This window comes from Bufo bufo, chromosome 6 (assembly GCF_905171765.1).
Source record: "Bufo bufo chromosome 6, aBufBuf1.1, whole genome shotgun sequence".
NCBI classification, from domain to species: domain Eukaryota; kingdom Metazoa; phylum Chordata; class Amphibia; order Anura; family Bufonidae; genus Bufo; species Bufo bufo.
This window is the reverse complement of record NC_053394.1, coordinates 319,675,129-319,747,217: the sequence shown is the minus strand read 5'-3', so window position 1 is coordinate 319,747,217 and position 72,089 is coordinate 319,675,129. Positions and strand designations below refer to the sequence as shown.

Sequence of the window (72,089 nt, the reverse complement as noted above, 5' to 3'; positions counted from 1 at the left end):
CCAGCACCAAAGACCTACAACATCATCTTGCTGCAGATGGAGTCACTGTGCATCGTTCAACCATTCGGCGCACTTTACACAAGGAGATGCTGTATGCGAGAGTGCTGCAGAGGAAGCCTTTTCTCTGCCCACAGCACAAAAAGTGCCGCTTGAGGTGGGCTAAAGCACATTTGGACAAGCCAGCTTCATTTTGGAATAAGGTGCTGTGGACTGATGAAACTAAAATTGAGTTATTTGGCCATAACAAGGGGCGTTATGCATGGAGGAAAAAGAACACCGCATTCCAAGAAAAACACCTGCTACCTACAGTAAAATATGGTGGTGGTTCCATCATGCTGTGGGGCTGTGTGGCCAGTGCAGGGACTGGGAATCTTGTCAAAGTTGAGGGACGCATAGATTCCACTCAGTATCAGCAGATTCTGGAGACCAATGTCCAGGAATCAGGGACAAAGCTGAAGCTGGATCTTTCAACAAGACAACCACCCTTAACACTGCTCAAAATCCACTAAGGCATTTATGCAGAGGAACAAGTACAACGTTCTGGAATGGCCATCTCAGTCCCCAGACCTGAATATAATTGAAAATCTGTGGTGTGACTTAAAGAGAGCTGTCCATGCTCAGAAGCCATCAAACCTGAATGAACTAAAGATGTTTTGTAAAGAGGAATGGTCCAAAATACCTTCAACCAGAATCCAGACTCTCATTGGAACCTACAGGAAGCGTTTAGAGGCTGTAATTTCTGCAAAAGGAGGATCTACTAAATATTGATTTCATTTCTTTTTTGTGGTGCCCAAATTTATGCAGCTGCCTAATTTTGTTTAAACAATTATAGCACACTTTCTGTAAATCCAATCAACTTCATTTCACTTCTCAAATATCACTGTGTGTCTCCTATATGATATATTTAACTGACATTTTTGATCGTAACAACCAACGATTTATACAGGAAAATCATGATGATTAACAAGGATGCCCAAACTTTCGCATCCCACTGTATTAGACCGCCTGTTGAGACTAAGTCTGACGCACAGTAAGTCTATATATATCAGAATAGATTAAGCATGAATGGCGCAGCAGGTAAACAAGATAAACGCGGCAATACATTAGACCTCCTGTTGATACTGAGTTCGATGCACAGTAAGTCTATGTATATCAGAACAGATTAAGTATGAATAGCGCAGCAGGTGAACAATATTCACGGGGCGATTACACTCAGCCTGCATTGTCCCTGCAGTCTTCCTATGCTTTCCCTATGCTCTCCCACCAGTCTCCCTCTACTCTCCCTCTCCAATATTCTTTTTTTAACTGTTTAACTGTTTTTTAACTGTTTTTTAACTGTCCCTAGCATTTACGCTTGTCACGTCTCTCCCTAAGCTTAGCTCACAGTGAAAGGGAGGAGACCGTGCGGGATGAGGCTTTTATAGGACTGTGACATCACAGGGGATGGCTGTCTGCGATTGGCTGGCTGCACGGCGTTATGGGTGATCTTGCATTCCTGGGCTTCTTACTCTCACTTTGTAACATGTGTAGCCGCAATTTTAGGAAAAAAAATCGATTCGTTACTACAAAGAGCAAGGAAATTTGGATTCATTGTGAACCTAATTTTTTTCTAAACTTCGGATTGAATTCCACTTTGGATACTTAGATTCAATCAACACTACTTAAAAGTATCTCTTAAATAAGAAACATTAAATAAGAAACATTAATCATCCACATGTTTCCCAAAAATAAGCCCTACCCCGATAATAAGCCCTAGCGCTATTTTGCAGGATTTATGGAGTAGGCTTAAAATATAAGCCCTACTCCAAAAATAAGCCCTAGATATTGACGTATTTTATTTTATATAAAGGGAAGGAGTAGGAAATGTGCGGGCTGCAGCATCTGAGGAGCGCTCACTAATGGCTCCTGAGCTGCCATGAAACTGTGGGTGGGCGGGCATACATCACGGCACTAAGCAGCACCTGATGGGAGGGCTGGCGGCTTCACTAAATGCTAAACTATGCCGCAGCCCGCGCTTCCCTTCACTTTCACGTTGGGCAGGCTGGTGGCTTCTCTGTATGCCTTGTACTGCCGCCAGCCCGCACGTTCTTACTTACATGAAGGAGGCAGCAGGAGGATCTCCTTCTCCTCTCTGCTGCCTGGAGGAGCTCTCTACATCTCTCCCGTGCCGTATCTGCTCTCCCTGGGAACCGTAGATTGCTGCCTAGGTCCTTTGGGTAAGGACAGCTCAGGGGCAATATACGGTACCAGAATTAAAAATGTGCGGCAAATATGACTATAACCCCCCTCATCCATAGGAATGCACCCATATACTGCAGTATATTGGTGCATTCCTATGGATGAGGGGGGTTATAGTCATATTTAATATAAACACTGTCCAGGGACTGTTCTATAATTGACATGTGTCTATATAAAATATGTTCATGGAGCCGAAATAAGCTCTACCCCAATAATAAGCCCTAACCCTTTTTTCGGAGAAAAAAATAATATAAGACCCTATTTTCAGAGAAACACAGTATTTGCTTGCAGCTAAAATACAGCTATCACCAGTGAATATGATGATGTCCTTGCTTCTTATGACTTTATGTGAAGTCATGTGTCTGTTCTTAGAATTACCTCCTTACTTTGTAACTTATTGTATGAGACAAGTACATTGTACTTTGATGCCTGTTTGTAAGCCGGCACTTGTTTTTGTAACTTCTGGTATAAGTCGCTGTGAAGTGGTTTTTATATATGCAAAAGGTAAACACTGTATTTCCAGTAAATATTTGACAAAGCAAAGAAAGCCCCAATAAACAAACAAAACAAAAAAAACAACAATAAATTCATAATTATACATATACTCTCATTTATTATAACAGCTAAAATACTCCCTGGAAGAAATCTGTGGGGGTCTCATGTCCTTGCATGTCATTTCTTCCTTTTCTATAGGACAGGGTTATGACAAGTAACCATAGCAAAAATAATTTTATTCTTTCTTCTGCATAGAATAAAGCACATAGTGGTATCACATTACATAGGCAATGCACACAATAAAGTCACGGTACTGGGGTAATTCTTACAGTGATGTCGCAGTACAGGAATAATGCACACAATGATGTCACAGTGCAGGAATAATACACACAAGGTTGTCACAGTACAGGAATAATGCACACAGTGATGTCACTGTACAGGAATAATAGACAAAATGATGTCACAGTACAAGGAAAACACAATGATGTCACAGTTATGGAATAATGCACACAATGATGTCACAGTTCATAATAATACACACAGTGTTATCACAGAACAGGATTAATGCGCACAGTGATGTCACAGTTCATAATAATACACACAGTGTTATCACAGAACAGGATTAATGCGCACAGTGATGTCTCCGTACAGGAATAATGTACACAATGATGTTACAGTAGATAATCTACTTAGTAACATTACGGCACAGAAATTATGTAGACAGTGATGACACAGTGCAGTTAGTTAATGTGCTCTAGGATATCATAACACAGGAATAACACACAAAAGTTGTTGTTAAAGGATTTTGTGGGCGCTTGATCTTATTGCAGGAAATTGATTATCCTTAATGCAGGGCAAGAAAAGTGTTAATGTGCTATAGCAGGGAGTCAGGGAAAGGGTTGCAGTAAAGGATTACCCTCAATGCAGGGAAAGAGTTAATCTTTGGAGCGAGGGAAAGGCTTCAATGTGGCAAGGCAATGAAGCCGGGAAAGGGGTCAAGGCTGATTGAGGCAGGAAAAGGGTTAATTATGCAAGAATCAGGGAAAGTGTCATGAGGGTGTCAAGAGCCACGTCTGACTCCATTATACCCGGGGTCAGGAAGTCGCAGCGGGTGGCTGCGCGTTCGATGTACAAAGACAGTGCTGTTTCGTAATGGTAGCTTTCTGGGTTTGCCTTGCAATCCTTTTTGGCTCACTCAGGGATCCGTAGCTTCTCCTCCTCAGCTGTTTCTTGTCCAGCAATCCCAACCTCCTTATATTTCCGTCTCTCACTTCTCTGGTTGCCAGATATAGAGCTTCCTGCCTGGACTTCTATACTGACCCACTGGAGCTGTGTAGTTGTGTTCCCTGGTTGTTGTTCCAGAACATTACCCTCCGGATCCCTGTTGGGCCTTGGTGGTCTGCTGTTGTCGCCCACCTGGGATTATATGTTTGTCTGTATTGTCTGTCCTCTCCTTGGTGTTTTACTCTTAGTGTCAGTGGTGCGGACTAGTGATCCCACCGCCCTGTTCACTACGTAGGGCTCATCTTAGGGAAAGCCAGGGTTTAGGCACGTGATCGTCGTACGGGTGAGGAACCCGTCTAGGGACGTCAGGGCAGTCAGGTGCCAGCCGCAAGGTGAGTCAGGGGTCACCACCTTTCCCTCTCCCTTGGACAGGGCCTTCCCATTTCCCTCCCTTTGTGTGACGCCGGTCATTACAGAAAGGGTTAATGGACCAGTATATGTTCGTTTTATAGGGGATTCCAGGGGGTAGATGCTCGTCTCTAGGGGGTTCCAGGGGTCTGCTTATCGGGGGGGGGGGGGGGGGGGTGATTCTCGTGTCTTGCTTATTGCCAAGGGGACCTTCTCGCTTGTGGTGGGGCTGCTTAACCCTCCACCGCCGAGTTATTTAAACCTGGTGCTGTGATATGACGTCACTGAGCCGGCCCGCGTATGTGCCAGCACACAGGTGGCGCTGCATCACCTGGAGGTAACCGTGGCCTGCAGGATGGCAGTTGCAGCCAGGCAGAGGATCACTATGGATCCTCTGCCTTTGAAGTGTCCACACACACATCTGTGCACTTCCTTCTACAGTTGTCATGTATCCTGTGACATTACAACACGGGGGAAAATAATGTCACATGGAGGCATAACAGTAATAATATCACAGCGCTTGCATGGTGCAAAACTTAAAATGCACACATCAGGGGTAAACATTGGGGCTCCATAGTAAAACTTGCATAGGGCTTCATTCAATTTCCTTTGTTCTTATTCAACTGCACCTTATATCTGAGTAGAAATGGGCCTCCTTAGTCTTCTAGCCTGGTAGTTATGAGCTTGCTACAGGATCCAAAAATATTAAGATATAATATGAACTCTTCTTCTCATCCAATGGCCCGAACAATGCATGCTGCCATTTTGATATATTAACACTTTCCAGGATCTGTACAAACAACACTCAGTCTGTCCAGTCTCTTTTCTAGTGCTCTTCCAGTCAGTACATTCAGAATAATAACAATATAATCAGACACCTGATTTTTGGGACGGTAGAGGTAAGGGAAAATGGCTGCTTTGTACTTATCTTGAGAGTGAGAAATCCTCTTACTCTACAAAAACATAAAGATTAATCTATAGTAGTTGTACACAATGTAAATTTAAAAAAATAATAAAGAATACTCAGGGTCAGGAAGTCGATAGTCGTGGCCCAGTGTATAGAAACATAGAAACATAGAATGTGTCGGCAGATAAGAACCATTTGGCCCATCTAGTCTGCCCAATATACTGAGTACTATGGATAGCCCCTGGCCCTATCTTATATGAAGGATGGCCTTATGCCTATCCCATGCATGCTTAAACCCCTTCACTGTATTTGCAGCTACCACTTCTGCAGGAAGGCTATTCCATGCATCCACTACTCTCTCAGTAAAGTAATACTTCCTGATATTACTTTTAAACCTTTGCCCCTCTAATTTAAAACTATGTCCTCTTGTAGCAGTTTTTCTTCTTTTAAATATTCTCTCCTCTTTTACCTTGTTGATTCCCTTTATGTATTTAAAAGTTTCTATCATATCCCCTCTGTCTCGTCTTTCTTCCAAGCTATACATGTTAAGGTCCTTTAATCTTTCCTGGTAAGTTTTATCCTGCAATCCATGTACCAGTTTAGTAGCTCTTTTCTGAACTCTCTCCAAAGTATCAATATCCTTCTGGAGATATGGTCTCCAGTACTGAGCACAATACTCCAAATGAGGTCTCACTAGTGCTCTGTAGAGCGGCATGTGCACCTCCCTCTTTCTACTAGTAATGCCTCTCCCTATACACCCAAGCATTCTGCTAGCATTTCCTGCTGCTCTATGACATTGTCTGCCTACCTTTAAGTCTTCTGAAATAATTACCCCTAAATCTCTTTCCTCAGATACTGAGGTTAGGACTGTATCACTGATTTTATATTCTGCTCTTGGGTTTTTACGCCCCAGGTGCATTATTTTGCACTTATCCACATTAAATTTTAGTTGCCAGATTTTTGACCATTCCTCTAGTTTTCCTAAATCCTTTTCCATTTGGTGTATCCCTCCAGGAACATCAACCCTGTTACAAATCTTTGTGTCACCAGCAAAAAGACACACCTTACCATCGAGGCCTTCTGCAATTTCGCTGATAAAGATATTAAACAATATGGGTCCCAGAACAGATCCCTGAGGTACCCCACTGGTAACAAGACCTTGGTCTGAATATACTCCATTGACTACAACCCTCTGTTGCCTGTCCCTCAGCCACTGCCTAATCCATTCAACAATATGGGAGTCCAAGCCCAAAGACTGCAATTTATTGATAAGCCTTCTGTGTGGGACAGTATCGAAAGCCTTACTGAAGTCTAGATAAGCGATGTCTACTGCACCTCCGCCATCTATTGTTTTAGTCACCCAATCAAAAAAATCAATAAGATTAGTTTGACATGATCTCCCTGAAGTAAACCCATGCTGTTTTTCATCTTTCAATCCATGGGATTTTAGATGTTCCACAATCCTCTCCTTAAGGGTCCATTCACACGTCCGTTTTTTCTTTCCTGATCTGTTCCGTTTTTTCTGGAACAGATCTGGACCAGATCTGGACCCATTCATTTTCAATGGGTCCTGGAAAAAAACGGACAGCACAATGTGTGCTGTCCGTTTCCGTTGTTCCGTTCCACATGTCCGTTTAAATATAAAACATGTCCTATTCTTTTCCTGAAAAATCTGATCCTGGTACAATACAAAGTCAATGGATCCGCAAAAAACGGAAGACATACGGATGTCATTCCGTATGTCATCCGTTTTATACGGAATCAGTTCCTGGAAATTACATTTTAATTTTTTTTTTTTTTTTTTTTCAAGAAATCCAAACAACTTTATTTGCTTATTGAAATTTATACATGTTTCCGTTTTTTGCGGATCCGCAAAAAACGGATGACATACGGATGACATACGGAAACATTTTCAGGAACAACGGATCCGCAAAAAACGGACAGAAAATCGGATTAAAGAAAAATACTGACGTGTGAATGTAGCCTAAGTATGGTTTCCATTAATTTCCCCACTATTGATGTCAGGCTTACTGGCCTATAGTTGCCCGATTCCTCCCTACTACCTTTCTTGTGAATCGGCACGACATTTGCTAATTTCCAATCTTCTGGGACGACTCCTGTTGCCAGTGATTGGTTAAATAAATCTGTTAATGGTTTTGCTAGTTCACAGCTGAGCTCTTTTAATAGCTTTGGGTGTATCCCATCAGGCCCCTGTGACTTATTTGTATTGATTTTAGACAGCTGACTTAGAACCTCTTCCTCTGTAAAGACACATGCATCAAAAGATTCATTAGTCTTCTTTCCTAACTGAGGTCCTTTTCCTTCATTTTCCTTCGTAAAGACTGAACAGAAGTGTTCATTGAGGCAGTCAGCTAGTTCTTTATCTTCTTCCATATACCTTCCTTCTTTTGTTTTTAATTTTGTAATTCCTTGTTTTAGTTTCCTTTTTTCATTTATGTATCTGAAGAATGCCTTATCGCCTTTTTTCCCTGACTGAGCTAATTTCTCTTCTGCCTGTGCTTTAGAAGCCCTTATAACTTGTTTGGCCTCTCTCTGCCTAATCTTGTAAATTAGCCTGTCATCCTCATTTTGTTGTTTTTTATAATTCCTAAATGCTATCTTTTTGTTTTTAATGATTTTGGCCACTTCTGCTGAGTACCACAGTGGTCTTTTCCTTTTTTTGCTTTGACTGACAAGCCTAATGCAATTTTCTGTTGCCTTCAATAGTGCCTCTTTTAAGTAGTCCCATTTCTCCTGGACTCCAATGAAACTGTTCCAATCTGATAGGGACTCGTATACCACTAATCTAATTTTAGAAAAATCAGTTTTTCTAAAATCTAAAACTTTTGTTTTTGTGTGGTGTGACTCAGTCACTGTACTTATAGTAAATCACACTGACTGGTGATCACTAGATCCCAAGCTTTCCCCTACAGTAATATCATATACCAAATTCCCATTTGTGAATACTAAATCTAAAATGGCCTCCTTCCGGGTTGGCTCCTCAACTACTTGCTGTAGATATAATCCCAGTAGGGAATTTAGAATATCTGTACTCCTGGCAGAACTAGCTATTTTGGTTTTCCAGTTTACATCAGGAAGATTGAAGTCTCCCATAATGATAACTTCCCCCTTCAATGTCATTTTAGCTATTTCCTCAACTAGTAGATCATCTAATTCTTTGACTTGGCTAGGTGGTCTATATATCACACCTACACGAGTTACCTTATGATTATCAAGCTGCAAGGTAACCCAAACTGACTCTAAATTGTTCTCGCTAACTTGTATCAAATTAGATTTTATGCTGTCTTTCACATACAGGGCCACCCCTCCCCCTTCTTGCCTTCTCTGTCTTTCCTGTATAGAGAGAACCCTGGTATTGATATATCCCAGTCATTACTCCCCTTGAACCACGTCTCAGTAACAGCCACTACATCTATATTCTCAGATGCCATTATAGCCTCAAGTTCATTGATCTTATTCCCTAAACTGCGAGCATTTGTAGATAAGACTCTGAGCTTGTCATTTCTTAACCTTTGTGCTACTGGCATCTTCTGGCATTGTTCCGGGGGGCAGTCAGACTGCTGGATTATCACTCTTTTGCCCCCCTTTCCTAGTTTAAATGCTCTTTAGCAAATACTTGGAACTGTTCACCGAGGACATTCGTTCCTTTGAGAGAAAGATGCAAACCATCTTTCTTGTACAGTTCTTTTCCATTCCAACAAGAGCTAACATGAGACACAAAGCCAAACCCTTGGTTCCGACACCATTCACCAAGCCATACATGGAATTCCTTAATGCGCATCTTCCCGTCATGCTGAAGGTTATGCACAGGCAAAACTGCAGAGAATGAAACAGTTGATGCAACCTCCCGTATATCCTTTCCAAGTGTGTGAAAAGCTTCTTTCACCTTTAAAACCTCATTGTAAGCCAGATCGTTTGTCCCCAGATGGACAATAACATCCACTTCCCTTTCCTGTTTTGCTTGCCTAACAATATTAAGGATCCGTCATCTATCCCTGCTAGCGGTAGCACCAGGGAGACATCTTACAACACCATTCTCCTCAAACTTCACACCTCTTATGATGGAATCGCCCACAAACAGCTGCTTACTATCAGTCCTCACCTTCTCCTTTTTGTCTTTGGCTGCAGTCTTGCATACTTTAGGCATGGGAGATGATTGTTTCTCACCCACTGTGCTTGAGCCATCCGCCATGTTGCTCTTGCACTCTGAAAGTGCTGCAAATGAATTATGGAGAGCCACAGACTGTGGGACATGTCTTCTATCCACAACTCTCAGTCTACCAGAACCTACAGTAACCCATCTTCCATTTCTAGGGGGCCTCTGTGGCAGTGGCATTGCAATGTTCTCAGTCTGAGTTTGCTTAATGGTTAATTTACAAATCTCATATTTCAAAAAGGTTGCATTATGGAGAGCTGTCTACAGACTCAGAGGTGTCTTTAAATATAAGTATTGAGCTGAGTGTACCTTATTTTAGTTATTTTAAAACATAACTTTTAATTTTTCGAAATTTAGAATAATGTGACACTAATACTAAAACAATGCTGGTGTTACACTGCTTTCTTCGCCAGAACTGCCTGCCGGATCCGGCAATCCGGACGCAAACAGATGCATTTGTGACAAGGATGCTGATCCGTCTCACAAATGCATTGCAATACCGGATCCGTCTCTCCAGTGTCAACCGGAAAAATGGATCCGGTATTAATTTCCTTTGCATTTTAAAGGTCTGCGCATGCGCAGACCGGAAAGCCGGATCTGTTTTGCCGGAACACTTAATGCCAGATCCAGCACTAATACACTTCAATGTAAATTAATGCCGGATCTGGCATTCCGGCAAGTGATCAGTATTTTTGGCCATAGAGAAAACTGCAGCATGCTGCGGTATTTTATCCTTCAAAAAAATGTAAGAGGGACTGAACTGAAGACATCCTGATGCATCCTGAACGGAACGCTCTCCATTCAGAATGCATTAGGATAAAACTTCCCCGAGGACGGAACTCAATACCGGAAAACTTTAATGCAAGTGTAAAAGTACCCTTATAGTGTCTAAATAAAATTGTTGTAAAGTGCTCAAATACTACTAACAATAAAATAAGGAAGGAAACCTGTATCCTGTTCTGCTACCTTGGGAATGGTCATGTGTGCCAAGTGTGGACCATCAAGGCTTGTGGCTCTGAGAAAGCTGATTATACACATAAAATATATGTTAGCAGATTTTGAGGATATCTCGCTGTCCCCAACATTTGTAAGAAGAAGTCAGAATCACCCATGTTGGGTGTGAATTGCAAAAAAAAACATGACTGACGGCTCATTGTACAGGATGAGAGTTATTTCAAGTATGGCGTTTCAGTATGGAAGGAAATTAGAGAGCCCCCAAAAAAAACAATTAGACATTAGGAGAACATTCTCATAAGCAACAATTCATAGAGACCCTTATCTTCCGAGTTTACAAATGAAATTCCTTTACGATGGGTGGCCTGGGTTTACTAAGCATAGTACCTGGAAACCTCTGAGATTCCAACAACAGCTTGTTATGTAGTGCATGGCACAAACAGCACGTCACATGTGATCCCTTGTTCAAGGTCTTTCAACCAGGGCCTTCTCTTTAGATGTAGGTGTTTTTAGCAATGGTTAATTATTAACTAATCCAGCTGTTTTTCTATCCATTCACCTACATTGGGAAATGTCATTCAAACTGTTGTGAGTTTTCTTTCCATAGCTTAGTAAAGGGCTTGAAAATAAGGCGGGGATACATAGGCCATATATCTCTCGTAAATAAGACAAACAAGGGTTAACGATGTTCCTTTAGAGATAACTCAAGCCAGAACAAGCAGCATTCCAAGTGCAGAAAACAACAAGTTTGATGAATTACAGGGAAAGAGTATGCCACTATTACATACAAAACAAAATATGTTAAAACAATGTCATGTACTGTCTATAGTCATGTAGAAGAATCAGCTAATTATTGTATTTTTTTCTTAGAATTGTAAAAATGTGTTGGAAAATGGAAAATGTGCAAGTCAGCAAAAATGTTTAACTGGCTAGAATGATTCAAATATAAGAAGAAGTTGTATGAGCAAACATTGGGCTAGGATATATACCGTACATACAGTCTAACGTATGCTGAAATATTTGATGATGAAGTGTCTCTACTATTGTTTCAGGCTTGTTTGCTATAGTAGAATGTAAGTCAAATCAGGAAAATTAGCAAAATACAGGTCCTCAGAAAGTAGACAGATGACTCTCCAAGTTCATTGTTCATAAATATATGATTTGGGGGAGGCAAACAATGAAAAAAAGGATATTGCAAAGCAGAAGTGAGATAAGTAGATCAGTGGCGTGCCTAGGGTGTTTGGCACCCGGGACGGGTCCGTTCTCTGGCACCCCCTCCCCAATACTTGAAAAAAATTGTACCCCCTAACAGTAGTATTGCCCTCATTGTACAACCTTCACAGTAGTTTTGTACAGATGTGTGCACCCTCACATTAGTTATGCCCACATTGTGCCCCCCCCCACAGTAGTTATGCCCTCTCTGTGCCCCTTTCACAGTTGTAATGCCCTCTTTGTGCCCCCTTCATAGTAATAATCCTTATTGTGCCCCCTTCACAGTATTTATCCCCATTGTGTCCCCTTCATAGTAATAATCCCCATTGTGCCCTCTTTATAGTAATAATGCACATTGTGCCCCTTTAATAGTAGTAATGCCCAATGTGCTAGTAATGCCCTCTGTGCCCCCTCGATAGTAGGAATCCCCATTGTGCCCCCTTTACAGTAATAATGCCCTCTGTGCCCCCTTCATTGTAGTAATGCCCTCTGGCTCTGTGCCCCCTCCATAGTAGAAATGCCCATTGTGCCCCCTTCACATTAGTAATTCCCTCTGTGCCCCCTCCATAGTAGTAATGCTCTCTGTGCCCCCTCCAAAGTAATAAAGTTGTCACGGGAAGGGAAGGTAGAAGGAAGTGCACCCCCTAGACTGCCACCCTCAACCCTGTTCCTGCCTACTTGCACCACCCGCCCTAGGTGACGGGGCGCAACTGTGCGGCGGTCCCTAACCTCCATAAGTGCCGGGTAGGGGAGGAAGGAACAGAGAGGGTACCGGACAGCTAGGCTGAGAACGGTACGCGAGATGCAGGCAGACAAATGGACAAGGAAGTGGACAAGAGAGAGGTACCCTGTGAAGGAGAAGACAAAGGCGGGTCAGCTAGCCGAGGTCAGTCAATACAAAGGGAAGAGGCAGGTGGTAAATCCGAGAACGAGCCGAGGTCAGAATCCGAGATGTAATGTTAAAACGAAGGGAGCAGGCAAAGGGAGGTCAGGAAACGGTCAAGGTCAAATTCCAAAGGTCAATCAATAGAGTAGCTAACAATACACACAGCCTAAGAGACTAAAATCACAGGCAACCTGTAGCCAGCAGGCCGCCTGTATTTATAGTGGGGAGTGAGGGTCATGTGACGTGGCCACCGTCACATGACCGACAGACAGACAAGTCGAGCACCGAGTGATCAGCTCAGCACTCAAGGCAGACCTAGGAGCAGGGAGCCTCCCAGCTAGCAAAGCCACCCTGGGAACAAGGTCAAACACAGATCCTCGCTCCCGAAGCTAAGCATCAGGTCTGCGGCTGATGGGAGACCGAGTGCGCCTTCGGCGCCCCGTTACAAAAGTACTCTGTGCCCCCTCCATAGTAGAAATGCCCATTGTGCCCCCTTCACATTAGTAATGCCCTCTGTGCCCCCTCCATAGTAGTAATGCTCTCTGTGCTGCCTCCATAGTAATAAAGTCCTCTGTGCCCCCTCCATAGTAATAAAGGCCTTTGTAAAAAAAATTAAAAACACAGTAACTACTCACCTTGTCCCGCTCCTGAAGCTCACATACTTCTCTTCCTTGCAGGCACAGATCGCTCTGCAGCACTTTGTGGGCGGAGCATATGCAGATTTCTGGACTGCAAGCTCCGCCCACACTGGCCGGCAGCGCGATCTGTGCCTGCAGGCTGAATGGTGGAGCAGGGAGAAGTCTTACTGCTTCACCATTCAGAGCGCCACCGGCCTGAAGGAGGGGAGGAGTGCAGGGAGCAGAGCGGTGAGGGACAGGACCACAGCTCCCAGCGCTCCAGCAATGAGCGCTTCCATCTGTATTGATGGAATCGCTTATTGCTTTTGGCACCCCCCTGAGAGCCGGCACCTGGGGCGGACCGCCCCCATTAGTACGCCACTGAGGTAGATAGATAGATAGATAGATAGATAGATAGACTTTCTAATAGGATCAAATCGAATCTGATGACCGACTTAGAATGGTACTCAAAACAAATTTCAGGAAATTCACTCATCTCTTTATACAAAGTTGACATTAACACAATAAAATATGCTGAGTTTACCAAGATATTAGCAATCAGTATTGGCACAGATCGATAGACCCACAATAGTCTATAAGGACCTTACAGTGAAACTATGCTACTACCCTGATATTTATTTGCCCCAACACATATTTTGTCCTATCTATAAAGAAAACACTGGACAGCACAATGAAAACAGGAGCAGAGGGTTGAACTTTACCCTATGAAGCATATAACGCATGTGGGGAAAACTGGACATGACGTTATTTGCTGCCGATATGGTTCTCTTTCTTGGGACTTATCTCTTTGCATAGTGGACAAAACAAGTTTACTGGTAGCAGGACTGGAATCACATGAAAACAGAAATACAAGTATCATAGGTTTTATTCTATATCACACCAGGTCTACAGTTGGGAAAATAGAAGGGATAATTTTAATAGATATTTTCTAATCTAAGTAATTCATTACTCTAAAGATACAGACAGTGCATAGAGCATTTCCCTGTGGCTGTACCAAACTCTGGATGTTGGGGTGGGACATCTCGGAATGGCTACATGCCCTTACCTATCAATCATTGCAGGGTGTCTCCTGTACCTACATTAGAAATGAGTGGGAAAAATATTGTATCTATCTCCTTGCCCTTTTTGTTCTTAAAAGAAGAGAAAGGCCCTCATGTTGTGAGATGAACGGGGATTGTGAGATGAAATATTGAAAGGTCACAGGCTATTGTTCTGAAACTGATTTAAATCCAGAACCACCCAATACTTGGAGTAAAGACGGAGGAAGCCCCCCAAAAAGTTGTCTATAGGACTTGTATACTCCAATCCAGTAATGAGAAGGAGTCAAGAGGTCTTAAAGGAAATGTGTCACCAGAAAATGACCTATTGTTTAAATCATGTTTTTATGTTTAACATATGCTTAGAGAATATTTGGTGATGTTATGTTTAATTTTCCATTTCAATATCGATATTTAAACAAACAAAAAAAATCATGCAGTTTTCACACTGGCCACTAAGCCTAATAATAGGAGCCACTTCTTGGTCTGTACAGATCTCTTTACTACAGTTAGCTGCTTATCTGTACACAGAGGTGATATAATTATAGGCAGGATTACAATGACAGATAAGACAGGATCCACCATTCACAATAGGTGATTGTCAAAGAAGATCTATTCTTTCCTTGTACAATGACCTCTGCACAGGTCACAGAGCATGCCTAGAAAACTCTCCCATAGAACTCAATAGAGTCCCCTTCTGACCATTGTGTCTATGGACCATGGGGCTGCTGTAAAGCAATTTTCTTAATGCTTTCTAAATGCTGATAAAGGGGTTATCCGACCCCTGAAAAGCTGCACCATTCGCCCAGGTCCCTCACACACAATATACTTACCTTGCTCCCCAACACCCGCGTGGCTCCTGGTCCACATACGGCCGCTGCTCCCCGTGAGCGGATGAAAACATTCTGTGTCATGGGGCAGCCAATGGCAGGCGGCGATGGGGACGAGCCTCCCTAGCATCGGGGGTGACGCTAGGGAGGCTCATCCCTGTCGCGGGTTGCTATTGGCTGCTCCTCCCCAACTCCGTATTTTCCCATCCACTTGGACCTGAAGCGACGTGGGTACCGGGGAGCAAGGAAAGTATATTGTGTGTGAGGGGCCCGGGCATATGGGGGGGGGACATTTCAGGAATCGGATAACCCCTTTAAGAATAGGTCAGGCAAGATGGCAGCTACCATAATCGTGTTCAGGAAAGAGAATAAACAATCTGTAATGAGATTAGAAAAAAGGTATATGTGTATTTATCTAGTTTTAACTGGTAACATTTTTGGTGAAATGGTATAAGAATGGGGCAGCTCACACTGTATAATGCATTTGGTGGATGGCTGGACACTTTTGCCTTACTGTACCCTAACTATTAGTTGGCTGACATGCACAAACATTTTGTTCCAAAATTGGTGAACATTGTTGCATCTTAAGCCTTGGCCCTTACCACCTAACTGTTTTCCCCGAGTCCAGCTCCAGCAGTGGGAAAAGTAGATAACTGTTCTGGGCTCGGGCAGAAAATGGAGGGGGGAGGGCTGCTTTAGATGATATCTCCTGAATGGTAGCAGCTAGAAACATGCAACTTGTTTGACAGCTGACATTCTAGGCTTTCATACAAGACCAAAATGACAGCATTATCCCAAGCAACAGAGAAGAAATCACTGTTAGAAATCGAGTCGGGAATAATCGCAGGTAAAATCTGCTTTTACTTTCACATTCAGCTGCATTCACAGCATCCTGATTTTTATCAGTGATATCTTCCTTGGTCCTTAAGGCTAAAATAAATGATGTCACTAAGGGGTTAAAAATGCAATAGTGTCCCCTGAGTTGTGCGCCAACAAGATTTACTGCAGACACACATTAAAAATCTACAATAAAAAAGTGAAATTTTTGAGAGTTTTTTTTTCCAATTTTACCGTGACTGTTAGGAGGTTAAGCTGGGAACTAATAACTAGGTCTAAAACTTGAAGCACTATTAGGTACAAAATTGTGGTCCATTTAGTGACAAGATATAGGCACAATCACATTAGTAAATTTACCCTATTGATCACTACTTACATAGAATAGCTTATGTGAAAGCTATTCAGCTCTTGTCTGTAATCTACTGTGGCTTCCTGGAAGCCACATGCTTCTTGGTCTATCCTTCCAGCATTAACTTTGTCTTAAAAATCCAGTACTCCAGTTGGTTTTCTGATTTTAGCTTGTCCACTTTCTAAAGCTAAAAATAGTTTGGGGCAGGGTAACATTAGGGCCACTAAACCTTTTTAGTCAACCCCGGGGCCTCATGTCTCCAGATACTGATAATGTATAACATATTCCATCTGCTGTCTCTTTGGCGTTCAGATACAGAAGTTATTGATGCCAAAAGTAAACATTTGTGGTAAGTGAAAATTGAAAATCTGATATATAAGGTTTAATGTCCCACATTTTTCAGAGGAATCTGCCTCTAGCAGTAATTTGAATGAACTTCTTCCAGATTACAAATGTCATGACTACAATTGGCAGGACAACTTGTAGATTAAAATATGCTGCGCTGAGAAGATAAGCCTCTGTTTCACATTGTAGATCCTTTATGCTGTGTCAGTTTTTGGGCCTTCAGCCATTAGGTTTTTGGTCAATTAGGGTGATGAATATTGGCAATAGAAAGCCTTGATATCTGGAAATGAGCTGATACCCAGAGCACAACTGGAATACAAATGAGTAAAACATGATTCATTATTCTACAATACCAAGTTTGTCAGAATGTTTAACAGATTCATTACATAACACCTTATAAGCATATACTGTGATATTTGTGACTTTGCAGGAAGAGACCTTTTCGTCTAGGTGAAATTACTATCTTCTAATGTGGTATGTATTAAAATATATCAGAGTGTCCATGTAACTGCAACAAAGGAATACAGTAAAAAAGTATAAATCAGGCCAGCAAATAAATATTATGCAGATTTGGTTCATCCAAACCATCAATTATTCCTGGGGGATAGGGGCACCAAATTGTGGAGCTTAGTGCATGAGAAGCAGTAGAATCAAGAAGATGACTGCCAATTTTTTTTTGCACAGACAACCAAAGGCACTTGATAATTACCATGGATATTGAACAAATGTACGGTATAAGTCCAATCAATGGTATATACACTCACCTAAAGAATTATTAGGAACACCTGTTCTATTTCTCATTAATGCAATTATCTAGTCAACCAATCACATGGCAGTTGCTTCAATGCATTTAGGGGGGTGGTCCTGGTCAAGACAATCTCCTGAACTCCAAACTGAATGTCAGAATGGGAAAGAAAGGTGATTTAAGCAATTTTGACCGTGGCATGGTTGTTGGTGCCAGATGGGCCGGTCTGAGTATTTCACAATCTGCTCAGTTACTGGGATTCTCACGCACAACCATTTCTAGGGTTTACAAAGAATGGTGTGAAAAGGGAAAAACATCCAGTATGCGGCAGTCCTGTGGGCAAAAATGCCTTGTGGATGCTAGAGGTCAGAGGAGAATGGGCCAACTGATTCAAGCTGATAGAAGAGCAACGTTGACTGAAATAACCACTCGTTACAACCGAGGTATGCAGCAAAGCATTTGTGAAGCCACAACACGCACAACCTTGAGGCGGATGGGCTACAACAGCAGAAGACCCCACCGGGTACCACTCATCTCCACTACAAATAGGAAAAAGAGGCTACAATTTGCATGAACTCACCAAAATTGGACTGTTGAAGACTAGAAAAATGTTGCCTGGTCTGATGAGTCTCGATTTCTGTTGAGACATTCAAATGGTAGAGTCCGAATTTGGCGTAAACAGAATGAGAACATGTATCCATCCTCTGATTGCTACTTCCAGCAGGATAATGCACCATGTCACAAAGATCGAATCATTTCAAATTGGTTTCTTGAACATGACAATGAGTTCACTGTACTAAAATGGCCCTCACAGTCACCAGATCTCAACCCAATAGAGCATCTTTGGGATGTGGTGGAACGGGAGCTTCGTGACCTGGATGTGCATCCCTCAAATCTCCATCAACTGCATGATGCTATCCTATCAATATGGGCCAACATTTCTAAAGAATGCTATCAGCACCTTGTTGAATCAATGACACGTAGAATTAAGGCATTTCTGAAGGCAAAAGGGGGTCCAACACCGTATTAGTATGGTGTTCCTAATAATTCTTTAGGTGAGTGTATATTACAGGGGAAGACAATGTAGATTCTATGGGGCTCTTGGAGATCACATGTCTTGTCCTGGTTGGACCCATCACTTTTGCTACAGGTTGGCAGGAACATGTGCCAGACTCAAGGTAGTGGAGAATTGGTCCACTGGTCTTAAACTGGCATGAAGAGTAAAAAAACAACAAAAACAGATCTGATCCATCAGCTAACACTTCCTTCCTGATAATCACAACAGAGTTTGCTATCAATTCAATGGACTTGTAACTTTAAAGGGGGTTTCCAGGACAAACAGTAGCTATTAACGACCTTTCCTTGAGCTAGCTCATGAATATCAGATTAGTAAATGAGAACAGAGCTACAGTAACCAGGCATGGCCACTAGAAGATGGAGCTGTGTAGTTCTGCTGCTGGTTCCGGCACCACAGCTAGTGGGAACAGCTGATTGGCGGGTTTACCAGGAATCATACACCGCCAGTATAATATTGATGACTTATCCTAAGGATAGGTCATCCATAGGGAAATCCTGGGAACCCCCCTTAAGACAGCCATGTGCATAATTATTATCAATGTAAATCATAATTGGCCAATATAGAAATTTTCTTGCATATGGCTCCTTACTGTATGTACAATATGTTAATAATTACAATGATTGCCTCTGTATCATCATTACTTTTTTCAATGGAAAATTACTTACAATACAATGTTTCTATTGTATTTCAAAGTTTCATTGAGCCCACACAAGGTAAATCAGCTTTATTCTCTTGTTACAGAAACTTTGAGCCAGAAAAGACAAATTACTTTGTGTTGTAATCACAAAGTATAGTTTTACTGTGTGCCATAAAGATGTCTTCATATCAAAATGCTGCCCTAGTTAAATTCCTAATGTCACTTAAAAAATGTCACGACATGCCTATTTAGATAAGTGTTTTACTCATTTAAAGGGACACTTGTGTCAGAAAGGGGGTGGGGGGGTGGCGGGATCCTTTAGAATCACAATAGACTGTTTTTCTTATTCATTTTGGCAGTACCATTGAAAAGTACATACTGTCTTTCAGCAGCGGTAATCAATAGGTTATCAATTGTCAATTTACTGCTACGAGGAGAAAATGTTGCATAAAGATTAATCCTCTTTATAATAGTAGTAGAATTAGGATAACATAATGACAAATCTTTATTTTCTCTTGATAGGCCTAGATAAAAGCATTGTACTTATCAGTGTAATATGTGATGCTCTAACAGAGTCATTACAGGCAGGTTCTCTCTGGTCGCAGTGATGGTCTCACTGAGAGAGTTAAAGGGACACTGACAGGCCAAAACAGCATATATAGTTAGATATATCACATTACAGGTCTTATACAGTCTTTTAAAAGCATATAACTATCCCCCCTGTCCACCTTAGAAAGAGCGAAATATAAAGTTTTATAACCTGCTTCTCCTGTCAGCAATCTGCCCAAGGGGCGGCGTTTCATGTGAAAATGCGCCCAGCCAGCCTTCCCAACTGCTGTTCTTAAGCCCCGCCCAGCTCATCATTATTCACTTCGCTGGGCGGCGGCTATAACTCTCCCCAGTCCCGATCCTGCGCCTGCGCAATTCAATCCTCCGGGCATCGTTCATGCCCAATCTTCTGCGCCTGCGCCCCGCCGTGCCGTTAGATCGCGCCTGCGTACACACACCAGCCTGCGTCTTCGAGGCAGCTGCAGCCTCAGCCATGCACTGTTCAGAGCAGCGCTTCAGAGCGCTGCTCACTCACATCATATAAGGGGTTAATTATAGTGCGTCCGACGGCACGGCGGGGCGCAGGCGCAGAAGATTGGGCATGAACGATGCCCGGAGGATTGAATTGCGCAGGCGCAGGATCGGGACTGGGGAGAGTTCTAGCCGCCGCCCAGCAAAGTGAATAATGATGAGCTGGGCGGGGCTTAAGAACGGCAGTTGGGAAGGCTGGCTGGGCGCATTTTCACATGAAACGCCGCCCCTTGGGCAGATTGCTGACAGGAGAAGCAGGTTATAAAACTTTATATTTCGCTCTTTATAAGGTGGACAGGGGGGATAGTTATATGCTTTTAAAAGACTGTATAAGACCTGTAATGTGATATATCTAACTATATATGCTGTTTTGGCCTGTCAGTGTCCCTTTAAGCAAGACTGTGCTGTACTAAAAAATCTAAACAAACAGGAAGTTAAAGAGCCAAGACAGGAAGCAGAATACATGGAGTGTATGTTAATATGTGACAACCTTTTTTAATGGTAACATCACTTTAAAACAGGGGTGCACAACCTGCGGCCCTCAACTATCTGGTAACAGACATGTATGTCTATGTCTTGTGGCTGCTCACATGCATTTTTCATGTATTCTCCCATTAGATGGGAATCCTGGAGTTGTAACTAGACATTTATAGTATATACTGTATGCACAATACGCCATACAGTATTTCAGTTGGTAATAACCCTTTAACTTTTATTTTCGGCTCTTGGGATTCTTTCAGTATGACAATGTGGCCCCCAGCTGGAAAAGGTTGTGCACCCCTGCTTTAAAAGAACAGTCTGGGCAAAACTAAAATGTTTAATGCAGGATCTGAGGGGGTGAGACATAACAGGCATGTGCATAACTACCATGGTCACAGACATATCAGCTGCTATAGGGCCCACTTCCACTCAAAAGGTGCAGTTAGTCGTGCAATGTATGCAAGGTGGCATAGAAAACTGAATATGTCCCCATTCTAAATTTTACATCGATTGACATCTCTGTGTAAGAATGAGCAAAATGGTTCGGATTCAGTCGAACACAAATCTTTTGTGATTCGTTTTGGGAGAGAGAGAAAATGTGTGTTTCTCAACAATATACAGCCAGGTCCATAAATATTGGGACATCAATGCAATTCTAACATTTTTGGCTCTATAGACCACCACAATGGATTTAAAATGAAACTAACAATATGTGCTTTAACCGCAGACTATCTGGTTTAATTTGAGGGTATTTACATCCAAATCAGCTGAACGGTGTAGGAATTACAACAGTTTGCATATGTGCCTCCCACTTGTTAAGGGACCAAAAGTAATGGGACAATTGGCTTCCCAGCTGTTCCATGGCCAGGTGTGTGTTATTCCCTCATTATCCCAATTACAATGAGAAGATAAAAGGTCCAGAGTTTATTTCAAGTCTGCTATTTGCATTTGAAATCTGTTGCTGTCAACTCTCAAGATGAGATCCAAAGAGCTGTCACTTACAGTGAAGCAAGCCATCATTAGGCTGAAAAAACAAAACAAACCCATCAGAGAGATAGCAAAAACATTAGGCGTGCCGAAAACAACTGTTTGGAACATACTTAAAAAGAAGGAACGCACCGGTGAGCTCAGCAACACCAAAAGAACCGGAAGACCACGGAAAACAACTGTGGTGGATGACCGAAGAATTCTTTCCCTGGTGAAGAAAACACCCTTCACAATAGGTGGCCAGATCAAGAACACTCTACAGGAGGTAGGTGTATGTGTGTCAAATTCAACAATCAAGAGAAGACTTCACCAGAGTGAATACAGAGGGTTCACCACAAGATGTAAACCATTGGTGAGCCTCAAAAACAGGAAGGCCAGATTAGAGTTTGCCAAATGACATCTAAAAAAGCCTTCACAGTTCTGGAACAACATCCTATGGACAGTTGAGACCAAGATCAACTTGTACCAGAGTGATGGGAAGAGAAGAGTATGGAGAAGGAAAGGAACTGCTCATGATCCTAAGCATACCACCTCATCAGTGAAGCATGGTGGTGGTAGTGTCATGGAGTGGGCATGTATGACTGCCAATGGAACTGGTTCTCTTGTATTTATTGATGATGTGACTGCTGACAAAAGCAGCAGGATGAATTCTGAAGTGTTTCGGGCAATATTATCTGCTCATATTCAGCCAAATGCTTCAGAACTCATTGGACGGCGCTTCACAGTGCAGATGGACAATGATCCAAAGCATACTGCAAAAGCAACCAAAGAGTTTTTTAAAGGAAAGAAGTGGAATGTTATGCAATGGCCAAGTCAATCACCTGACCTGAATCTGATTGAGCATGCATTTCACTTGCTGAAGACAAAACTGAATGGAAAATGCCCCAAGAACAAGCAGGAACTGAAGACAGTTGCAGCAGAGGCCTGGCAGAGCATCAACAGGGATGAAACCCAGCGTGTGCGTTCCAGACTTCAGGCTGTAATTGACTGCAAAGGATTTGCAACCAAGTATTAAAAAGTGAAAGTTTGATTTATGATAATTATTCTGTCCCATTACTTTTGGTTCCTTAACAAGTGGGAGGCACATAAGCAAACTGTTGTAGTTCCTATATCGTTCACCTGAATTGAATGTAAATACCCTCAAATTAAAGCTGACAGTCTGCAGTTAAAGCACATCTTGTTTGTTTCCTTTCAAATCCATTGTGGTGGTCTATAGAGCCTAAAATGTTAGAATTGTGTCAATGTCCCAATATTTATGGACCTGACTGTATATACATTGTCTAAGGGGAACTCTTTTTCATTATGGACAGTCCATAGTACCCAAGTACGTGTGCACAGTAATATAGTTCAGGTAATGTGCCTGGTATGTCGAGTACATGTGCGCAGTATTGTAGACCAGACCATGTCCCTCTGGGTTTCCGGGAAAGATATTTAAATTAGCTTTCCTAAACCTATCTGATGCAAGCAGACATGATAATTTGCATATATTTTACCCAGAAATCCAGAGGAGCATTGTCTAGCCTACAATGTTCGTGAGGTATATAAACTGGTCTCCATAAAATAGTATCTACCCAGGGGTTCCCCCAAAGGCCTTGCAACTAGAAATGTCTCATCTGCTTTTCTCTGATTAACTACTTGCAGATGTGAGGCTAGCTTAGTTATTTTTATGGCTTTAGCAAAAACAGACACCTTTAGCAATTTTATTTCAACATGTTGATTCAACATCATATGAACCAGAAAGACCTCCAAAGAAACATTCAACTGAAAGTAAGACAAGAAAACTAAATTAGGTCTCTCTCTCTTACGTACACTTTTTATCAGTCCATTATAAAGGAATTTCAGTTCTTCAATTGGTTACTTTGAAACAAATTAATTAATCAATTAATCATAGATTCCACACATTCATAAATCGTAAGTCCTTTTGGATTTTTAAACTGAATACTTTAGTACCATTTGGACTGAATGAAACCATCGATCATGTCAAATTTGAATTATTCACCTGTTGATTGGAATTATGTCACTTCCTGTTTACTCCTATTTAATCCCAAGGCATCTGTCTGTTGTATGTGCCTGAGGAGGAGAGTGGTCCACTCTAAAAACGCATAGCACTGTGCTTATATTTCCATTTTTATGTACTTTTAATAAATCTATAAATCAGAATCCCTGTACTTTGACATCACTGTGTTTATTATCCATTCCCTATACTTTGACATCACAGTGGTCATTATCTTGGTTCTGTGACATCACTGTGCTCATTAAATCTGTACTGTGACTTCGCTTTTTTTTATCACTATACTGTAAGACCACTGTGTACATTACTCCTGTACTGTGACATCACTGTGTGCATTTTCCACATTGAATCACTGCCTTCATTTTTCCATTATAAATACCTCACTGTATACATTATACCACTATTATTACATAATTTTCCCGTACTGTGATATCACTGTATGTACTGAAGAAGCCATGATGCTGTGCTGGATTTATTGTTCGACAGGTACAAATGGTGTCTGATGGATTCCACTGACCTATTATAATTATTATTTATTATTAAAGCGCCATTCATTCCATAGCGCTGTACATATCAAAAGGGGTATACATACATAATACAGACAATTGCACTAAGCGTGTTCACGACGAGTTACAAACTGGTACAGAAGGGGAGAGGGTCCTGCCCGTTAGGGTTTACAATCTACATTGTATGGGAGAAGGACACAGTAGGAGAGAGTAAAGTTGATTATGGCGGGATAGAGGCAGCAGGGTCACTGGTTGTAAGCTTGTCTGAAGAGGTGGCTTTTTATCATGGAATTTCATAAAGGTGTCCTCATTTAGAAAAAAAATTACTTCATGCACTCTTTTCTTGCCATCAAAAGTGTCAGTACCACCCACGAAAAGCAGGTGTCAACACTTCTAGAATATAAAAAATGAAATAAAATAAAATATAGAAATAAAATAATAGTGAGTTGAGATAAAATTATGGCATAGCTCTGTATAAAAAGTAATTCTTGAAAGAATTAGCTCAAATCATATAATGTGAATGTAATAAATAAGAAGATGTTCTACAGTGTAATAGCAAATTCTCAGAATAGTCATGGTTATCAGAAGAGACTTGTACCATTGATGTCTGATTGAATAAGCAATATCGTAATAACCCCTCCAATATCCTAAAAGGTTCCAGAGGGTCAGGGTTGAGCAATAAGTCTCTGGAACACAACACTGGCTTATTGAGCTGTTTTTCACTTACACTGTACCAAACATGTTTGTGACATTACCTTTGATCGACAGGAGTTTTTTTTTTTTCTTTTGACGAAGTAATTTTTTTTTCTATGGGTCCAAAGGTCATAAAGCAGGTTTTTCAGCGGTAAACAGGAGGCCTGGGACAGTATAAATATTTCTGAAGGCACAGAATGCCACACAGTTCACACAGAGATACAGACAGTCTGAAATAGACAGTCCTCTAGTGTAGAGAACCAATGAACTCAATAATGGAGAACGGGATGGATGGTCTTCACCACTCTGGAGTCCAAATGGTCCAATACCTCCAGATGAACTACAAGAGTAACCAAGACTGGTTCATGTTCATCTCCTTTGCTGCTGATCTAAGAAATACTTTCTTCATTTTTTTCCCCATCTGGTTCCACCTTTGTGAGTCAGTGGGCATCAAACTCATCTGGGTGGCAGTGATCGGGGACTGGCTCAACCTTGTCTTCAAGTGGTGAGTATATCACAATATGTAATATAGTATTAAATAGTAGCAAAGCAAGTTGCTGTGTTCTGTCTCCTTTTCTTAGTCGGGAGTATATCATACCAGTGGTAATAGTGATTAGCTGAAAGTTCGTCCATTAAAAACAAATTGACAATTTGACCCACTGGGTTGTTCCATTTTGAAATTTAGAATAATTGGCATAATTCTTTAAGCCATTATTGGAAAACTTGTGGTATGAAACTGTGCACATAGTATAAATTAAAAGGATCCAAAAATGTCTTAGGCCCTTGGCACCTCTTCAAGCTAAATATGTAAAGACATAACACACCAAACCCAGTAATTGTTAGTGTTGTGAGTTTCCTACCGGTAGAGAACCAATATTTTAGACCCAATACAAAAAGTCTTGTGCCTCTAATATTCTTGCATAAAACATTACTACCAAAATATTTTTACTTTGAACTTACTCAACTCTTTTTATTTTCCAGGATTCTTTTTGGCCAAAGACCATATTGGTGGGTTCATGACACAGATTACTATGGAAATACAACAGCTCCAGTCATTGAACAGTTTCCCGTGACATGTGAGACTGGCCCAGGTAAAAAAAAAAAAAAGCTATTATTATGACACATCTCTTCCATTGTCCATTCTTCATCTTACTAGATAACATGTACCATAATTAAAAAGCACTCAGATCATATTACTCGGAGAACTAGGAAATTACCCTTCTCTCCCTTACACTCAAAACAGTTTAACAGTTTTTAAGTAGCTTGAGGAATACAAAAACTGTGAAAAAAACAGGGTGATAAGCAAAGTGCAAAGTCCCTTAGTATTTTAGGCCTGCTTCTACTACTTCTTCACATAGGCTCTTTCTATATCTTCTAGATATAGACAATTTAGTAAATGGAATTATGCCTTACTTGGTTTACTCATGCTTCTTTCCACTTCTAACGTTTCAGGAAGTCCTTCAGGCCATGCTATGGGGTCTGCTGGAATTTATTACGTCATGGTCACAGCCATCCTTACAATCATGTTAAAGAAAAAGGAATCCATGTTTAAGAGCTGGTAAGTATTTAGATACACTTAAGACCATCTCATCATAAATCATATGAAGCAAACTGTAGAGTTGTCAGCAGGCCCTTTTTAATAACACACTTCGTGATACTGCAGTGACTTAATACAACTTTATCTTGATCCCAATATTAATGCCAAGTTCACTTAGCAAAAGGATTGCCCTAAATTTTAATGTTTCCCCATGCTCTTGTTCTTCGACCAGATCAGCGATAAAGTTCTCCTACAGTTACTAGCTACTTTTTTTTTTCCAGATCTCTTTGTGATCATGATCATTTTATACTACAGTATAAATTGTAGTATTTAGGGCTAAGCCAACATATTGTGATTTAATATCTATATTGTCATTCTTCTTTTTTAGGTGTCTGCGTGGAGCACTTTGGAGTGTCTTTTGGGCTGTCCAAGTCTGTGTCTGCTTATCTAGAATCTTTTTGGCTGCACATTTCCCACACCAGGTTGTAGCTGGTGTCATTTCAGGTGTGTAATGTGAATACCTCTATGCATATTCATTTATGTGACATGAATTAGGAGTGGGCGTAGTTATGTTTTTTGAAGCCTTACGTTTCATTCACCTTTATCAAGAAACAGCTGACTACATGTTTAGATTTAAAGGTGTTTTCCAACTATATTTGTCAATTATCCACAGGATAGGTGATAAGTATATGATCATGAGGGTTCGACCCCTGGGAAAGCAACAGTCATTAGATTAGGGGCCCCAAGGTCCCCTGTTTCAGAGGCAATTAAATAAAGAGGTGGTCATGCAGACACATCTGTGTCCACTGCTCCATTCAAATGCCTTCAGAACAGGGGGTTTGGAACCACCGTTCTAGTGATGGGTAGGGGTCCCAGTGGTTGGACCCCATGATTATACATTTATCAGCTATTGTGATAACTCCTTTAACTCTATGGATTTTTTACATGTTGACCCATGAAAGAGGAATGTAGCCATGTAGCCCCTTTCAGTTATGGTTGACCCCCCCCCCCCCCCCCCCCCCGATGCCCTGTGATTACCTATTTAGCACAATCACAGTTGGAACAGAAAAATGCAAGCTACCGAAATTATGTTTTACGCCCTTACATTACATTTGTTGGCATAAGCTTGAATGGGTTGTGGTTCATTTTATTTCTGTAACATTAAAAACATATGTTTAGCAATGGCATCCCAACAAAGACGTACAAAAGACAAAATTATTTGTGTAGGTGCTCTAGATAAAGTGGTCCCTCACACATACTATGTTTTGTAAAGCATATGGGGAGCATATACATTGAGCATATTCCTGTGCAAGGTCTAGCAGATACAGAGTAGATAAGGAAAACTTAAGTGATGCGTGTGACCAAACAAAACTGCAAAACCTGGTCTACACATCTGTGTATATGAAAAAATACATGACACTTTTTTCAGCTCTAGTAAGGTGTTTCCTGTTATTTGTGTATGAGAATTACTACTGAGATCTAATCATGACTATGTTCCTCCTTCTAAACAGGCATGCTAGTGGCAGAAGCATTCCATCACACACAATCTATCTACAAGTCCAGTCTCAAGAAATACATCCTTACCACCCTTTTCCTGTTTTCATTCGCTTTGGGATTCTACCTCATTCTTAAGGCTATGGGTGTGGACCTCCTGTGGACAGTGGAGAAGGCTAAGAAATGGTGTGAAAGACCTGAATGGATCCATATCGACACCACTCCTTTTGCTGGTCTCCTTAGAAATTTGGGCATCTTCTTCGGCTTAGGGCTGGCTCTCAACTCTAAACTTTACCAAGACAGCTGTCATGGCAAGCAAGGAAGCCAGTTCACCTTCCGAATTTGCTGTATCATAGCTTCCCTTTTTGTTCTACATCTCTTTGACTCTTTTAAGCCACCCACTAAAGTGGAGATGCTTTTTTATGCCCTTTCATTCTGCAAAAGTGCTGCTGTGCCCCTGGCTGCCGTAGGAATTATCCCTTATTGTGTTTCTCAGCTTCTTCACCAACAAAGTAAAAAGATTCTCTAGGGGGTTTTTTTTGTTTTGTTTTTTTATAAATTGCATATTTTTTTAAATTGACAAAATATAAGCCATTGCTACGCACAGAAGACTCTAACAGACATTGTCATGCTGTCTTCCATTATGAGCACTAATGTTTTTTAAAGAATATGATTCTATGAAAAGCAGAGACTCTATTGCTTAGGAATGTCACTGTTAACAGAAAGTATTGTGACCATCACCATCATGTTGATGTTGTAAGAGGATTTTAAAGTCACCCATAAGTGGCTTGGACATGTTGAGAAACCCTTGGAGCATCAAATTCAAATAGTAGTAAAGAAGTCATTGAATATTTCATAATATATTATATAATATATTATACATTTTCTACAATTTAGCTTCTTTTCGAATTTGGAATGACTTTTCAGATTATATTCCCACAATCCTTTTCAAGAAAACAGACTTTTATGGCACATCCATTGAAGGAGTTACAATAATTATCTATCGAGCTGTTCTAAATCTACAACTCCAGTCCTTGGCTTCCAACTAAAAGATGTACCTGGACGTAATGGTACTTTGGGTCTGAAAATAATAAGCAAGCTAAGGATTTTGTAACCCAATATTAATATACAGGCAGTCAGAGATGTAATACTCTAAATGGTTAAAATGTGTCTTTTTTATAGTTAGTATCTTTATTATTATATATTTATTAACAGATTAGCACCTGATGTTATTTGGTTATTTTAACCACAACAGACATTGTTAACTGTGTAAAGTTTTTAATAAAAAAAAAAATACACATTATTTTCTTCCATTACTTGAATTTATGAGAAATAAATATGTGCCATATGGTTATAGGAATTGCACAGAATGGGGCAGATTTATGAAAACTGTCTAAAAAAAAATCTGTCTTTGTTGCCCATAACAACCAATCACAGCACAATTTTCACTATGAAAGGGCACTTTAAGAAATAAAAGCTGTGCTGTGATTGGTTGCTTTGGGAGACAATGATAGTCTTTCTTTTAGACAGTTCCTTACATTTCTTCCATTTTCACAAAATAAAGATGGTAAAGATAGGTAAGTGCTACTAATGGTTCATTCTCTGTGAAAGGCACAACCAATCCATTTTAAAGCTAAACAACCGAAGCCTGGGTTTTGGAGATTTCTGACTGGTTGCTAAGGTCTCCAACACCTAGAAAACCCTTAGACACAGAAGCTATACCACAATAAAAGACAGGGGTGATTGGCAATGTACCATACCAGCAGAATTGCTGATGGGCCAATTGCCTCCAATGTGTTGTGAGTCATGCCCTCCATTTCCCACATTGTGGCATGTGACATTGCAGCAGGGCCACCATCTACTGCCATCTTCTGCGATGTATATAGCAGTGAAGGCTCTGGACCACGGGCAGCCCTGCTGCAATATTATTATCAAGCAGCCAACCATGCTCCTAATAGGCCGCCAGGCTGCTCTTATGTCCCTTGGCGGCCGGATAGTAGTCACAACAGACTTATTTATTAGGGTTCACTAAGGGGGCAAAACTAATGTGTGAAGGCACAAAGGAGTATGACTACTCTGTGGGGGCACAAAGGGAGCATAACAACTATGAATGTGGCACTAAGGTGGCATAACTACTGTGTGAGGTACTAAGGGGAAATTACTGTGTGAGGGCACAAAGGGGCACAACTAGTTTGTCGGGGCATAACTACTGTATAGACGCAGAAAGGGGCATAACTACTGTGAAGGCGGTACTAAGGAGGCATAACTAAGGTGGAATAATTACCATCTGGGGTAATTAAGAGGGAATAACTACTGTGTGGGGACACTAAAGGGACTGGATTAGGCATGTATAGATAGGCCTCATGCACACGACCATAAGTTTCTGATGCAGACCCATTCATTTCAATGAAAAAAAGATAGAACATGTCCAATTTTTGTCCATTTTGCGGACAAGGATAGGACAGTTCTATTAAAGTGAAAAAGAAAATGGCAGCATGCACACATCAGAGTTCTGTGTCTTATGGATCTGAAATTTGTGGACCGCAAAACACATGAGCCCTTAATGTAATAAAAAATTGTGATTGTGCTAAGCATGCCATTGCTTTTCAAAAGTTTGGAGGCATGATGTGTGAATGTGCAGTGTGAACCATGCCTAATGGTTTGTTGACCCCGTCTTCTGCCAGTTTGGCCCTGCCTACAACATGGGGCCACTTTTACCCTTTTTTCCAGGGCCAATTAGCCTCAAATAAAAAGAGTTCCTTGGCTCCATATGACACTGTATGGTGCCTTCATACAGTATTGTATCAGAGAGCTATTTTTCCCTAGTGGTAAAGACTTCTGTAATACATCAAACACGGCACAATATATGTCTTTTTGATTCTTGAAGAATCCAACAGAAAACTGCTGTAAAGGAAAACTGGCTTAGCTGCCCATAGCAACCAATCAGATTCCAGCTTTCATTTTTCAGCGTTCCTTTGGAATATGAAAGGATCAATCTGATTGGTTGCTATGGGACACTAAGCCACTTTTTCTTTACACCATTTTTGATAAATATCCCCCTATATGTCCCATCATAAAAGTGGAAGCATAGGGAGTAGAGATGAGTGAATCTAATCAGACGAAGCGGAATTCGATCCGAATTTCAGGAAAAATTTGATTAGCAAAGAATGCGAATTTCCTTGCGCTTCGTGGTAACGAATCGCAATTTTTCCTAAAATGGCGGCTACACGTGTGAGGACATGGGGCAAGGAACTCTGGGAAGGCGGGCTGACCCATAATTCCATGCATGCAGCCAATGAGCAGCCAGCCAGCCATGTGATGTCACAGCCCTATAAATACGGCGGTCATCTTAGAGTCAGACATTTTCTAGCGTTCTGAGTGCAGGGACAGATGTGAGAAGGCACTAGGGACAGCAATTGGAAAAAACCTCATTGTGAAAAAATACCCTGAAAAAACAATTTATAAGTGCATGGAAAGAATAGGGAGGAATCTTTTCACAGCATCTTAGTGCAGGGAGAGATGTCAGAAAGCGCTAGGAACAGTGCCAGAAAAGCGATTTACAAGTGCAGGGAAAGGATAGGGAGGAATCATTTCACAACATCTTAGTGCAGGGAGAGATGTCAGAAGGCGCTAGGGACAGTGCTAGAAAAATGATTTACAAGTGCAAGGAAAGATTATTTGGGGATCCAAATAGCCATTATACAGCTCTGTCATTCCAGAAATTTGTTCTTGGGGTGCAAGTGCTATGTTAAAAAGCCTTTAGTGACTTATATCTTTTCAAACAAGAAAAATATATATGCAGTTCACTTCTGCACTTATTTCTGCTAAAAGCGTTTACTGGCCTATTTCAGTACAAAAAGAAAAATATATTCTCAGTTCACTTCTGCAGTTCTATCTGTTGAAAGCGTTTAGTGGCCTATTTCAGTACAGAAAGAAAAAATATACACACTTCACTGTTGCAGTTATTTGTGGCAAAAGGGTTTAGTGGCCTATTTCATTATAGAAAGAAAAAAATATATGCACTTCACTGGTGCACTTATTTGTGGCAAAAGCGTTTAGTGGCCTATTTCAGTACAGAAAGAAAAAATATACGCACTTCACTGGTGCACTTATTTGTGGCAAAAGCATTTAGTGGCCTATTTCATTATATAAAGAAAAAAATATATGCACTTCACTGATGCATTTATTTGTGGTAAAAGGGTTTAGTGCCCTATTTCAGTACAGAAAGAAAAATATATACGCACTTCACAGAAGTAGCGGCGGTAGCAGTCAGTCAGTGTGGCAGCTAATTGTGTTATTTTGTATTTCAGTACAAAAAGAAAAATATATTCTCAGTTCACTTCGGCGGTTATTTGTGTTGAAAGCGTTTAGTGGCCTATTTCAGTACAAAAAGAAAAATACATTCTCAGTTCACGTCGGCGGCGGTTATATGTGTTGAAAGCTTTTAGTGGCCTATTTCAGTGCAATAAGAAAAATATATTCTCAGTATACGTCGGCAGCGGTTATATGTCTTGAAAGCATTTAGTGGCCTATTTCAGTACAAAAAGAAAAATATATTCTCAGCTCACTTCTGCAGTTATATGTGTTGAAAGCGTTTAGTGGCCTATTTCAGTACAGAAAGAAAAATATATACGCGCTTCACTGGTGCACTTATTTCTTCTAAAAGCGTTTACTGGCCTATTTCAGTACAAAAAGAAAAATATATTCTCAGTTCACTTCTGCAGTTATATGTGTTGAAAGTGTTTAGTGGCCTATTTCAGTACAGAAAGAAAAAAATATACGCACTTCACTGGTGCACTTATTTCTGGAAAAAGAGTTTTGTGGCCTATTTCAGTAAAAAAAGGAAAAATATATACGCATTTCACTTCTGCACTTATGTGTTGGGAAAGTGTTCAGTGTCCTATTTCAGTACAAAAAGGAAAAAAATATACGCACTTTACTGGTGTATTTTTTCATATATACGCATGTCACTTCTGCAGTTATTATTTCAGTACAAAAACAAAATATATTCAGCGTTCACTTTTGCAATTATATGTGATAAAACATTTAGTGACGTATTTCGATAGAAAAACTAAATATATTCAGCGTTCACTGTTGCAGTTATATGTGGCAAAACCTTTAGTGACGTGTTTCAGTTGAAAAACAAATTTTATTCAGCGGTCAGCGATGCAGTTATTTGTGGTAAAATCTTTATTGAAGAATGTCAGTCGAAAAACAAAATTTATTCAGCTGTCAGTGCTGCGGTTATATGTGGTAAAATCTTTATTGAAGTATTTTGATTGAAAATCTAAATTTATTTAGCGGTCAGCGCTGTGGTTATATGCTCTTCCGGGCTCAAAGCTATCTTGACATTTTCTCTTCTGTAGCTACTAGAGGCCTGTTCATGCCAGGCAGTTTCCCCCAGAAGTATCTGGGTCGATGAGCAGCCGATACCGCACTCGCATCAAACTTGACAGGATTCGTCTCCAGGTGGAGAGAAATTGCTTTTTGGAATACTTTCTCCATCGTAACCACGTCGTTGAATAAACTGAAAACTGGTGGATTCTCTCCTGTCTTAGGCAACAATTAATTTTTATTATAAAATTTATTAAATATTGAATATTAAATTGAACTAAAACTTGATTAAAATTATCGGAAAGTAAACTTAAATTCGCAAATATATTATCCCAATCTTCAAGGGAAATTAACAGACAATCCATTTGCCAAGCCTTTTGTGCCGGAGAACGTGTATTATTAAATTGTGTTTTAAGCAACACTTTATAAACTTGAGAAATTTTAACCTTCTGTTCTGTCCCATATTCTTTATAAATGAATAGACGAAGCGGCCACTCTGTGGTCTCCTCATGCTGCTGCCACCTCCACGATCTCTTGGCGTCGTGCCACTCTGTGGCCCACTCATGCTGCTGCTACCTCCGCAATCTCTGGTCGTCATGCCACTCTGTGGCCTCCTCATGCTGTGGCCTCCTGATTCTGCCGCCACCTCCACACTATGTCACTTTGCCACTCTGTGGTCTCCTGATGCTGCCACAACCTCTACACTCGGTTATTGTGCCACCTTGTGGCCTCCTCCTGATGCTGCTGCCGCCGCCACCTCCGCACTCTGTCATTGTGCCACTCTCTGGCCTCCTACTGATGCTGCTGCTGCCGCCACCTCCAGACTCTGTCATTGTGCCACTCGGTGGGCTTCTCCTGATGCTGCTGCTGCTTCTGCTGCTGCCGCCACCTCCAGGCTCTGTCATTGTGCCACTCTGTGGCTTCCTCATACTGCTGCCACCTCCACACTCTGTCATTGTGCCATTTGGTGGCCTGCTCATACGGCTGCAAACTACAGACTCTGTCATTGTGCCACTCGGTGGCCTTCTCCTGATACTGCTACTGCTGCTGGTGTGGTCTCCTCATGCTGCCACCACCTCCAGACTCTGTGGCCTCCTGATGCTGCCGCAACCTCCAGACCCTGTCATTGGGCCACTCTGTGGTCGCCACATGCTGTTCCCACCCACCCCACTTCATGACTGGCCACTATTTTGCATTTCGGCCTGGCTGACATCATCATTTGTTTGACCCTTCTTCTGATCTGTCAGAAGAAAGGAAAAATGAGACTCACAACGGATCCTGTCTGTGTAGCAGCTGTAAGGCCTGTATGGTCCCATCAGAATTGGCTTATGATTTTGTAGCCAAAAGCAGGAGTGGGCACAAAACACAGAAGACATGCAAATATTCCATTCACGTTTCATCTCTGTTTTGGATCCAATACTGATGGATTATTGAGCAAATGCTGACCGAGTGAAGGCGTATGCTCCACAGACAGAATACGTTTTTTGTGGGTTATTGTTCTGACGGATCAGAGGAAGGGCAAATTAATCAGCTGACACGCTCTCCACTCTGTCGGGGGGGGGCTCAACTTGTATAAGTGTTTAATAGAACAGGTTCTGATAACATCTATGTGGAATCAGCTGGCGACGGTGTAAAAGGAGTGCGCTTATTCTTTGCACTAACATCGACTTGTAAGGTTGAGTTCATACTTGAGTTATTTGGTCAGTTTTGGCCCCGTGACTGCCCTAATAAGTGAAGTGTGCAGTGATTCTAAGAGCGACGCCTGTCATCTGCATGTCATAAAGACTCACAGTATTATTTCACTACCAAAGCAGACTCCCTATGCATGTTACTACAAGGCACAGTGTTTTACACCACTATAAAGGCTTCTAGCAACCAGGAAATAGCAGTTTTTTAACGTAATTCGTAATTTTGAGAAATTCGCTCATCTCTAATAGAGAGATATAGGTGGGTCCCACAGAACTCTACATGGAAGTTGAATGGAGCCATAATATGGTAGGGCGAAAGAGTGCTAACTTCTATCCATTTAAAGGGCAATTCAAGCAACATGTCCCTAGCAACTGATCTGCCTCAAAACTCCAGTCTTTATTCTAAAGCCCAAATAGCCAGTAAACTTAGAGCAGAAGAGGAAGGAGGCATCCATTTTGTCTCCCTCACAGATGTCATTGTTAGGCCTGGGCCTTCTGCCATACCTCCCGTTGTCTTACCTGTCATATCCCCAGCATCTCCTGCTTCGCATGCGTGCTGCTGTCTCCACCAGATGTGGCAGGTGCGTGCCTGACAGAGACGTCCTCCCTCCACGCTGCCTGTGTTCCTGCCGCTTCCTGTAATTAATGCTTCCAGGGGCGCGTGCTTCCTGCGGGGTTACAAGGTTAAATAGCAGATTTTAGAGAAGAGCAATGTTTTCAAAAATTCTATTTGGACGCTTCGCTGAATTTTAATTTAGAATAGGGTCCCATTCAAAGAGGCAACCTTGTCGCTGTGAGTGGGCCTATGCTTTTTGATCAAATTGTATACTAGTGCCTCATGTACATCATGTAGCATAGGGGTAGGTATATGTTCAATTGCGCTGAGAAGCGATGTTAATTATGCTGAGAAGCAGTTATTAGATAAAAGCATAGTATTGAGGATGTGCGATCCAGTTCTTCTTATATTTTACACATTAGATTATAGTTGGCTGGTCCCACCAATATTAGCAGGTTTGGCCAACATTAATACAACATACATGGCTAATTTTAGAAACACAGTATTACTCATATAATTATGTCGGTGCAGCACTACTGAGAATTTGCCTTCCAGCAGCTATGGTATACTATGGCCTAAACATTCCCTTCCTTGCTATACATGTTAAAGAAGTCACTTCCTATATTCCTATACTCTGAACATATTGGCACTGCTTTACACTACCTTCATGATCTTTTTCATAGATTATTCAGGTAAACCAGGGATTACTTTGTTTTAGGCTTTCAATGACACCAGTGGGTCAGCTGTCAACCACACCTGCTGACTCCCCTGCAGTGAAGCCCAGATCCCTGTATAGGGGTTAAAGGCTGAATACCAGGGGACAGCCAGGATAACGTCCTTAGGTCTACTCCAAAGTCAAACCAGTTGTTTGATGCAGTAGTTACGCACTCACTGTCCATAGCACTGCGTATCATGGTATTATTGAGTTACAGTACAGTAGCATTGCTTATTCATGGTATAGTGGTAATATTGGAGACTATATGATGGTCTTATTCTTTTACTCTATGGTGGTTCTGCATTTACTCTATGGTGTTATCCTAGATTCAGGTGTTTTTAAAGAGGCAGCAAATTATGGGGGGAGTGACTAGCTGACGAGTGGTGAGGACACTTCTTCTGCTCACTCTGACCATTCCAGCCCTATACTGCATAGGCAAGAATGTCCTACCTCTGCAGCATCTGGCGAAGACCTTTTGGAGGAGAATTGCTCCACTCTAGCCTGAGGTACAAGTGCGGCCTAGCCAGACCTACAGATCCCCGGCCTAAATTTCCGGCTATGAGTGCCATACCTGGAGACACAAAAGCAAGCTTCAGCTATTGTGTGCAGCGGTAGCCATTACAGAATGAGGATATCTGTCAAGCCTCACATCAGAGCCAAGGGGAATCTTTCGGACTCCAGGTGGGACAGCCACTATTACCTACCAAGATGTCTACGCCTGCGGATTTTGGAGCCTGGATAAGAGATTGTGATGCCCACCCTTGCTCCTCTCTCTTCCCTCTTTTTGCTTATAAGCCCCTCTGTTTTTCTCCTTTCTTGAAGTTTTATAGTTTTGCTATTACTGTACTTCTACCATTGCTAGGTACAAAAAGCACCTAGGTATAACTAGGGTTGCCATCCGGCTGGTATCTCACCGTCCAAGCCGGTGATTTAGTGCCCCTGCCGGTAACGATAATTTTTTTCTACTAGCAATAATAATTGCTGGTATTTTCCAATATGGACTGTTACTAATGAGTGCTTCCATTGTGGAGCACTCATTAGTACAGCCTTTAACTCCTGCCCCTTCCCCACTTGTGTTAAGAATAAAAAAAAAATAACAACTCACCTCATCCATTTGATCGCGCCGCTGTGAACACTCGCTGCGGACTGGATGTGCAGGACAGGACCTGCAAAATGTCATCACGTTGGAGCACAGGTCTTGTTCTGAGCTTCCAGTGAACAGGGAGTGTTCACAGATGAGTGATCAAATGGAGAAGATGAGTTCTTTTTTGAAAAATAATTCTGGGGGGACTAATGGGGGCATTACTATTACTGGAGGCACTAATGGTGGCAGTATTAATTCTGGGGGGCGCTAATTAGGGCATTTTTAATTCTGGGCACGCTAATGAGGGCATTATTATTTCTGGAGGGTGCTAATGAGGGCATTATTAATTCTGGGGGGCGCTAATGAGGGCATTATTAATTCTGGGGGGCACTAGTGAGGGAATTATTAATTCTGGGGGTGCCAATGAGGACATTATTAATTATGGGGGGAGCTAATGAGGGCTTTATAAATTCTGGGTGCGCTAATGGAGGCATTATTAATTCTGGGGGTACTAATGGAAGCATTACTATTACTGGGGGCACTAATGGGGGCATTATTAATTCCGGGGTGCACTAATGGGGGCATTATTTATTCTGGGTGCACTAATGGAGGCATTACTATTACTGGGGGCACTAATAGGGGGCATCTGGTAAAATGATCATTTGTACGGTCTCCTAAACAACACTCTGCTGCCGGCAAACAATGATTCTGTATGGGGACAAGCGATGGCATTAACGATCACTTCACCCCATACTGTGGAGGAGATCACTGCATGTAAATGCAGCGATCTTCTTCACTGACGAGAAGGTGATTGCCAGGAAGGTACGTTTCCTTCACGGCAATCAACTTCTAAATTGTGCAATGTAAAGGGGCCTTTAGAGAGTTAAATGAGACTGTTTGCCATGCTAGAAGACCAAACAAAGATGAAGTTAAAAAGGCAGGACGGGAAGTAGAATACATGGAGTGATTTCAAATAAGTATATCCAGAAAACCATTCACCCATCTTTTGTAAAAGAATGACATAGAATATTCACATATAGGCTTTTCATATGTTATAAAAATGTTGATGCAAATGCCCCTTTAAGGCTGAGTTCACTAGCTATAGTCACGTGCATCATGACCAAAAACCATGAGGCAAAACCTCATATATTTTAACAGCTTTTGCTCCAGTTTTGCAATGTGGTTATTAGGCATGTCGTTTTTACATATTTGATTCATTTATATAGCGCCAACATATTCCACAAAACATACAGCTACGATTGTGTATGTTGGGGCTCATAATGTAGGTTCCAAACTGAATAGTACATTTTGGGTTTATGGGAGAAAACAGGAGTACTGGGAACCCACGCAAACACAGGGAGAAAATACAAAATCCGTGCACATGTCACCATTGGTGATATTCACATTCAAGCTCAGGACCCCAAACTTCCAAGTGGGCCAATGAACCTATGTACCTGGCCGGCAGCTGCAGATGCCCTCCTTAATTCAGCTATATTGCCAACCTGAGGCAACTGGAGTAGGAGGACGGGACCTGAGAGCTGGCACTGGCCACTACAGAAGGGCAGCTTCTGGAGAGGTATTTTGTGCTGCTGGAGCATTATTTTCTGCTAATGGTGTTTCCCCACCTTCTGTCGGTTTAGACCTGCTTACATCATGGGACCACTTTTAGTTTTTTTCCAGGATCACTTTAAGCTGTGCGCACTTAGTGATTTTAGTGGCCATTTGGTAAGGCATACTTTGGTTCTCCTTGCACCCAGTGGAATCAGATGTTTAGCTCTATGAGCATACAAGTAGAAAGATTCAAGGAAGCATTTTCCTTCAAGAAAGTAGCATTTGGTGTTTAATCTCAAAGTTCCATCCTGAGCCAAAGCACATAAGCAGGACTACAAAAACAAGGCCATATCAAGACAAAGCGGAACAGCATGGTAATCATTGATTAGGAAGAAGGCAGTCCATGGCCAAAGTGAGAAGATATGTTGGAAAATCAAGTGGTGAAATCTTTGTTTGATGTCTCTTGTTTGAAGAGTTGGAAAGGAGGGAGGCATGGAGGAGAGGCTATATAAGCATGGGGGCATAGGTGTACTTTGGTTTGCCACAAATAAAAAACACAGTGCGCCAGAGAGTTGTAGGATGGAGGTGAGCATGGACTTAATTCATGCTGCAGAAATTTCTATAATTAGATATCTACAGGAGAACTTAATGAGTTTCCAAGACTGGTTTGTATTTGTCTCACATGCAGCTGATCTTAGAAATACCTTCCACATCTTCTTTCCTATATGGTTCCACTTGTGTGAGTCTGTGGGTATCAAACTGATATGGGTGGCTGTGGTTGGTGACTGGCTCAACCTTATCCTCAAATGGTAAGTACTCAAGTGTAACAGCACTTCCATTCCTGGATTTCGCAAAACAATGTCTTGTCTATACTATCTAAGATGGCTATGTTATTTACTTATACAAATCCAGTATAATTTTATATAACCTTTGATGGCAGGATAAATAATCAATAGCATGTAAGGTTTTCTCTGACCTTTATAATTTGGATAGACATTTTAATACATATAGTCAGATTATGGACACATTATCAGGTTTCCTGATGCAGTTTTGGAAGTCAAAATCAGGAGTGAATCATAAAAGGAGAAAAAGTGCAAAGGGCAGATACGACCTCCTCTTTTTTGAATTCATTCCTGGTTTTGGCTTCCAAAACTTTATCAAGATACCAGAACGTATGGCCCTGTCCTTCAAAATCAAGTTTGCAAGGTTCCATGTGTAGTTTACCTTTAGTACATTTTCTACAAGGAAGTGTGGCTGACACTGTTTAGACAATTTTCATTAAAACATTTTTGAAAATAAAATGTGAGTAGAAGACCATATCGATTTCTATCTACGCATAAATTGTGTTGAGAAAAGTGGCAGTTGGTTAAATGGGGCATATTCCATCTCAGTGCCCAGGGTAGCATGAGATGTAAATATGGCTCTGAATAAAGGGTTGACCCATACTCGTTGGCTTGTCATTCACGTGAATGGGACTGAGCTGCTTTATATTTATTGATTGTTTAGTTTATAACTACATCTACCAACGAGAGTGAGCACGAAGCACTATCTGGCCTTGTCCAGGTGCTCCATGCAGAGCACATGTGTGATACACACCACCTTCATGTACTTACATATAATACACTAAGCACGTTCTCAGAGGCTGCTGATGAAATGGCTCCATAAATAGTCACAAGGCAGAATTAATGGAGCAAACACAATATTGTTATCCATTTCCAAGAATAGAAATGAACATTCTGCTAGGTCACCCTCATTTTCCACATCATCATCAAAATCTCTTGATGCAAGGTCAAAAACAGCAGAATAAAATGTTACTGAAAAATATTTCTATGGCATTGTTAATATATATATATATATATATATATATATATATATATATATATACATACAGGTGAAACTCAAAAAATTAGAATATTGTGCTAAAGTCCATTTATTTCAGTAATGCAAATTAAAAGGAATTGCATTAATGCAGCTTAAAATTAGAATTTTGTGAAAAGGTTCAATATTCTAGGCTCAAACTGTCACACTCTAGTCAGCTAATTAATCCATACCCCCTGAGCAAAGGGTACCTCAAAATTGTGACTTTGGGGTTTCACGATAATAACTTTGCACGATATTCAAATTTTTTCGAGTTTCACCTGTATATTAGAAGAACAATGTCTGGGGGTCACCTCCTCATGTTTATGTGGCTTTCCTCCATGAATGTAGCTACATAGGGAGCAGAGGTAGCAGTTGCACCTGAACCCTAGAGCCTGAGGGGGCCCAAAGACATGTCTGTAACTTAAGAAGGCATTAGTATTATAAATGGTACTTGGGCTCTATTACAAATTTTAAATTTTGGGACCCATGGGCCTCTGGCTATGCCTGGTTTACACACAGAAACCAAGATACAATTTTAAAATATTATTTTGAAATATACTGAGCTGAAGGCAGCATGTCACGGGGAGCTCAGCAGATGAACACCATTGAAAGTCAATGGAGGACGGATCCGTTTTCTATTGTGCCAGATTGTGTCAGAGAAAACGGATCTGTCCCCATTGACTTACATTTCGTGCCAGGACGGATCCGTTTGGCTCAGTTTCATCAGATGGACAGCGAAACGCTGCAAGCAGCGTTTTGGTGTCCGCCTCCAGAGCGGAATGGAGACTGTTCGGAGGCAAACTGATGTATTCTGAGCGGATCCTTTTCCATTCAGAATGCATTAGAGCAAAACTGATCCGTTTTGGACCGCTTGTGAGAGCCTTGAAACGGATCTCACGAACGGAAAGCCGAAACGCCAGTGTGTTTCATTAAGTTAGTTTCCTGCTTATTCTAGGCTTTAAAGTCAAGGAAGTGGTCCTATCAGTGATTGATAGTCTTCCCACTATGATAGTGCATACACAGATGACTGTGCATCACTGATAGGACCTCTTTCTTGACTTCAAAGTCAATGAGCAGTAATTTAAATGTATGAAATACAATTCTGAATCTTCTCCCACAAAATTATATATCATTCAGGCTCAGATTCTTCTGCTCTGCACTGCATATTCTGTGTGAAAGGTTCATTTAAAATTATTTGCTATACCTCTTAATATAATCGAGTCTCTGTGATGATGGCTAGTGTCCGACTGGGGTTCATTAGGCCCATCAGTGGAAATTATTTTCTGTGCCCAACCCGTATATCGTCTACAAAATCTAATAAGTTTTGATTCAAAGAAATAGACCTTCAAAGAAAAAGGGGGTCAGTCAGCACATCCGAAAGCGCAGGGGCACGTTGCTATGGCTGAGAACAACACTGTAAAACAAAACACGAAATGCAACAGCTCTCTGCAAACCAAATAAAGTACAAAATTGCATAATAATTGCAAGTGCTACACTAATAAGTTAGAGATGCTTGGCAAATACATTTTGTACAAAATTATTTGAGCCCGTCTGCCGCACTTCAAGGCGATCTCTGTAAGACGGGTTCCTAACACTAAATTCTACCTGTTATGTGCCATGACGGCTACCATATAATTCAGCGAGTGTAGGTTCCACATGCATGCTGGGCCTGCTTCACTTTCTGTCATTTTTGGTGCCAAAATGGCCTCCATTATATCCAAGGAATGCAGGTACCAACATACATGCTGGGCCCACTCCACACCTGCATTCCTTGGATATAATTTTGTACAAAATGATTTGCCAAGCATCTCTAACTTATTAGTGTAGCACTTGCAATTATGATGCAATTTTGTACTTTATTTGGTTTGCAGTGAGCTGTTGCATTGCATGTTTTATTTTACAGTGTTGTTCTCAGCCATAGCAACGTGCCCCTGCGCTTTGGGATGTGCTGACTGACCCCCTTTTTCTTTGCAGTTGTACTGGAGGTGTGACTGCCTCCTTAGTCGTGCACTCCTGACCAGCTCGTCTGCCCCATAGGCTGATTTTAATTAGTGTGAGTATATAGCTTGGCCTGCTCCCCCTCACTCACTGGAAGCCATTTGGCACCAGGAGAGAGATAGTTTGTGGACTCTCATTGCAGTCCTGGGTGGCCATTTGGCACCAGGAGTGGTGTGGAGTGGGCCCGGCATGCATGTTGGTTCCTGCATTCCTTGGATATAATGGAGGCCATTTTGGCACCAAAAATGACAGAAAGTGAAGCAGGCCCAGCATCCATGTGGAACCTACACTCCCTGAATTGTATGGTAGCCGTCATAGCACATAACAGGTAGAATTTAGTGTTAGGAACCCGTCTTACAGAGATTGCCTTGACGTGCGGCAGACGGGCTCAAATAATTTTGTACAAAATGATTTGCCAAGCATCTCTAATTTATTAGTATAGCACTTGCAATTATTATGCATTTTTGTACTTTATTTGGTTTGCAGAGAGCTGTTGCATTGCATGTTTTATTTTACAAAGAAATAGACCTTGGTTGCAAGTGATTTGGTCCAAAGGCATCTCCAAAAGTTTTTTGTCCAGGACATTTCAGGCCCATTAGCCCCCTTTCACACGAGCGAGTATTTCACACGGGGGCAATGCTTGATGCGAACGCATTGCGCCCGCACGGAATCCGGACCCATTCATTTCAGTGGGTCTGTGTATATAAGCCTTGGTTTTCACGCATCACTTGTGCGTTGCGTGAAAATCACAGCATGTTCTATATTCTGCGTTTTTCACGCAACGCTGGCCCCACAGAAGTGAATGGGCTGCGTGAAAATCGCATTGCATCTGCAAGCAAGTGCGGATGCAATGCGTGTTTCATGGATGGTTTCTAAGCGATGTTGTTTGTAAGCACTGAATGGACTTGCTTGTGAAATCGCGCATTTTTCACTGAACGCATCCTCAGCGTATCCGGACCTAATCCGCTCACGCTCGTCTGCAAGGGGCATTATGGTATCAGAGCCTAGGTCCATCAGAGGGTTCTCCAGTGCTCAGCTCCACCAGTCTGGCGCTGATGATAACCCTGTGATAGGCTCGTATTGCTATGAAGTACTAGCAAATCAGTGTATAGAGGTGAATAGGAGTTACCTGCAGTACCAGAAACAGCCTATGAGCAGGAGTGGCACTGTTTATGAAATACAAAACAGACCCTTTTGTCTCACATCTCTTTTGATGTAGCTCTGTATAAGCCCTGCTTCATAGCAGCCCGTTCACAAGACATGCATCAGTGTAAAAGAACCACAGTCAATGACGTTAAGCACTGCGTTATATGGTGGCCATTAGCATTAGATGAAATTTACAGTAACTGTGGAATAACATAATGTGAGCAAAAAAGTTTCCAACAAGTTGAATTACAGTTTTTTGTTTTTTTACTACAGGATTCTTTTTGGACAAAGGCCTTACTGGTGGGTACATGAAACATCCTATTATGTCAATACCTCATCTCCAGACATTATGCAGTTCCCAGTAACCTGTGAAACTGGACCAGGTACTAAACGCCTACTTTAGTGACTAAATCAAGTTTAGATGTTTATTGGCATGATCATAGCGTATAATATGTATACTGCAAACAACCAAGGGACCAGGTGCACTATCCAATGGCGACACCCCCGGCAATAACAGTTTTACAAGAATGAATTTTATAGAAAGGAAGGCACTCTTATATCTGGTGTTTTATCAAGTAGAAAAAATATTAATTTATTCAGATTAAAAAGTGAACGTAACATTTAAACATAAATAAATGTATGAAAAGAGAAAAAGGTGTATCTGTCTCTATCCTTATTCTTGACCTGTAAGGAATCTATAAAGGTATAACTTCTAGTGAAGCTCAGTACTCATGGAAAAAGATATAGACAGAACACATAATCATTGCATATCCAAAATAGAATCTTCAACTGGGTACATGAAATAATTACTGAATACATAAAAGTAAAAAATATGATTAAAAAACAAAGTATTATGAATGTATTATTGTAAATCGAAAAAAGGAAAAAAAGGGGAAAAGTGTTTTTTGTACTAATCGGCTGGGTACATCAGGTTTTTGCTGAATATATAAGTTTACACTAAATACATCCGATCTTTGCTGAATATATCAGTTCATGCTGGATACATCTAATCTTTGTTGAATATAAAAGTTCACGCTGAGTACATATAGCTACCCATTGAATACATAAAATTTGTTGAGTATAGAAAGGAATTTTTATCCACCTATATTCTGATGTTTAGGCATTATCAGCCTGCTGGATTACAATTAAAGGGCTTCTGTCACCCCACTAAACTGTTGTTTTTTTTTTTTGGGTTATAATCCCTATACTGCGATTTATGCATGCATACTGTAATTAATCATTTTTGTTCAGCAGATTCTGTTAAAAACGTACTTTTAAAATATGCAAATTACCTTGCTACCAGCAAGTAGGGCGGCTACTTGCTGGTAGCAGCCGCATCCTCCTATCCTAAAGACGCCCCCTCCGCATATTGATTGACAGGGCCAGCGGACGGGATCTTTCTCTGCTGGCCCTGTTTGCATTCAAAATCTGGCGCCTGCGCCGTACCTGTCCTCAGTCGGCGCAGGCGCACTGAGAGGAGGACACTCGCTCGGCCGCTCCATCCTCAATGCGCCTGCGCCGATGACGACACATCTACACCCGGCGCAGGTGCATTGAGGAAGGAGCGGCCGAGCGAGCGTCCTCCTCTCACTGCGCCTGGTAGCAAGGTAAAGTACGTTTTTAACAGAATCTGCTGAACCAAAATGATTAATTACAGTATGTATGCATAAATCGCAGTATAGGGATTATAAGTAACCAAAAAAAAACAGTTTAGTGGGGTGACAGAAGCCCTTTAATGCGTAGGTAGCGTTCGATAATATCATCTGATGTAATTCATATGGGTAATTATGTAGGGTAATATTTAGATTCGGCCCATATCGAGTTAATGGCCGTAACTTACTATTAATTATATGTGCAGTATTTCTTTACCTTTAATGGAACAGTTCTGAATCAACAATATTGACAAAAAGGTTGAGGAGGGGTATGGGGGATCAATGGTTACATTACCGCAACTTGTACATGACCAGGAATGTTCAGTTGTTCAAGGTAGAAGTAGAACGCGATGTCTTTAATGATCATAGCGTATGCCAGGTTGTCCAGATGAAACCTAATTCTGTCTATGGAAGAGATGCCCAAGACTAGAGGTAGACTGCTTATAATGCAGAGGCCCTCAGTAATGAGACTAGAAATGAGCAAATTGATTCTACATGAATCAAAATTATGTAAAAATTTCCAAAAGATCTGAATTTCACCAAATTCAAACCATATGTGCCTCGTCCCATCAATTCAATCAATATAGTGGCCACCATTTTACAGATCAGAAGACAGATAAGAAGATATCTGCCACCAAAAACTATGATTTGTGGACCGTTTTTTAACTACATAAAAATGGAAAGTACAGTGTTTTATTAAACAGCCTGTTTGTTACCACCAGATCCCATCCGTTAACCTGTAGACATATATGTTTCTGTCACTTTGACATTACTAGTGCTGTCTTGGTGTTAGAGAGTTTGAAAGGGGTTGGATACAGTCCTAGAAGACCTCAAAGGGTCTTACTTTTACTTTGAAATTGGACCAAATTTATTCTGAACAAATCAAATCTGATGGTCGAATCTGACTTATCACAAAATTGGGAAAATTCACTAATCTCTAAATGGAATAATAAAAAAAAATTATATTTAATACATTGAACCCCTCAGAGGTCCCTCAGACAAGCATCCCCAAGCTCCAGCTAGATATAAATCCAAAAAAATAAGCCTTAAACCCCACGATAGTAACCAGAGAAAATAATTTAAGACTATTGTAATATTTTATCATTTTGCATCCTGTTGTCCCACCTGACCCTGTCCATAATGATTTTTCTGTATAGCTGACTACTGGAAAAGACAAAAAGAAGGAGGGACCCTGACCAAAGGTTTCTCAAGAATGTATTTATAAAACAGTTATGTCCGAACTCATCAATAACTTCAGATAAAAAAAGTTTCTTTGAGTTAGATCTGCATCAACCCTCCCATCCTGGAGTATTCTTGTAATGATTTCCTGCTTTCTTTCTAATCACAGGAAGCCCCTCAGGGCATGCTATGGGCTCCTCATCAGTGTACTATGTGATGACATGTGCTGCGCTCTCTCTACTGATAAGTCACACCTCCTTTAAGAGACGGTGAGTGGTGAGGAAACTTTGGCTGAACTTACTTCTGTGCTAGATCTAAACAGTCATACAAGTTTACAATGCAAGTCTTTCCTCACTGTGGCAGGAAAGAACTCTCTAGAGGTAACATCATCATTAAATGGCAGAGATGTAAACTGAAGCTGGACTATGTCACCAGTAAAAATAGCTATATAACTGGAGACAAAGCGTACGTTCAGATTGGACCTACACCTAACAACTTGGCTCTAGAATTAAGAAAATTAAGTATACGCTGCTCATATCCAGGGGTTACGACCACCCTGCAATCCATCAGTAGTGGCCGTGCTTGCACGCTATAGGAAAGAGAACATGCCTCTCTGGTGGCCAGGACTGGGAGAGTGCGCATAGGCCAGCAAAGGAAGTAATATGGACAATCACAATACACAATAAACTTTATCTGCACCATAAATGCCATTTGTTGAAGTGAGAAAACCCCTATAATTAATGCTAGGAGTATCAGGTACTTATCTTACTTACAGTACTAAACGGAAGCCACAGGAGCCTTCCTGAATAAAACTGTATTACCGCAGGACAGTGATACAGTTGAATACTGCATCAGTATTTTGTGCTGCAGTGTGGGATTTGGTTCTGCTGGGGCAGTACTTTGTGCTGCACTGTGGTACTGCTGGCCTCCCCTAGTTCTGTTGTCTCTCACTTCTTGTGTTTTCCCCACCTTCTGTCAATTTGGACTCGACTACATGAGGCATCTTTTAGTTTATTTTCCAGGGCCATAATGTATTCTGATCGTCCATATTCCTCCTTTGCTGGCTTGATTCATTTTTCCATCACATTGTACACTGCTTGTTTCCATGGTTAAGACCAGCAGTGGTGGCTTGGACAACATTCTATGTACAGTCGTGGCCAAAAGTTTTGAGAATGACACAAATATTAGTTTTCACAAAGTTTGCTGCTAAACTGCTTTTAGATCTTTGTTTCAGTTGTTTCTGTGATGTAGTGAAATATAATTACACGCACTTCATACATTTCAAAGGCTTTTATCGACAATTACATGATATTTATGCAAAGAGTCAGTATTTGCAGTGTTGGCCATTCTTTTTCAGGACCTCTGCAATTCTACTGGGCATGCTCTCAATCAACTTCTGGGCCAATTCCTGACTGATAGCAACCCATTCTTTCATAATCACTTCTTGGAGTTTGTCAGAATTAGTGGGTTTTTGTTTGTCCACCCGCCTCTTGAGGATTGACCACAAGTTCTCAATGGGATTAAGATCTGGGGAGTTCCCAGGCCATGGACCCAAAATGTCAACGTTTTGGTCCCCGAGCCACTTAGTTATCACTTTTGCCTTATGGCACGGTGCTCCATCGTGCTGGAAAATGCATTGTTCTTCACCAAACTGTTGTTGGATTGTTGGAAGAAGTTGCTGTTGGAGGGTGTTTTGGTACCATTCTTTATTCATGGCTGTGTTTTTGGGCAAAATTGTGAGTGAGCCCACTCCCTTGGATGAGAAGCAACCCCACACATGAATGGTCTCAGGATGCTTTACTGTTGGCATGACACAGGACTGATGGTAGCGCTCATCTTTTTTTCTCCCGACAAGCCTTTTTCCAGATGCCCCAAACAATCGGAAAGAGGCTTCATCGGAGAATATGACTTTGCCCCAGTCCTCAGCAGTCTATTCACCATACTTTCTGCAAAAGATCAATCTGTCCCTGATGGTTTTATTGGAGAGAAGTGGCTTCTTTGCTGCCCTTCTTGACACCAGGCCATCTTCCAAAAGTCTTCGCCTCACTGTGCGTGCAGATGCGCTCACACCTGCCTGCTGCCATTCCTGAGCAAGCTCTGCACTAGTGGCACTCCGATCCCTCAGCTGAATCCTCTTTAGGAGATGATCCTGGCACTTGCTGGACTTTCTTGGACGCCCTGAAGCCTTCTTAACAAGAATTGAACCTCTTTCCTTGAAGTTCTTGATGATCCTATAAATTGTTGATTGAGGTGCAATCTTAGTAGCCACAATATCCTTGCCTGTGAAGCCATTTTTATGCAACGCAATGATGGCTGCACGCGTTTATTTGCAGGTCACCATGGTTAACAATGGAAGAACAATGATTTCAAGCATCACCCTCCTTTTAACATGTCAAGTCTGCCATTTTAACCCAATCAGCCTGACATAATGATCTCCAGCCTTGTGCTCGTCAACATTCTCACCTGAGTTAACAAGACGATTACTGAAATGATCTCAGCAGGTCCTTTAATGACAGCAATGAAATGCAGTGGAAAGTTTTTTTGGGGATTAAGTTCATTTTCATGGCAAAGAAGGACTATGCAATTCATCTGATCACTCTTCATAACATTCTGGAGTATATGCAAATTGTTATTATAAAAACTTAAGCAGCAACTTTTCCAATTTCCAATATTTATGTCATTCTCAAAACTTTTGGCCACGACTGTATACTCCCGACCACTGCTGGATTACAGGATGGTCGTAACCACGGAAATGAGCAGTGTATAATGTGATGGAAAAATGAGTCAAACCAGCAAGGGAAGCAATATGGACAATAAAAGTGCATTACAAAGCAACTTTTATTAACTTTCTGTACATGATAAATGTCACTTGCTGAAGTGAGACAACCCCTTTAGGTTCCCAGTCCACTCCTGTACCGCACTACGAAAGGATAAATGAAGAATTGCACACTTATTTGAAGAGGAGCTGTCACCCCTCCTGACATGTCCTTTTAATAACCAACTGCCTTACCCATCTAATAACAATTCTGGTGCATCTTTTCATATAAATGTGTTTCGCCGTTCCTCCATTATTCCTGCCTGAAGTTTATTAATGTATTTCTAGGTATCTGCAATGAAGGTCCATCTGGGTGTTACCAGTTGGGTGTGTGTCCCTGTACTTTCTGACACTGGCAGCACTGATTGAACAGCAGCAGGCCAAATGGTAACACCCAGATGGTCCTTTATTAATTCCTACATTTTTAAACTCGATAATAAAGGAACAGCTGCTAGAGACATGCTAGAGAGGTGACAGGTTCTCTTTAAATCAATGCGCTGTGCATATACTGCATGCTGGGTCCTCCCCCACAAGAAACATGTTTTGTAGACTTTATCTACTCTACCTAATGAGAGTCCTGCAATTGGCACTCCACGCTATAGTATTTGAAAATAGTTATTTTAAGCTAGGTATCCCGAAAAAGAGGTTCTCTGATTTGGACAATGTCTACTTGCAAAAAAGGATCCCTTGACAATAAGATGATCACAAAGTGTCCCCCTGGTGGGATCAGCAATTATCTGTAATCTGTAGGGAACCTTACAGTAAGGGTGGATTTACACGTACCAATAATCAGCTAAATTATCGGGAACGTTCTCTCTCTTTCATCGGGTGTCACCAATCACCTGATGAACGAGCGAAACACTTGTTCATCAGGAGATCCTGTCGTTCATGCAGGCATATCAATCATCGTTTCTGGGCAGCAGATCATGCCTTCCATACAATAGGCAGTTCCATCAGCCCGTGTAAACCTGCCTTAAGTGTTCCACCTGGCCCATTCCAATCATTATGTTGTCTGTGTAATACAGGACTAGTCTGGTGCTCCAGACAGAGAGACACTCTGTTTGTAACTGCTTTCTTCTCTGACCGAGTGTAATGGTGCAGAACCCCAAACAACCAGAGTTTGAACAATGGTGGATTTATTAACCCCTTAAGGACTCAGCCCTATTTCACCTTAAGGACTTGGCCATTTTTTGCAAATCTGACCAGTGTCACTTTAAGTGCTCATAACTTTAAAACACTTTGACTTATCCAGGCCATTCTGAGATTATTTTTTCGTCACATATTGTACTTCATGACACTGGTAAAATGAAGTCAAAAAAATTAATTTTTTTGCATAAAAAAATACATAATTTACCAAAAATTTGGAAAAATTAGCAAATTTCAAAGTTTCAGTTTCTCTACTTCTGTAATACATAGTAATACCCCCCAAAATTGTGATGACTTTACATTCCCCATATGTCTACTTCATGTTTGAATTATTTTGGGAATGATATTTTATTTTTTGGGGATGTTACAAGGCTTAGAAGTTTAGAAGCAAATCTTGAAATTTTTCAGAAATTTACAAAAACCCAATTTTTAGGGACCACTACAGGTCTGAAGTCACTTTGCAAGGCTTACATAATAGAAACCGCCCAAAAATGACCCCATTCTATAAACTACACCCCTCAAGGTATTCAAAACAGATTTTACAAACTTTGTTAACCCTTTAGGTGTTGCACAAGAGTTATTGGCAAATGGGGATGAAATTTGAGAATTTCATTTTTTTGCCTAATTTTCCATTTTAACCCATTTTTTCCACTAACAAAGCAAGGGTTAACAGCCAAACAAGACTGTATATTTATTGCCCTGACTCTGCCGTTTACAGAAACACCCCATATGTGGTCGTAAACTACTGTACGGGCACACAGCAGGGCGTAGAGGTAAAGGTGTGCCGTATGGTTTTTGGAAGCCAGATTTTGCTGGACTGGTTTTTTGACACCATGTCCCATTTGAAGCCCCCTTGATGCACCCCTAGAGTAGAAACTCCATAATAGTGACCCCATCTAAGAAACTACACCCCTCAAGGTATTCAAAACTGATTTTACAAACTTTGTTAACCCTTTAGGTGTTGCACAAGATTTAATGGAAAATAGAGATACAATTTCAAAATTTCACTTTTTTGGCAGATTTTCCATTTTTTATTTTTTTTTCCAGGTACAAAGCAAGGGTTAACAGCCAAACAAAACTCATTATTTATGGCCCTAATTCTGTAGTTTACAGAAACACCCCATATGTGGTCGTAAACTGCTGTACGGGCACACGACAGGGCGCATAAGGAAAGGAATGCCATACGGTTTTTGGAAGGCAGATTTTGCTGGACTTTTATTTTGACACCATGTCCCATTTGAAGCCCCCCTGATGCACCCCTAGAGTAGAAACTCCAAAAAAGTAACCCCATTTTAGAAACTACGGGATAGGGTGGCAGTTTTGTTGGTACTAGTTTAGGGTACATATGATTTTCGGTTGCTCTATATTACACTTTTAGTGCGGCAAGGTAACAAGAAATAGCTTTTTTGCCACGTTTTTTTTTGTTATTTACAACATTCATCTGACAGGTTAGATCATGTGGTATTTTTATAGAGCAGGTTGTCACGGACGCGGTGATACCTAATATGTATACAATTTTTTTAATTTAAGTTTTATACAATGACTTCATTTTTAAAACCCAAAAAATGTTTTAGTGTCTCCATAGTCTAAGAGCCATAGTTTTTTCAGTTTTTGGGCGATTATCTTAAGTAGGGTCTCATTTTTTGCGAGATGAGATGACGGTTTGATTGGCACTATTTTGGGGTGCATATGACTTTTTGATCGCTTGCTATTACACTTTTTGTGACGTAAGATGACCAAAAATTGCTTTTTTTACACCGTTTTTATTTTTATTTTTTTACGGTGGTCACCTGAGGGGTTAGGTCATGTGATATTTTTATAGAGCCGGTCAATATGGACGCGGCGATAACTAATATGCATACTTTATTTTTATTTATGTAAGTTTTACACAATGATTTCATTTTTGAAACAAAAAAAATCATGTTTTAGTGTTTCCATAGTCTAAGAGCCATAGTTTTTTCAGTTTTTTGGCAATAATCTTGGGTAGGGTATGATTTTTGCAGGATGAGATGACGGTTTTATTGGTACTATTTTGGCATACATGCGACTTTTTTGATCACTTTTATTACCTTTTTTGGGAAGTAAGGTGGGCAAAATTTCAATTTTCTCATAGTTTTTATTTTTTTATTTTTATGGCGTTCACCGTGCGGGGAAAGTAACATGACCGTTTTATAGATCAGGTCATTACGGACGCGGCGATACCTAATATGTGTAGTGTATTTTATTTTTTATTCAATGATAAATGTGTTTTTTTTCCCTTAACTTTTTTCACTTTTTTTTGCATTTTTTGGACCCAGACCCACTTGGTTCTTGAAGATCCAGTGGGTCTGATGTCTGTATAATACAGTACAGTACACCATATAGGGTTCTGTACTGTATTTTACTTACACTGAACAGATCTATGCTTTTAGCATAGATCTGTTCAGCACCATGGAAGGCAGGACGCCTGAGAAGGCGTCCTGTTGCCATGGGAACCTTCCCCGTCTGCCAGAACTTCGCAGACGGGGAAGGGTGAGCACGGGGCTGGCAGGGGGCTGTCGGGGGCTCTCTCCCTCTCCATCGGGGGGCTGCAAAGGCACAGCAGCCCCCCGATGGGAGAGGGAGCGAGCTCCCTGACCGATGACAGTTAACCTTTTCCATACAGCGGTCCGTACGGACCGCGGTATGTAAAGGGTTAAACGGCTGACATCTGCACAGATGTCAGCCGTTTATACCAGGGTGTCAGCAATGTGCTGACACCCTGGTATAACCACTTGACGGCAACAAATTTTCAAGGGGAGGCGGGCGGGGGATCGCGATCCCGCCTGCCGCACCGCCCGCCTCCCGCAACGCCCGCACCGCCTGCGACCCCCTGCACCTCCCACCCACATAAATCATGCAGGGGTGCAGGGGGGTGCAAATCATCATTTTGGGCATTTTAAAGTTTCTGATCCCCGCGGTCAGGGACCGCGGGGATCAGAAACTGCAGAGATCGCAGCAAACCGCAGGTCTGAATTGACCTGCGGTTTGCGGCGATCGCAATGATTTCAGCCGGCATCCCGTTGCGATTAACCCCCGCGGCGCCGGAATATCTATTTAAAGTTGGGACGTACCGGTACGCCCTGAGTCCTTAAGGACTCGGGAAATAGGGCGTACCGGTACGCCCTACGTCCTTAAGGGGTTAAATGACGGCAGTACAGTCCAGACCAGAAATCATATGCAGGTAATCAATCCAAATAATAACTTGTGCAGGAAAACTCACAAGGGACAGCCAGACCAGGCCAAAGTGCATATGCAGAGAAATAGTCTGTGTAACTTAGTACCTAGGGACGAGACATTTTCCAGGGTCCGATCCGAGGTCCAACACGAGATAAACTGTTACGCATAGAAGTTTCCCACAGGCAGTCTCTAGAGATGGATTGAGGAAGTCAGAGGTCATGCACAGGTAGTCTGGAAGAATGTGAACAGCAACATACACTCGGGTTGTCAAAACAACAGTGGGCACTGATCAGCCAGGGAGATCACCTCTTAAACACCTGCTAGCCAATCACAGAGTGCCGTGTGTTTATTCCTCATAGGCCATATGATTATCCTAATCCCTAACACTTGTGTGGCCTTGGCTGGTCATTGATCACTTAACCCATGCCTGCCCTCTAAACTACTAGAGTTTATGTACAGGTATATTCCCTGTCAGCGGCCGGCGTAACGAATAAGATGCATTCGGCCGCGTAACTTTTTGCGAACCTCCTATCAAGCGTGCACGCGGACGCTCAAGCGGCCCAGCATGGATACGCAATCGTGTCGGCACGGACACCGGAACCGCGTCTGCCCGCAAAGTAGTCAGAACCGAAGATTCCGCAGGCACATGCATGACCTGTCCCGCTACTCCAATGGGGTCCCCCGCAGGCCGAGCCCCACGAGAATTCCTGGGGGCCCCAGTAGACTGCGAAACAGGAGAGCGTCTTACACCGAGACATGAGGATCTTGAAAGGAGGATCCCCTAGTAACTCAGAATTCCCTAATAGGGTGCATGAAACTGAGTTTACTAAAGTGGAGTATTTGTAATGGAGTCTAGGCCACAGACCCAGTAACTTGCCATGTACTAACATCTGGTTCAGTTCTTGTCTACACCCTCGTTAAATTTAGTAATGAATCTTCTGTATGACCTAAAAGTAGATTTTGTCATGGGTGTAACATATGATCATTACCACAAGACATGAAAAGGAAATGTGGTCTAAATACAAATATGCTGATTATCGCCCTTCAACTCAACACTAGGTGTCAACGTTGGTGCTTGTGGTCTTTCTTCTGGACAGTGCAGGTCAACGTTTGTCTATCCAGAGTCTTTGTGGCTGCACATTTCCCCCATCAGGTCATTGCAGGTGTCATTTCAGGTAAGTAAAGTTTTTTTTGGGGAAAACATTGGTTGATTTTAGACCCTACATAAGATACATATGATATCAAAGGCATGATATAAGGATGACATGCTGTAAGTTCAAACATTTTAGAAAGAAGAGAAGTTAAATGAAATGATAGTCTATTTTATTTTTTCACACCTTTCATTTTTAAGATATCTTATATGACATTCAAGTTGTTAACCTTGTCTGGTGGTAATTATTACTTGTTGGTTTTGTTTCTAGGAATTGTGGTGGCCAAAGTGTTTAATCAACTACAATTTATATACAGTGTCAACCTGAAAAAATACATCTATATCACTGTGTTCCTCTTCTCGTTTGCTTTGGGCTTCTATTTGATACTCAAAGCGTATGACGTGGACCTTTTGTGGACCCTTGAAAAAGCATCACATTGGTGTTCCAAGCCAGAATGGATTCATATTGACTCCACACCATTTGCAGGCCTTATCAGGAATTTAGGTATTTTCCTTGGCTTAGGACTAGCCTTAGACTCAGAGATGTATAAATATACTTGCAAGGAGAAACAACGAACAGAATTTATGTTTCGCTTCAGCTGTATCATAACCTCTTTAGTTGTTATTCACCTCTTTGACTCCTTTGAACTTCCATCTGATGTGGAGACGGTCTTCTATGTTCTCTCGTTCTGCAAAAGCATAGCTGTTCCTATAACTGCTGTAGGAATCATTCCTTACTGTATATTACATGTATTAAGAAGACAAGATAAGAAGGTCTTGTGAAGAAAAGTTTATAGGCCTACTGGACAAGACATTTAAAAAAATATATCCTGTTCTTCCACAATATGCTCAAACAGCAGGGGATTCCATTATATGTGTAAGCGGTTTAGTATCTTTTTGAAGTTTTTGTCAGATTTTGTGATTCTGTGTATCAAGCATTTAAAGTATGGAATGCATGGTGTGGTCTGCATCCTCCTAGCTCTTCATGTCTATTTCTCACAGTTTGTCAAGTATCTTTAACAAAAAGCATACAGAACTCCTGCCTCCTAACATTAAATGTTAGAGACATTACCCTCAAAATATGTTTATCCTTAATCATTGCATGAGACTACAAATGTCTTTTTTCCATGTTGTCCATGATCTGTGTGTGGTATTGCAGATAAGCACTTAGATGGGGTTGAGCTGTAATACCACAGACAGTACATAGACAAGAAGGGGGTTGTTTCTGTAAAAAAAGTAGTTTGTTTAGTCTCATAAAAGCCCTTTAATTAGATCTAATCAGGAGTGGACTATAGTGATCAGGACTCCTGGGCATTAAATGACATGGGCCCCTCATTAACCACTATAGATTTGAAATATGGGGGGGAGGGGTTAATAGTTATACTTTTAGTTGAGGTGCAACTAACTGAAGGTGGCCATATACATTTGATTAAAGTAGTTTTCTGAGATTCTGATATTGATGACTTATCCTTGGAATAAGTCATCAATATCAGATTGGAGGGGTCCAACTCCCAGCACCCCCACCATTCAGCTGCTTGAAGAGGCCAGTGACGTCACATTCATCAGTCACATGTTCTTAGTGTAGCTCAGTCCCGTTCAAGTGAATGGGGCTAAGTTGCAATACCAAGCATGGCCACTATCCAATGTATGCTTTGTAAGCTCACTGGAGCGCTGCAGACTCTTCAAACAACTGATCGGAGGGGGTCCCAGGTGTTGGAACCCTGCCAATCTGATATTGAAATGACAACCTATCCTGAGGATAGGTCACTAATATCAGAATCTCAGAAAACCCCTTTAATGTCAATCTGCTGATTTTGATGGAACCAGCCAACCATCTGTGAATGGGTGTGTTGCAATTCTCCACAATGGAGATGTTGGAGGGTCCAATTCTTATGTCCTCAAGAAAGATAAGCCACTGATAGAGATGTCTGGCAGAGGCTTACTACCCTCTCCCCATACAGAACATATGGGGATTCGGAAAGAATAACTGTCAGCCGACAGCTAGTGTATGGACCCCTTAAGGTACTCTGAGCCTAGTTCTTGCCATAGGCCAGTGATGGCTAACCTTGGCACTCCAGTGGTGGTGAAACTATGACTCCCAGCATGCTCCATTTATTTCTATGGAGTTCTGAGAGCAGCCAAGCAAGGGGGGCATCTTGGGAGTTGTAGTTTTACCACAGCTGGAGTGCCAAGGTTAGCCATCACTGCTAGGCCATCCAACACTATTCAAACCCTTTACTGGTATGTCTACCCCTGGGTCATTAGCAATAGCAATCTACATGATTTATTGTATTCCTCACAATCTATAAGCTCATTTCTAATCCATCTGCTTTGTTCAGATATGGACTCTAGAACATAACATCAAGCTTTTGCTTAGGCTAGTGTGCAACTAGCCTTAGGCTTATTAACTTAAAACTGATGAAAATCCATACAGGGCTTTGTCTATATACAGAGCCTTTGCATAGACACTTAAAGGCCCATCTACCCAAAAGATACTTGATACAAACACTTTCTCCTTGGCAATCCCATGTACTGAGGGATCCCATGACACAAAATCTTGAACAGTTAGGCTGCTTTCACACAGTCAGTGTTTGTGCAATGCCGCATAATAGGGTACTTGCAAACAGTTTCTTGTTGTATACTATCTTCTGATGTATTATATATACCCATATAGCTCTGTGTGGATCAGTCAGGGTTACCAATCCTGACTCTGTTCTTGTAGGAAACTAGGTGATGTACTGAAGTCTGCTCCTAGTTCAGTGTAGTGTGTTAGCTAAAGTAAGAGGAGCTACATGTGCTCACTCCTTGAAGCTTTGCATCGAGAAAGCCATCTCTGCTTTACAGTACTCCAGAAAGAGAGAGAAAGAAAGAACTAGAAGATCCAGAATCTGCAAGGCCAAGCATTGGAGTCAGTCAGTAAGGTATTCACTGTTTAAGGCTGATAGAGACTTTGCTGCAGTGAAAGGGACATTGCTAAGACACCATTCTACACTTTGACACGGTCCTGGTCAGTGCATCTTAATCCTGTATTCCTCAGCATGGGAATTACAGACAAGTTTGCAAGAACCTTATTGCCAGCTTTGAATTCTGCAGAGAAAGAGACTTTGAAGAACTAGAGTAAAAGTAGTACTACAATTGTTTGGAACTGTGTTTGATACTGTTGCGTGTACTACAACCCCCTTTCTGAACTTGAGAGACTTTACTATTTTCTACATCTGGCCTGGTTAGTGACTCCAGCACTATTCGCCGGCCACAGCACCTATATCTCCTGCCTGGCACTCGTACAACACTCATAGCATCAAGGGTACCCCAACTACTATCAGGCAGGAGCATCGGTGTGAGGACTGCCACTGTGAATAAATGTTGCAACCAGAGCCAGGGCTTGCGGCATTTGACCAGGGATTTCCATCAGTGATTGTGAGCCAAAACCAGGTGCCAGTCAAAAACACAGAAGAAGTGCAAATTTTCCATTATATCTTATCTCTGTGTAAGCTTCACTAATGGTTTAGGCTATCAATCACTGATGGAAATCACTGATTAAGCAGTAACCAAACACTGAGTGAAAATGGCGTAAGATTTAGGCCGCTTTCACACAGTCAGTGTTTGGTCAGTGTTTCTGATACAAAACCAAGTGCGGGTCAAAAACTGAGAACAGGTGAAAATCTTTACATTATACCTTATCTCTGGGTAGATTCCACTACTGTTTTTGGCTCACAATAACTGATGGAAATCACTGACTATGTGAAAGCACCCCTAGATTGGAAGAATGTGGCAATTTGCCCAGCTGCTTTGGTCAGGTTTTGACAGGATTGAATAATTGTTTTTTGCTGAACTGTTGGGTCACGAGGTAGAAGATGCAGCCATGTGTTAATAGCTTAACAATCGTCTAATAATAAATGACTCGGAAATGATAAAATCATTATAATGAATGACTGGTGTGTAATGATGGTTCAACATATGTATGGTGTGACATGATGAGGTCATACCTAATGTTTACAGGTTTGCAGGTTACTACTATCGCTAGTCAGACCACACATGGAGTAATGTGTACAGTTCTGGGCTCCTGTAAACAAGGCAGACATAGCAGAGCTGGAGAGGGTCCAGAGGAGTGCAACTAAAGTAATAACTGGAATGGGGCAACTACAGTACCCTGAAAGACTGAGGGGAGCTCTAATTACTATGTATAAATATATCAGGGGTCAGTACAGAGATCTATCCCATCATCTATTTATCCCAAGGACTGTGACTGTGACGAGGGGACATCCTCTGCGTCTGGAGGAAAGAAGGTTTGTACACAAACATAGAAGAGCAGTGAGACTATGGAACTCTCTGCCTGAGGAGGTGGTGATGGTGAGTACAATAAAGGAATTCAAGAGGGGCCTGGATGTATTTCTGGAGTGGAATAATATTACAGGCTATAACTACTAGAGAGGGTTCGTTGATCCAGGGAGATATTCTGATTGCCTGATTGGAGTCGGGAAGGAATTTATTATTCCCCTAAAGTGGGGAAAATTGGCTTCTACCTCACAGTTGTTGTTTTTTTGCCTTCCTCTGGATCAACTTGCATGATAACAGGCCGAACTGGATGGACAAATGTCTTTTTTCGGCATTATGTACTATGTTACTACTATGTTACTAGGAAAGCAGTGCTATGTGCCAGTCATGCAATACATTTGTTTTGTGTGGTGTTTTGTACATTTTTACATAAAGTCCTTAAAAAAAAAACATTCAATAAAGAGATCCTTTTAATAAGTAATGAATTGAAATGAATCATTGCATTAACATAAGATTAAGAGGATTGTTCGAGATAATTAAAAATCCTGGACAAGCTCTGCAAAAAAATAAAATAAAATAAATATTCTTGCTCTCACAAATTGCTCCAACACCATTTACTGGGGTTCTGATCCGTTCATCCTGCAGCCACTTCTTTGCAAACTGCAGTGATTGATGTGCCGGTATGTAGCACATGACGGCTGCAGCCAATCACTGTCCTCTGTGGTCTCATGAACATGACAGAGGTGTATACATGGATGCTGTATGGAGGCGCACAGAGACTGTACAGCTCCCTAGTGTCGAGCTTCTGTGTGCTGCCATACAGGCTCCATATGCACTGCCTGTCCCAAAGGTCACACACTCTTATATTTCGTTGGACCGCCTTTAGATATGATTACGGCTTGCATTTGCTGTGGCATTGTTTCGATAAGCTTCTGCAATGTCACAAGATTTATTTCCATCCAGTGTTACATACATTTTTCACCAAGATCTTGCATTGATGATGGTAGAGTCTGACTGCTGCCCAAAGCCTTCTCCAGCACAATCCAAAGATTCTCAATGGGGTTAAGGTCTGGACTCTGTGGTGGCCAATCCATGTGTGAAAATGATGTCTCATGTTCCCTGAACCACTCTTTCACAATTTGAGCCCGATGAATCCTGGCATTGTCATCTTGGAATATGCCTGTGCCATCAAGGAACAAAAAAAATCCATTGATGGAATAACCTGGTCATTCAGTATGTTCAGGTAGTCGGCTGACCTCATTCTTGGAGCACATACTGTTGCTGAACCTAGACCTGGCCAACTGCAGCAACCCTAGATCATAGCACTCCACCCACAGGCTTGTACAGTAGGCACTAGGCATGATGGGTGCATCACTTCATCTGCCTCTCTTCTTACCCTGATGCGCCCATCACTCTGGAACAGGGCAAATCTGGACTCATCAGACCACATGACCTTCTTCCAGTGCTCCAGAGTCCAATCTTTAAGCTCCCTAGCAAATTGAAGCCTTTTTTTCTGGTTTGACTCACCGATTAGTGGTTTTCTTTTTCTTACAGGTACACAGCTGTTCAGTCCCAATCCCTTGAGTTCTCTTCGCATTGTGCGTGTGGAAATGCTCTTACTTTCACTATTAAACATAGCCCTGAGTTCTACTGTTGTTTTTCTTCGATTTGATTTCACTAAACGTTTAAGTGATCGCCGATCATGATCATTCAGGATTTTTCTTCCTGGAATACGATGGGTCCCCACTATCCTTCCAGTTTTTAATAATGCGTTGGACAGTTCTTAACCCAATTTTAGTCGTTTCTGCAATCTCCTTAGATGTTTTCTCTGCTTGATGCATGCCAATGATTTGACCCTTCTCAAACAGACTAACATCTTTTCCATGACCACGAGATGTGTCTTTTGACATGGTTGTTTGAGAAATGAGAAGCAACTCATAGCACCAGTTGGGGTTAAATAACTTATTGCCGGCTGAAAGATAATCACCCATGCAGTAATTATCCAATAGGAGGCTCATAACTATTTGCTTAGTTAAATCCAGGTGGCGACTTTTTTCTTTTTTGGACAGGCAGTGTATATTGAGGTATTCTCCCCCCAGAAGCAATGTATAGTCCAATGGAACAAATTAATAAAATATTGCACGCCTTAGTACATATTCAGAGGTATATGAAAGCACAGTAGAGGTCTCAAGCACAACTATGACAGCCCTATTATGGTTCCATACAAAAAAAGTTGTAATATGCCTTAGCCCTAAAGGCTTCATGTTATTACAATGCTTCCAGGTTGTTTGCTTTCAGAAATCAATTAACAAGAATCCAAGACCCCAGATAAACAAGCCAGTAGGAAGGAAGAAGACGAGTAAGAAGGGGCTGCCAAGTCCATCAGCTATAAACAACAATGAAGGGTGTGAGAGTCCATGCTACCAGTGGAGGAACATAAACATGTTAGGCAGATGTTGACATCTCCACATAACTCTGTTAGGTCCCTGTGGACTGACTGTGACGTCTCATGCACATGCAGCAGCACACAGAGTCTTTATGGTTCCAGGCTACAGGACAGTGGTACTCTGGGTCATTATTATGAAACTGCCGCTAGCAACTAATCACAACACAGCTTTTGTATGTCAAAAGTAGAATACAAAATTAAAGCTGAGTTTTTATTGGTTGCTACGGGCAACAAAGACAGTGAATGGGGGCAAATTTGCAGTAACCAGCTCCATCCATTACACAATGGATAGAACTGGGTAAGAGCTACTGCAAAGCAACTGATCAGCAGGGGGGTGCAGGGTGTCACACCACCATCAATCAGCATGGTGGCTCAGTGGTTAGCACTGGTGCCTTGCAGCGCTGGGGTTCTAGATTGGAACCCATAGCAAGGATAACATCTGCATGGAATTTGTATGTTCTGCCCGTGTCTATGTGGGCCTTGTCACAGTTCCTCTGGTTGGCGCTGCCTCGCAGTGGCAGCAGCGTCCGGTTGCCAGAGGAAACAAATCCCTGGAGCAGCCCTCCCAGGGAGTGGATGTCATGATTCTCCTGGATGGCACTGGGGAACCAAGACAGTGGCGCACACCTCTCACGAATCTGAGCCCTGACCAATGAAGGGGTGCATCAGGGCTTCAGCTGACAGCTCCGCTCAATGTGTAAGGAAGCCAGCTGAGATCATTTCCAGCTCTTTATATAAGGTTCCTGTGTGTGAATTTCTTGTACTTTGGCTACTCTGCTGGTCCCTTGTGGTATTTCTGAAGACTCCTCTGGCTTGTGAATTTCTGGGCTGGTTTTGTGACTACGCTTTGGTTTCTGGCAATTTGGTATTGTACTGATGTCCTGGTTGTTGACTTTTTAGCATGTTGGTTGCCTCGTTTGCTTCTGTTTTCCATACTTCTTTGTCCGTCTGGTTTTTGACCCATTTCCATTTGACTACTCTTTGAATTTCAGCACAGGGACTGCAGTCCCGGTTGTGGGGTCACTGCCTAGGGTGATCGTACAAGTAAGTAGTGATCATGGGTCTCGGAAGTTTTAGGGCTGCACTATCCCTGTTTGTGTGTGACGGTATCCTAACAGGTCTCCTCTACGTACTCCAGTTTCTTACCACACTCCAAAGACTTAGGCTTCTTTCACACGGGCGTCGCGGGTGAGGGTCGGATGCGATGCGCATGCGTTCAGGGAAAATCGTGCGAGTAGGCATGCAATTTCAGTCAGTTTTTACTGCGATTGCGTTCCGTTGTTAATTTTTTTCCGCGCGAGTGCAATGCGTTTTGCACACGTGTGAGAAAAAGCTGAATGTGGTACCCAGACCCGAACCCGGACTTCTTCCTCTGGGGCACACTCTGTATGTAGGGACCAGGCCTGATGGTGGATGAGGTGCCCTGGATGTTACAGGTATGTTGAGTGCCTGGGGCAATGTCCCTTTTGGATTCGTGACGCCAGTGCCTGTGACGGTGGCACACCGATTTGTAGTGGGAATAATTGAGGTACACAGATGGTATAGTGAACCAAATGTTTCTTTACTGAACAGTCCAACTTTATACAGTAAGGTAGTTATACAGTCCTTTGTATTACAGCTTGCAAGCAGGCTTATTCCACAAGATGGCAGGTATAAGTTATGCAAGATACTCAGAGGGTAAATCCACAATGTACTCAGAATCAGGTTGTACCTTTCCTCAGAAATAGCGTACACTGTCCTTTCTCGAACTCCTGTCTGGTTTCAATCCCAAGGCCCGGATGCCTAAATGGTGGCTTAAATCCTTGGTATATATATATCTTCCTCTCGTATTAAATCCTTGCTTTTCTTCCTAAAGCATCTGCCTATCAGGGTTACTTATCTTTGCCTGTAGTATGTTGGCTTTATTGCTGCAGGGCTGTGGTTTCTCCCAGGAGGTGACGTCCTGCAACCGGGGTGTCTCTACTGAGCTAATCCTAGCCTCAGGAGCTTCAGGTGGACGAAGTAACTCCTCTAGTCCCCTGGAATGAACTACCACCCCCCTGCCTGGGCCTTCCTATATATATCTAGGGCTCTCTGGCTCCCTCTAACGTCTGGGAGGCTAAACTGCACCCTAATAGGCCTGACACCCAGTTAACACAGGAAAATGCATACACATGAAATTAAATGCAATCAGGACACATTAACCCCTTTTGTGCAGTGCCCACCTTTACCTAGTGGGACACTACACATGTCATGGTAATCTCACTGCTTACAATCTTTCTGAATAAGAAACATTCAATCTAGGGATGAGCAAATTGATTTTAACAAATCGATTCAGCTAAATAGCCAGAGTTCATCACATGTGAGGTGAAGAACTTCCCCATAGGTGAAGAAGTCCCCATCGGCCTGTTGATTGTCAGGGCTGGTGCTTCTTCACTTGTGGGGACAGCCCCTTACTGGTAATGAACTCTTGCTAATTATTCAAATCGATTCGCTCATCCATAATTCAATCACTTTAAAGGTAGGTAATTAATATAATTATGATGATTATGATATGGGATAGATAGATAGACAAATAGAGTGTCTCCATACAGTGGTGTTGATTGGTGCATGTACAGTAAATGCCATTTTCACCTCTGATTAGCAAGCAAATATCAGGAACAAACAGTTTGTTCCTGATAATTGCCTGCTGTGTCAGCCCATGTAAAGGAGCCTTTCGGTGACTGCAGCAGGAATGCTTTCACCCGATGCCTGATTGGCATTACCAGGTGATTGGCAGCACCGTTATATAGGACAATTATCAGGAAGGAGCATTCCTAGGAACGCATCATATCAATAATTGCCCCCATCATTGGCAAAAGTAAAGGCAACTAGCACACTACATAATTTGGCTCAAGGCTTGGAACTGCAATCAAATGCAATCGACAGCTTCTTAGGTAATCCAAGGCTAAGCTTTGTCCATGTTGAGAAAAAATTCTCAGTCTGGATATATCACAAAGGTTTTTATACATTTACAATCTGAAGAAAACCCAAGAGATGCAAAGCAATCACAAGAACAGATTAATTGCCTGTTTATTGGATGTAAGCGGGAGAACATCTATTGTTTATTGGATGTGAGTGGGAGCACGTAAGCACAAACCTAAAGTTATGTGTTTTTCGCCTGTATCCCCTGGGGGCAAAGATTGTGTTCTCCTCAGGTTCTTAGGTCATCTTTGTTCTTGACCTCTGCTTTTTGCATGGCACTTGCTTCCACTGGCCTGGGGGGTGTTTTTGTCTGTGTGAAGGCTCCTTTATACGAGTAGATAATTGATTAGATCACGCTATGAACAGCAAGTATTTAGATCCGCAGAGTATCATGTAAAAATGTGTGAGTGTGATGGTGGCATAGATCATCTTTCAGCTGCATTTACACTAAAAGACAATTGACTGTGTGGGTCAAACAATTATCTATTGTTCAATGCTGTCACACTGCTCGATAATTGGTCACTTTTGCTTGATTTTATGTTTTTTTTAAACGGTTATCTATTTGTGCCTTAATATTTCCTCTGCATGCACAATGGCCTACTGGGAATGTATATGGTATAACGTACGGTGCACATGGTATTATATTGTGCATTTGCCATGAACAGTATAACATATACAGGTATTCTAACAACTGTTCCTGACAATTAGTCAACATCTGTCATGCTTCTTTCGTGGCACTAATGGGAAATAATGGTCTAAATCCGTGCTCTAAAATCACTAGAGAATTCTCTTCTTTAAGTGCCCATACCCCTAAGTGTCGGCTAAACTGGAGACCCCCCATATACATTAACTCAGTTATCTGATCTCGCCTAAATCAAGTTTGGCCAGTTCATCTAATATGTATGAGCAGTATATGCTATAAATTGAATGTGTATGGCCAGGACAGACATCAGATTGTTAGCAGAGCTAATAAAGCTTATGTAATGCCTTAAGGCTGTATTACACCTGCAGATTTTTCGGCAGATGATCGCTAACGAGCATTCATATGAAGCTCGTTAGTGATCATCTTGCAGTGTAATACTACCGCCGATTGCAAACGCTTGTTGATCGGGCAATTCAGATTTTTAAGCATGCTTAAAAATCATTGTTTGCCGGCGGCAGATCGTGCTGTCTAATTCTGAGGGAACACTTCCCTCCCAATAATCGCTTGCAGCATCGGGGTGTCTAGTACACCCTTTAGGCCCCTTGCAGACAAGCGTGTCCGAATTAGGTCCAGATGCGTTGCGTCTGCAATCAGGAAAAATCGTGCGAGTAGGTACGCAATTGCAGTCAGTTTTGACTGCGATTGCGTTACGATGTTCAGTTTTTATCGCGCGGCTGCAATGCGTTTTGCACGCGCGTGATAAAAAAACTGACTGTGGCACCCAGACCCGGACTTCTTCACTGAAGTTCAGGTTTGGGTCAGGTGTTCTGTATATTTTATTATTTTCCCTTGTAACATGGTTATAAGGGAAAATAATAGCATTCTTAATACAGAATGCTAAGTAAAATGTGGCTTTAGGGTTTAAAAAATAAAAATAAATTAATTCACCTCATCCACTTGTTCGCGCAGCTGGCATCGTCTTCTTTCTTCTTCTTTCAGGACCTGCCAAAGGACCTTTGATAACATAATCGCGCTCACCACGCGTCAGCGCAGGTCCTGCTGAAGGAAGATAGAAATCTTCTATCTTCATTCAGCACGACCTGCGCTGACGTTACTTTGCTCACCACGTGGTGAGTGCGATGACATCACCGAAGGTCCTTTTCCAGGCAGGTCCTGCAAGAAGAAGAAAGAAGACGAGCCCGGCAGCCCGATCAAGTGGATGAGGTGAGTTAAAAAAAAAATTTTATTATTACCCCACAATGGACCTTTTACTTAGCATTCTGTATTAAAGAATGCTATTATTTTCCCTTATAACCATGTTATAATGGAAAATAATAAAATATACAGAACACCAAACCCAAACCTGAACTTTAGTGAAGAAGTCCGGGTTCGGGTCTGGGTACCACAGTCAGTTTTTTATCACACACCTGCAAAACGCATTGCACCCGCGCAATAAAAACTGAACATCGTAACGCAATAGCAGTCAAAACTGACTGCAATTGCGTACCTACTCGCACGATTTTCCCTGATCGCAGACGCAACGCATCTGGACCTAATCCGGACATGCTCGTCTGCAAGGGAACTTAGAGTTCTCATGGGGTCTGATCTGAGGTCTGATGAATTTTTTTTATTTTTTATTTGTGATGTATTTTCTTATGTGTGACGCATTCTTGCTACGCCAAACATATAAAGGATACAGGCCACCATTTTATTTCAGTTACGACATGCTGGACACAAGCTGATTTTTTTTATTTTTGCAGCCATCAACAGTTTTTGGTGCATGTTTTGGACAGAAAACTATACTACACCAGGCTGATAGAAACAGTGGTGTAACATAGTGTTGAATCCTCCTCTCACCACTTTTTAAACTAACATCACAGATTTAGAGACATTTAATAATCCAAATCATAAATTTGGTGCAAACTAAAAATGGCACAGGCACAATATTCTGGAGCAAAATAAACGTAGCGTATCTTCATATCGGCACCAATGTATATAGGTTTGTGGAAAACTTCTACGCCCTTCTATTTGTTGGCTCAAACCATCTAGAACTTTAATGGCATATCACTAGGATATATAGGGGTCCCACCTGTGAAAACAGCCCCCCAAAAGTGAATGAGAGCACACCATGCATGCATGACGTGCTCTCCTTTCATTGCTTTGGAAGTTTTGAAAATAACCGAGCGAGTTCAGCAATTTTCAGAAGTCCTATAGAAATTAATGGAGAGCTCACCGCACAAGCGCAGGCACTGCTCCATTTCTTCTATGGAACTGCCAGACTTTGGCAGTCGAAAAGAAATGAATAGCAGGCAGCTGCTCCACGCTCACTTCGGGGGTCCTGTTCCCTGGGACCCGCACCTATCTGACATTGGTGGCATATCCCTTTAATTCATGTGTTTCTTGACTTCTAGTAGTTGTACTTCCAGCAGGAGGTGAGGGGAATAGATCTACTGCGGTGTAATATGCTGTGCATCTGTTGTGGGGACAGTTTCTTGCTGCAGGGAATGAAGTTCATGCAGGGCAGGCGTGATCTGTGCATTCTCTCTTCATGCTGCTTTCACGCTTTTAGCGCCTGTGACAGTAGCTGAAGGCAAGACAGCACTATCTTGACCTTGTGTTTACTCTCCTCTGCTAGGAAAGACGCCGGTTAGAAAATAACTACCGTAGGACATTGTTGAAGTTTATTTGATTGTAGGATTCTGTACAAGACGGGGGCTTTTGGTTATTTACCAGTCACTTTTGTTCATAACAACAGTGCCCAAAATTGCATTGAAAAGTGGTCTCCTAGAAAGTAGTGATGGCCAACAGTAGGTGAAACTGAAAATCTGCCATAAACAATCTGGTCTAGGGTTTATTTTTCAAGAGGCTGCACTGTATACAATATTTTTTTTTTAACATTTACTGTGAAATAAATATTTGCTGTCAATTCAATTAGATTACCATATTTTTCGCACCTAATGATAAGATTCATCCCAGGTTTTAGAGGAGGAAAATGAGAAAAATAATATTTTTCATCAGACCTCACATCAGATCCTCAGAGCAGACCCCCAAATTAGGAACTCAGTTCAGAACCCCATCAGACCTCACTTGACTGTGTGCAGCGTACGCTGTTAGGACCAGCAGTGAAGCGCGGCCCCCGAGAAGAAGACAAGGGAAGCTGAGTACCAGCAGCGCTCACAGCGTTTCACCCACTTCCTGTACCTAATATATATCAGTAAGGGCTTCCACTAGTATTTACTTTATAAGATGCACGGCCATTCCCACCCCCCACTTTTGGGGGGGGGGGGGAATATGTCTTAGTGAAAAATACAGTAATTAGACATTATTGATTGCAGTTATATTAAGACTGACATGAGCGATGTGCTAATATCAGCAGTACATAACCGCGTGATTTATAACTCCCTGCCGCCGTTCTCTTAAAATAAAGACTTTTAAAACATGCTAATGAGCCTCTAGGTGCTATGAGGGCATTGCTTCAGCACCTAGAGGCTCGGTCTACGCACCCTTTGGCACGCCCAGGTCCAGTTGATTGACTGGAGAGTTCTCCTCCGTGTCCAAGCTGTACGTTCATGAAAAAATTCTCAGGCCAATAAGAGCACAATAGATAGGTAATTAAGTGTCTGCCGACTGTTTATGTGAGATGTTTATTGCTCGGGTAAGAGGAAGACACTGAACTGACGGCACAGTCTCCGGTCGTTCTCCTTTACAAAAACTTTTTTTTTTTTTTTATGAAAAAAATAAATAAAATAACACAGCTAAAAATTATTAAACACAATGGGGATCATCTACGAACAGATATATGACACTTTTGTGGCGTATATCTGGCATTGATTCTGTCGCATGCCATGTTGCGGCAGTATCTGCGATTTCTTCGCCACTCACTCCACGTCTAAAAAAGAGGGTGTGCAGGCCCGTCTCATTCATCATTTTCTAATACTGGTATAGGCGTAGAAAATTATCTAAATATAAGACAGTAAGGAAGCTGTCTTTCATTTACATTCGGTGGTGAATACGCCAGTCTTAATAAATGTGCCCCATTGTTTTTCTGTGTTACTTCTAAACCATGGACAGAGTGTTTTTTTCTGCATCATTTTTGCAGAATCCTGTTCAAACTGGAATTTTCCCCTTCAAGTAAACTGAGCATAACAGATGTCAGGAGCCAAAGATAGCAGAGAATGGATATCCTAATGCCTCTGCCACAGATATGCGGGGGGGTGGGGAAGCCTAGATAAGACATATGGACAATGGAAGAGAAAACACTACTGAAAAGCTTTGAATCCCAGCTGGGAGCCCCTGTGGGAAGTGGACACATATTCATGTCTGACATTAGACATGCCTGCTACAGGACATGGATTCCACAAGGTTAGAGGGGATCCAATGTGTCTCACATACTAAAATCTAAAACAAAAAGTCATGTAGAGCTGTAAATTAGTAAAAGCTGAGTAATTCCTACAATGCAACCAGAGTTCGCAATTCAACCCTCTTTGATCCTTAAATGTCCCTCTTTTTGACCTGGGGAATGAATGCATAAATGTGCATTAATAAATTTACTAAACTGCTCCGTACTAAAGTGTCTGTATGGTTTCTACCTGTAGATTACACCACAACTTCATTATTTGGTGCAATTTGGACCTTAAAATATCTATAATCCGATGATTTTTTTGCTAATATTTAAATGGTTATTGAAGTGCAAGAAAAAAAAGTTGTCCCAGGGGCGCCACCTGCTGTAAAAAATAAAGGAACTTACACTCACCTCACCCCAGCTGCTGTAGTTCTGACGGAGTCAGTAATTATGCTTTGGGCGGAGATAGAGGCGTGACCTAGTATGAAAAAAACTGCCGCACATATTGTCCCTCTTTGCGATTTTCAAAAGTTGGGAGGTATGATATTAGGCAAAGTAAGGCTACTTTCACACTTGCGGCCAGAACGGATTCGACAGGCTGTTCACCATGTCGGATCCGTCCTTCCGCTATTTCGCCGTGCTCCCGGACCGCCGCTCCGTCCCGATTAACTATAATGGGGACGGGGGCGGAGCTCCGGCGGAGCTCCGGCGGTGCACGGTGAAAGCCGCCGGTATAAAAAGTCGGACATGCAGGACTTTTTAGTCCGGCGGCTTTCGCCGTGCACCGCCGTGCTGTGCCGGAGCTCCGCCCCGTCCCCATTATAGTCAATGGGGACGGAGCGGCGGTCCGGCGGCACGGCGAAATAGCGGAAGGACGGATCCGACATGGTGAACAGCCTGTCTGATCCGTCCTGCCGCAAGTGTGAAAGTAGCAAATAGCAAAATGAGATGCACAGGGGGCAAAGAAAAATAATAACGCCATCCCCCACCTATTTTACTCACTTATATAGCACTGACATATTCAGCCTTGCTTTACAGACATTATCATCATTTGCTATCCCCATGGGGCTCACAATCTATAAGTTCCCTATCAGTATGTCTTTGGAGTGTGGGAGGAAACCGGAGTACCCGGAGGAAACCCACACAAACAGGGGGAGAACATACAAACTCCAAGCAGATGTTGTCCTTGGTCAGATTTGAACCTAGGACCCCAGCGCTGAACATCTATTCTCCTAAATTTGTCTGCACTGGCAGTAACTAAGTTAAAGAAGGAAAGGGATGCAAATGAGCTCCTAACAAGCTCTGCCTCTAATGCCACCAGATGATAGAGGCAGAGCTTGTTAAGAGCTCATTTGCATCCCTTTCCTCCCAGAATTCCAGAGGAGCATGTATGGCCTGTAAGTCTCCTCACGCTGATTAAGGCGCTCTCTCCCTAAGGAGAGATAGTACCCCCCTAAGTTAAAGAATGTACATTCTGCACAGTATACATTTTTTACAATGGCCAACTATATAAGAAAGGACAGCTGCCTACTTTTTCCTTTACAGTAAATAAAAAGGAACATTGACATATTCTATGAACCGAGAGATATACTTGACTTCTACACACAGTGTGAAGATAGATAGATAGATAGATAGATAGATAGATAGATAGATAGATAGAATAAACGTATTATGCCAATTTCTCTACTGGTCTTATATGTGCATGATAAAAGACCATATAAGCAGGAAACAATGACAATCTGCCCGCAGTGGATGAATCTGTAGAAAGAATAATCATCTGCAATATGCATGAAGTAAGTGGTGGCTGAATTTTGTGAGCACTGCCGTTTCCTACACTACTAGCTATGTACGGACATCAAAAACTTGCTCTTCTGTCCTGTTCCACACTGCAGACATCTTCAAACAAACAACATTCCCTCGGTCTGTGGGCAACATGTGCAGATTTTCTTGGGGGCACACGGGAAGTACAAAGCATTCCTTGACTGGGGTGAAATGAGGTTATAAGACAGAAGTTACTCCCCCTCTGTGTCTCATCCTTGAGATCCTCTAGTTGTATTATGGATAATTATATGTATGAATGTGTGTATGCATATTTATATGAGCTATAGCTAATAATACGTAAGATACACAAGACACAAATCTTCAGCCTTTTTAATATGTCTAGACATGTCTGTTACTGGGACTTTATTTATTTTTGGATACTTTTGTTCACTTTTGAGTGTTGAACCTTTTATGATGTGATAGAGAGTCACATCCAGTAGTGCAACTGTGACCAAGCCCAGAGGTTTGGATTAATCTAATAGATAATGAACCATAATATATAACTGTCATCAGGACGCAGTGTGCAGAAGTCCACAAAGCAACCTGATGCTGTTGGCACTAGGACCCAGTGCACTGCAGCGGCCTGGAACTGGAGAGGAGTCCAGGAGTTCGCAGGCTGAGTATATGAGTCTTCTCTGGGCTATGAATAATTTTTCTTTAGGCTAGGTTCACATCACTGTTTAGCTTTCTGTTCTTCTGATCCCTCAGTAGAAAATAAAATTAAACAAATAAAAAATGGATCCTTCATTTTGAGCATCCGTT

General features: G+C 41.7%; 2 protein-coding genes across 2 annotated transcripts; both read left to right on the top strand.

Annotated features, from left to right (window-relative positions):
• The first annotated feature begins 24,946 nt into the window (after nt 1-24,946).
• On the top strand, nt 24,947-29,088 carry LOC121005086 (glucose-6-phosphatase-like). Its single transcript, XM_040437622.1, has 5 exons — nt 24,947-25,259; nt 25,736-25,845; nt 26,207-26,312; nt 26,680-26,795; nt 27,803-29,088. Exons 1-5 carry the CDS (start codon nt 25,018-25,020, stop codon nt 28,312-28,314), a joined length of 1,086 nt encoding a protein of 361 aa, XP_040293556.1. The 5' UTR covers nt 24,947-25,017; the 3' UTR covers nt 28,315-29,088.
• Nucleotides 29,089-39,256: 10,168 nt separating this feature from the next.
• Nucleotides 39,257-56,415, top strand: LOC121005085 (glucose-6-phosphatase-like). The gene is made up of 5 exons (XM_040437621.1): nt 39,257-39,522; nt 43,991-44,100; nt 46,718-46,817; nt 54,767-54,882; nt 55,129-56,415. Exons 1-5 carry the CDS (start codon nt 39,293-39,295, stop codon nt 55,638-55,640), a joined length of 1,068 nt encoding a protein of 355 aa, XP_040293555.1. The 5' UTR covers nt 39,257-39,292; the 3' UTR covers nt 55,641-56,415.
• Nucleotides 56,416-72,089: the final 15,674 nt, after the last annotated feature.

What these genes read in the sequence shown, in the direction of transcription:
- LOC121005086 (XM_040437622.1), top strand. Translation starts at nt 25,018, where the DNA reads ATGAACTCAATAATGGAGAACGGGATGGATGGTCTTCACCACTCTGGA. An exon ending in CTCAACCTTGTCTTCAAGTG is followed by an intron (nt 25,260 to 25,735) that starts GTGAGTATATCA and finishes TTTATTTTCCAG; the next exon opens with GATTCTTTTTGGCCAAAGAC. An exon ending in TGTAGCTGGTGTCATTTCAG is followed by an intron (nt 26,796 to 27,802) that starts GTGTGTAATGTG and finishes CCTTCTAAACAG; the next exon opens with GCATGCTAGTGGCAGAAGCA.
- LOC121005085 (XM_040437621.1), top strand. Translation starts at nt 39,293, where the DNA reads ATGGAGGTGAGCATGGACTTAATTCATGCTGCAGAAATTTCTATAATT. An exon ending in CACACCTCCTTTAAGAGACG is followed by an intron (nt 46,818 to 54,766) that starts GTGAGTGGTGAG and finishes ACTCAACACTAG; the next exon opens with GTGTCAACGTTGGTGCTTGT. An exon ending in CATTGCAGGTGTCATTTCAG is followed by an intron (nt 54,883 to 55,128) that starts GTAAGTAAAGTT and finishes TTTTGTTTCTAG; the next exon opens with GAATTGTGGTGGCCAAAGTG.